The sequence below is a fragment of the Helianthus annuus genome, chromosome 6 (assembly GCF_002127325.2).
Source record: "Helianthus annuus cultivar XRQ/B chromosome 6, HanXRQr2.0-SUNRISE, whole genome shotgun sequence".
Lineage (NCBI taxonomy): Eukaryota > Viridiplantae > Streptophyta > Magnoliopsida > Asterales > Asteraceae > Helianthus > Helianthus annuus.
This window is the reverse complement of record NC_035438.2, coordinates 69,980,738-70,052,826: the sequence shown is the minus strand read 5'-3', so window position 1 is coordinate 70,052,826 and position 72,089 is coordinate 69,980,738. Positions and strand designations below refer to the sequence as shown.

At 38.4% G+C, this 72,089-nt stretch overlaps 4 protein-coding genes and 2 long non-coding RNA genes across 8 annotated transcripts; 3 read left to right on the top strand and 3 right to left on the bottom strand.

Annotated features, from left to right (window-relative positions):
• Nucleotides 1-3,011: 3,011 nt before the first annotated feature.
• Nucleotides 3,012-5,726, bottom strand: LOC110944850. The gene is made up of 2 exons (XM_022186495.1): nucleotides 4,880-5,726; nucleotides 3,012-4,747 (listed from the first exon to the last, which is right to left on the bottom strand). The coding sequence occupies exons 1-2, from the start codon at nucleotides 5,724-5,726 to the stop codon at nucleotides 3,012-3,014; spliced, it is 2,583 nt and encodes an 860-aa protein (XP_022042187.1).
• Nucleotides 5,727-9,419: 3,693 nt separating this feature from the next.
• LOC110865617 (probable sugar phosphate/phosphate translocator At5g25400) lies at nucleotides 9,420-11,176 on the top strand. The gene has a single exon (XM_022114935.2). It carries the CDS (start codon nucleotides 9,664-9,666, stop codon nucleotides 10,711-10,713), a length of 1,050 nt encoding a protein of 349 aa, XP_021970627.1. The 5' UTR covers nucleotides 9,420-9,663; the 3' UTR covers nucleotides 10,714-11,176.
• A 1,633-nt stretch (nucleotides 11,177-12,809) lies between these two features.
• Nucleotides 12,810-18,000, bottom strand: LOC110865616 (uncharacterized protein At2g34160). Its single transcript, XM_022114934.2, has 5 exons — nucleotides 17,743-18,000; nucleotides 17,609-17,657; nucleotides 13,930-13,992; nucleotides 13,782-13,846; nucleotides 12,810-13,106 (listed from the first exon to the last, which is right to left on the bottom strand). The coding sequence occupies exons 1-5, from the start codon at nucleotides 17,860-17,862 to the stop codon at nucleotides 13,008-13,010; spliced, it is 396 nt and encodes a 131-aa protein (XP_021970626.1). The 5' UTR covers nucleotides 17,863-18,000; the 3' UTR covers nucleotides 12,810-13,007.
• Nucleotides 18,001-34,968: 16,968 nt separating this feature from the next.
• LOC110865615 (F-box/kelch-repeat protein At1g55270) lies at nucleotides 34,969-37,444 on the bottom strand. Of its 3 annotated transcripts, none has more exons than XM_035974826.1 (4): nucleotides 37,156-37,444; nucleotides 36,762-36,848; nucleotides 36,578-36,680; nucleotides 34,969-36,336 (listed from the first exon to the last, which is right to left on the bottom strand). In XM_035974826.1, the coding sequence occupies exons 3-4, from the start codon at nucleotides 36,602-36,604 to the stop codon at nucleotides 35,095-35,097; spliced, it is 1,269 nt and encodes a 422-aa protein (XP_035830719.1). In that variant the 5' UTR covers nucleotides 36,605-36,680; nucleotides 36,762-36,848; nucleotides 37,156-37,444; the 3' UTR covers nucleotides 34,969-35,094. The 3 variants fall into 3 exon arrangements, with proteins under 3 accessions (XP_035830719.1, XP_021970625.1, XP_021970624.1); XM_022114933.2 differs by having other exon boundaries at nucleotides 36,791-36,848; XM_022114932.2 differs by lacking the exon at nucleotides 36,762-36,848 and having other exon boundaries at nucleotides 37,156-37,443.
• Nucleotides 37,445-43,677: 6,233 nt separating this feature from the next.
• LOC118479919 lies at nucleotides 43,678-46,759 on the top strand. The gene is made up of 2 exons (XR_004861532.1): nucleotides 43,678-43,906; nucleotides 46,561-46,759. It is a non-coding gene; the product is annotated as an uncharacterized LOC118479919 (long non-coding RNA).
• A 7,988-nt stretch (nucleotides 46,760-54,747) lies between these two features.
• Nucleotides 54,748-57,813, top strand: LOC110864052. The gene is made up of 2 exons (XR_002549577.1): nucleotides 54,748-54,988; nucleotides 57,656-57,813. It is a non-coding gene; the product is annotated as an uncharacterized LOC110864052 (long non-coding RNA).
• The last annotated feature ends 14,276 nt before the right edge of the window (nucleotides 57,814-72,089 follow it).

Below are 72,089 nucleotides of genomic sequence, written 5' to 3'. Positions count from 1 at the left end.
CAGAGTAAAACCACCATATTTAATATTTAACACATGGGCAAAACCCAAGTTTCTTATTACAATATACTTATAAGGACAAAACCTTATTTTATTGAATTTAAAACATCTTGTTTTAGATAACTTTTATAGCCACTTATTTTCCAAGCCGTCAGTGCTCTCGAGCTGGCTTTTTCCCAGTTGGCTTTCACATTGTGTTACCTGAAACATGTTTTAAAAATATTTTATCAGCGGGAAATACTGGTGAGTGAATCCCAATTTAATTAAAACGAGTTTTATCAATTACCACAGTATTGAGAGCGATTACAATGTTTATATCTACACAATTACCCATTCAGTACTTGCCACTCGACGTATCTATGGCTATGGTCATATCACACATTGGCTACTCGTCGTCCAATTGTGAAGGTTATCAAGTAATGTATACAAAACCCCATAATACCGGCGATAATTGAAGAATTACACGACTCACATACTGGTAATATGATATAAACAATTTGAGGTTTTATAAAACAGTTGACACAAAAAGGAGATTACTCACATTGCTGTTTTAGGTTTTTCGTAAGGGTTTCCTGAAGATAATCTATAAATTACACAAATGCACGTGTGTTAGTATAATAACCCATTTTAACATTAGTAATACCCTCCCCGAGACGGCATTCCAACGACTACGTCGGGCAGAACCACGACAGCCGTTACGGAACCCTAGATCAATCGGGCAGCGTATCTAATACGTCTCCAGGGGTTATAATACTTACAACGAGGCAGAGCTTCGCTAATTTAGGGGGTATAATGCCCGGGTATTACTTCTACTATTTAGAAATTAAGAGAGAAAGAAAGAAAATTGAACGATCAGACTGAATGCCCGATGCCTCCTCTTTATAGTGCTGAAATTGGACTTCCACGCGGCCCGCGTGGAGTTTGGGCCGGGTTCACGCGGCCCGCGTCAACAGGCGGTCAAAGCGTAGCTTAGCTGAGTCGTTTACTAGGTTGTCCGGGTGTTGGGCCAGGTGGCGGCCCAAGGCTGCGCCACAATTCAGAAGGCTCGCGGCCCGCATGGACTTAATCATACTTGTACGCGGCCCGCCTTGACTTATGGTTTTGGCAAAGTCTGGTTACTACTCGCGCGGCCCGCTTAAGCTTGAGGTGAGGCCCTACGCGGCCCGCCTCAGCTTAATAATTTTTGTTTTTAATTTATTTTATATGTTATATTCTAATTTGGGCTCGGTTTTCACATACGGGATGCATATAAAGGCATATTGATATATTTAAAGATATATTAGGGTGTCGGTTTTACCGAGGGTTGTTATACAGCGTGATGCTATTGTGCGGCTGTCTGGTGAGAAGACGGCCCTTGCTGAAGAGGCTCATGAGGCGCGTCTTGCTGCGGAGAAGAAAGAGAAGGAGTATGTTGCGCGGATCGATAAGCTGGAGCTTCTTGTGCAGGAGAAGGCTTCAGAATGTGAGGCTGCTCAGCGTCTTCTTGATGAGAAGACGGCTGAGTGCCGTGCGTCTGAGCTACTTGCTGAGGAAGCTTCATCTGATAGTAGGTGGTTGCTATCCCGCGGCGTTCCATTGGTAATGTTCTTTGCTTGCTCTGTTGCTGTCTTCCTTTTTATTTTTGCTTTTGTGTATTCATTTCTGCTATCTTGCTCGACTTTGTTTTTCATGCAGCTTCCTGATCGTATCTTGCATTCTCCTGAGCTTGCCCGCTATATGTTTGAGTTGGGTGGGGCAGGCTATAATAGTGGGCGCAAGTATGGGTATGCTGAAGGTAGGTGTGCTGCTGTAAACAATGAGAAGGATTACCACTTTGAGTTGTTTAAAGAGGATTGTGAGGGTGCTTATGCTGCTAAGCGCCAAGAATTTTCGATGCTTGATTTTGCCGTTGTTCGAGCCGCTGGGAAGTTGGCTCATAAAGCGGATGGAGTAGCTTTACTGAAGAAAGCTTTGGGAGATGATGGCGATGGTGGTGCAGGAGGTGCTGGTTCTAGCCATTCTTGATTAGAAGTTTCCGGCCTGTGTGCCGTGTATAGCCCTGAATGGGCTTGTAATGGTTGTTTTTGAGACAATTTGAAATTTCTTACCTGTGGTGTTATGTATTTGACAGATGTGTTGTTACTTTGATTATGGTTATGCAGATTTTGAAATCGTCATAATATGTGCATGTTTAATTACTTTGATTAGGTGTCACGAATGAATGATGGCGCTGACAGGTGATGTTGTGTTATTACAAGGTTTTTATTCTGTCGTTTACGTCTGCGCGCTTGTATGTGACATACGAAGTGATCGAGTTGCAGGTTATTGTGTGAGCTCAGCTGGGATCACAGCCTTGGGAGCATTACAATGTTTAGTTACCTTGCTATCGATATTTTCGTGTTTATATGGGCACGAAGTTATGTTTTTTGGCGTTTTGTAGGCTTTGGTTGTGTGTCTGACCCGGCTGTTCACTTGGTTGTGACGAGCCTTGGAGGTCTACAACGTTTCCTATGGTCGAGCCATTGATGTTTTCGTGTACGCCCGAAGTAATAAATGCAGTTGTGACAAAAAATTTGCATGAAATGAAGGTAGCCAAACACTTCTCGTATTAAGTAAATGTGTCGGCGATTCGCCCTATACGATTACATGTTTGTATTATATGTAGCATTTTCGTAACTGTTGGGCATTCCAGGTTCGTGGAACCCCTTTGTCGTTCATGGTGCGTAGCTTGTATGCCCCCTTGCCGAGGACCTCATCAATGATGTACGGGCCTTCCCATTTGGGAGCCAGTTTCCCTGGTTTTTCTGCGTTGGACGCTTCGTTGTCCCTTAAGACATAATCGCCTGGGTTGAAGGTGCAGATCCGGACTCGGGAGTTGTAATACTTTTCAAGCTTTGATTTGTATTTGGCTTCATTGATTGCTGCCATCTCCCTCCGTTCTTCTAGGAGGTCCAGGTCGATCCTCCTTTCTTCTTCGTTGTTGATCAGATTCATGGAGAGCATTCTCGGAGATGGAAGCCCGATTTCTGCTGGGATCACAGCCTCGGACCCATAGACCAAGCTGAAAGGTGTTTCTCCATTGCTTGTTTTGGGCATTGTTCTATGGCCCATAATATGCTTGGTAGCTCATCGACCCACCCTCGTCTTTTTTCACCGAGCCTTGCTTTGATGCCATCGACGATGCTCTTGTTGACCGCTTCAACTTGACCATTCCCTTGCGGATGTGCGACCGACGAGAAGGTATGTTCAATGTTTAGTTCCTTGAACCATCGTTCGAGATCATCTGCTGCAAAGTTTGTACCATTGTCTGTGATGATTCGGAGTGGTAGGCCGAACCGGCATATGATTTGTTCCCAGATGAATCGTTTAACGACTGCCGATGTGGTTGACGCAAGTGCTTTTGCTTCCACCCACTTGGTGAAGTAATCGACCGCGACGATGATGAACTTGACTGCCCCCAGAGCTTCTGGGAAAGGGCCCACCATGTCTATGCCCCATTGCTGAAAGGGCCATGCGATTGTTACTGGTACCAATTCATTTTTTGGACGCATGGTTTTTGGTGCATGCCGTTGGCAGCCGCTGCACTTCCTTAATTCCTTCACGGCATCGAGGTGCATTCCGGGCCAGTAGTAACCGGCGTTCATTACTTTTGCCACTACCATGCGCGGCCCGGCGTGGATACCGCAGATGCCTTCATGTAGTTCCCGGATCAGATAATTTGCATCGTCGGCGTCAACACATCTTAGCAGCGGGCCGAGATATAACTTTCGGTACAATATCCCGTCTGCCATCTGATAATGTTCTGATTTATACTGGATTTTCCGCGCCTCAACTTTATTTTCTGGAAGTATCCCGGACTGTAAGTACATGATTATGGGTGTCATCCAGGACGTGGTTCCTGTTTGGATGACGCTGACTTCCCTGAGTGGAACAGATGGGTTGCTTAAAACTTCTATGCGCACGTCTTTGGCCAAGTGCTGGAAACTTGTTGACGCAAGCTTGCTTAAAGCGTCTGCCGGCTTGTTTTCACTGCGGTTTATGTGGTGCACCTTGTAGGAATAGAAGGTTTGCAGCAACGTCTTTGCTTGGTTGAGATAGAGTGCCATTATATCGCCCTTGGCTTCGTATTGACCATTGATTTGGCCTGCTACTAACATGGAGTCCACATGTGCTTCGATGTGTCGGACTCCCATTTTGATTGCCAAACGCAAGCCGGCCAGAAAGGCTTCGTACTCTGCTTCGTTATTTGTGCTCTTGAAGTCTAGGCGTATGGCATAAGTGAACTCGTGTTTGTCAGGGCTTACTAGCCGTAGCCCCGCGCCTGCCCCATCTTCATTGGATGCACCGTCTGTATACAGCAGCCATGGCTCTTCGGTTTGTTTTTTCTCCGCTTTCTCCATCGCCTTACACTCTCTGTCTTTGTCATCCGGAACTTCCGTCATGAAGTCTGCTAAAACTTGGCCTTTGATCGACGGTCGTGGTCTGAAAACTACGTTGTGTCCCCCTAGCTCTATCGCCCATTTGGCCAACCTTCCTGATATTTCTGGCCTTGCTAGGATATTCCCAATATTGTAATTTGTTAGCACGTGGATGACGTGATTGGCGAAATATCGGCGCAGCCTTCTTGACGCGTGGATCAGTGCAAGGACAAGCTTTTCCATGATTGCGTATCTGGTTTCTGGGTCGGTTAAATTTCTGGACACATAATACACAGGTGTTTGGACACCTTGTCGATCGACTAGCAATACGGCTCCAACGGCCTTGTCGGAAGCTGAGAGGTACAGGACCAAAGGCTCTCCTTTGTTTGGTGCGGTTAGAGTTGGCAGCTTGATGAGACAGTCTTTCATCTCGCGGAACGCATTTTCTGCTTCCGGAGTCCATTGGAATTGGTTTTTCTTCATGCAGTTGCGCAAGGTCTTGATGAATGGGAAGGATTTTGCTGCGTGGTTAGCTAAGAATCGATTGAGTGCTGCCAATCGTCCTGCGAGCTTTTGCATGTCTTTGACGTTTGCTGGTGAAGGCATCCTCTCTATGGCCTGAACCTTTTCTGGGTTCACCTTAAAACCATCTTTAGTGACTATGAAGCCCAAAAACTTTCCTTCCTCCATTCCGAATGAGCACTTTGCTGGATTCAGTTTGATGCTCACGCTGCGCAGAGTGTTGAAGGTCTTCTGAATATTTGCCAACATCGCGCTCTCTTCCTTGCTCATGATTACCAGATCGTCCATGTATACTTCGATGTATTTACCGATGGCGTCACTGAATGTTTCGTTCATCAACCGTTGGTACGTAGCACCTGCATTCTTTAAGCCGAACGGCATCTTGGTGTAGCAGTATAACCCCGTTGGCGTGCGGAATGCGGTTTTATCTTCGTCTTGAACAGCCATCTGGACCTGGTGATATCCTTTGTAGCAATCCAGAAAACATTTCCACCGGAATGTTGCCAAAGAATCTATTTTCTCGTCTATGTCTGGTAGAGCATAGCAGTCACGGGGACATGCTTTGTTCAGATCCTTGTAGTCAACACACATTCTCCAACTACCATTCGGTTTCTTTACCATTACTGGGCTTGCTACCCACGTTTGGTACCGGACTTCCCTGATGATTCCTGCGTTTAGCAGTTCCAACACTTGTTCTTTCATTGCATCATGTTTTATATCGCCTAGGTGGCGTTTGGCGTGCACCACTGGCTTGGATTCTTCGGAGACGTTGAGACGGTGTTCTGCTATATGCCGTGGAACACCAACCATATCAGCCGGTGTCCAGGCGAACACGTCCATGTTGTCATGTAGTAATTTCTTTAGCGCCGCGCGCGTTAGATCAGACATTGCGGGCCCCAGAGTGACTGTTTGTTCTGGGTACGCGCTGTTCAATACCCATTTTTCTGCCTCTATGCGCGGTGCAGGCTTGCTTGCTTTTGCCGGCCTGATTTCATCTGTTGCTAGCACTTCTTTGCTTGCGTATATCAACGCAATGCCTGTTTCGGTTGGAAAGCCTATGGCAGAATGTGGTGCGGAACAGATCATGCTGAAATCTCCTTGGGATTCTCGTCTTAAGAGGATGTCGTGTCTTGAATGTGCCGGTAGCACCATGAATGTGACTTCTTCGGTTCTCGAATTTCTCCCATCAGAAAGCAATACTGGGAATGATATTTGTCCTAGGGGAAAGACGGCCTCGTTGCAGAAACCAGTTAGTGGGTAATCGACTGGTTCTAGGCGCGCCTTATCCTCTTGGTCGAATTGATTGAAGCACTGTTCATATATGATGTCTGCGGTGCTCCCGGGATCAATAAAGATGTAATCTGTTTGGTAGTGGCCGATCACCCCTGGGATGACTATTGGCCGCTTTTCTCTTGGACCTCCCCTGACAACTGGGAACACCACTTGCTTCTCGCGCCATGAATCATCCTGCGCGCGCTTGTTGTAGTTTTTTCTTGGTCGCCGTGGACCTCCTTGCACCATATGAGTTTCTAGCTTTCTGAGCTTCTTGTTGTCTGGACCTTCATCCCTTCGTTGTATCTGGCGGTAATCGCGCTTTCCTCCTTTGACTAAGTGACCGAGCTTTCCGTCTCTTAGAGCTCTTTCGATTTCTTGCTTTAAGCTAAAGCAATCATCGGTCAAGTGGCCCGTATCTTTGTGGAATTCACAGAAGAGATTTGGGTCTTGACCCCTTTTGTTGCGCATCTGCAAGGGTGGTTTGAACTGATGGTTTTCTGTGGCTAAAACTTCAGAAGGTGTTTTGGTTAGTGGGGTCCACTGCTTTTCTCTATTTTCGCGCTTTACTTCTTTTCGATGGGCTATCTGATTGATCGTATGGCGTGCGTCGTCCCGTGGGGGGCTTCTTTCTCTGTTCCCAGAAGCCCTCCAGGGTTGATTTCTGCCCCTTCTGTTTTTTCGGTCGTTATGGTTATGTGCGCGCTGACGGTGATCGTCACCGGTCAGTTGCCTGTCTGTCTGCGCAATGGTCTTGGCCGCTTCAATGAAGGTTTCCCAGTCTTTGGGTCCTCCATCTCGCCCTTTGATTCTTTTAACCAGATCGTCGCATTTGACCGCTCGCATAAAGTGTGCGCGCATCATTTTCTCTGGTATGTCTCCGATCACTAGACATTCTTTGTTATACCTTGTAATGAAATCTTCTACGCTTTCATAGTCTTTTCTCCATATGTTCAGACAATCACCCGGATCTCTGGCTTGTCTTCGCTGCTGAGAGAAGTGTGCCAGGAATTTCTCTCGGAAATCGACCCATGATTTGATTTTGCCAGCTGGTAAGTTGTCGAACCAAATGCGCGCCGCGCCAACGAATGTCTGAGCAAACAGGTGGCACCATGTTGGTAAGTTCCATCCGCCTGTTGCTCCCGCACCTTTAAATACCTGGAGGTGATCGTCTGGGTCTGTCAACCCGTTGTATTTACCTACGTTGTGTGGTAATTTCGTTTTGTCGATGGCCGCGCACGCGATTTCTCGAATGAATTTTGAATTTTCAGCCATGTCCTCAGGACGATAGCTCAAGGTGTAATCATGCTCTGCTTTGGGGTTGTACCCCGCGCGCTTGGTTGGTTTGTATGCTTCGTGTTCCGGAGGAAATCTGCTGAACACTGTGGATTCCGCCTTGTAAGTTGGGTCGTCTTCCTCTTCTTCCCATTCTGTATTCATGTTGCGTGCGCCCAAACGGGTTTGGATCGGCCTTCGTTGTAGATTGGAGGTTTGGACGAAGTTGCTCTCTGTTTCCGCATAAGTATCACGCGTGTCTTGTATGCTGGGTCTTCTGACCTGTTGCACTGGTTCTCTTTCTGGTCGTAAGTTCCACGCGTTTGTCTGCTGAGCCGTGTGTGTACTCAGAGACCTTGGTTGTGGAGTTACGAATGCTGATTGGTTAGCCTGTGCTTGGAGCAAGGCTTGTTGTGCGCTGAGCTGCGTATAAACGAGGTTTATAGACGCCATTTGTTCGGCATACCAGGAAGCCAAAGTTTTTCCTTCGGGTAGCTCTAAAAGTGCAGAGTAGTTGAGTTGTGCTTGTTCCGATGGCACAGAAGGGCCTGGTCCATGGCTTACAGTCTGCATCGGCGGCGGTGTTTGGTGTAATATCCCCGTTGGAGGTTGGAGAGCAGCCCCGTTTGTGGTTTGAGTGATGATTCTTGCTGGTGTTTGGAAGATGGGTCCAGTTGTGGTTTGGCTAGCGGCCCTGGACGCACTTCCAAAAATGGATGGAAACTCGTTGTTCAGCTGACCTTCTTGGATGGTCTCGTTCCTTTGACCTCGTTGGACGTGTGCTGTGTCCGAAACGAGTTCAAAGGAAGAGATTTCTCCGTCAGCTGGGTGTGAATGATTCTGGTCTGCCATTTTCACGAGTGTTTTCTAGAAGAGAAAAAGAGGTGAGAGTGGTCTTGCAAAAAAGCGGATGGCGCCAATGTTGAAACAATGGTTAATCACAAGGATAACCAAGAGGGTCGTTTCACTTACGGGGTTCAACCTCTTCTCTTGCTCGTATCGGTGGCCTGAGATCTGCAAAACAGTAAACACCGTTAGTCTCGTTAAGAGGGGAGAAGGGAGTTTTCCCTCTTAACCAGGCTCCGGCGTGAGAATAAGTACTGCTCTGAGATGAATAAAACAGTGTGTGTATAGGGTGAGTAAAGAGAGCCAAGATGATCAACCTGAATGATGAAGGGTCCTATTTATAGCCGGGCGGTGAAGAAGGAGGAAGCAGCTGTGCCAGCTGTGGGTGTGCGCCAGCTGTCCGACCAAAGGGAATATCCTCTTGGTCTGCTCTGTCGCGAAGGGTGTAGTGGTACACGTGGCGTCCTTGTATTCGCTTGTGCTGGGTACCTCGTACTGGTCGCGTCAGCCCTGCTCCCTGGATTGTCGCAGGCCTACGTGGCCTTCTGTCAATGGTGACACGTGTTGTCCTTTATGTTGGGCAAAGCATCTTTGATGCCAGCTGTGAACCGCCTAGATGTCTTCTGGGAGCTTCTAGAAGGTTCTGGTGACATGGGTGCCTTGTGTGCACAAAAGTGGTGTGGTCCCTGCCATGTAGGCAGGGAATTGGGACCATACCTCTTCAGTGATGGTGGCACTTCTCTTTGTGATGGTGATTTTATAGTCTTGAAGTACACCGTGGAGGTGGGAGAGAGAGAGAGCATGAGGGGTGGACGCATCTTTTTTTGATTTTTTTAAATTGTCCAGACGCAATCTAGTCATTTCGCATACACTTAACTTGGAAACTTAATATAGGTTAGTGACAAGGACCACAAGAGTGCAAAAATTACAACTACTGAGATCAACTCTGTAATTATTAAAGCCTTGGGACCAAATCTACAATATTTGCAAACTACAGGGTTCAACTAGACATTTAACTCTAAAATTATTTATTTCTTTTATTTTTTAACAATCAATAATTAATAACTTTCTTAAATTGAACAAGAAGTTAGCACTTTGTTGTTCCCTTCACAATCACATGCCACCCGTCCAAGACTTGTACAAATCCTCCTGGTCCTAAACAAACACCCATCACTTACCGACCCTAGACTTGAAAAACACACACACTTTCACATCAAAACACACACTCCAGATCTTCAACTCTTTCTTTGACCCAAATCTCACTCAGATCTCTCTCTATATATCACAAAACCCACCTCCCATTCTCCCCAGATCCCCAATCCCCCATCTGGGTATCCATCAAATTTCCCCCACAATGGGCAAAGGTGGAACCCTGACCGAAGGTGTACTCAAAAAGATCATCCTTTCCTACACCTACGTTGCCATATGGATCTTTCTCAGCTTCACTGTCATCGTCTACAACAAGTACATTCTAGATCGCAAGATGTACGACTGGCCCTACCCTATTTCACTCACCATGATCCACATGGGCTTCTGTTCTTCACTTGCCTATGTTCTTGTTAGTGTTGTCAAACTTGTTGAACCGGTTCAGATGACCCGTGAAGTTTATCTTAAATCTGTTGTTCCAATTGGTTTGCTTTATGCTCTTAGCTTATGGCTTTCCAATTCCGCTTATATTTATTTATCTGTGTCGTTTATTCAAATGCTTAAAGCTTTAATGCCTGTTGCTGTTTATTCGATTGGGGTTTTGTTTAAGAAAGAGGGGTTTAAAGGGGATACTATGACTAATATGTTGTCGATTTCGTTCGGGGTTGCGATTGCGGCTTATGGTGAAGCTAAGTTTAATAGTTGGGGAGTTATGTTGCAGCTTGGTGCGGTTTGTTTCGAGGCGACTCGATTGGTGTTGATTCAGATCTTGTTGACGTCGAAAGGGATTACGTTTAATCCGATTACGTCGTTGTATTATGTCGCCCCTTGTTGTTTCGCGTTCTTGTCGATTCCTTGGATGATTGTGGAGTATCCGAAACTGAGGGATACTTCAAGCTTCCATTTTGATTATTGGATCTTTGGGACGAACTCGATTTGTGCGTTTGCGTTGAATCTTGCGGTGTTTTTGCTTGTTGGGAAGACTTCGGCTTTGACTATGAATGTCGCGGGGGTGGTTAAAGATTGGTTGTTAATCGCGTTTTCGTGGTCTGTGATTAAGGATACGGTGACGCCGATTAATTTGTTTGGGTATGGGATTGCTTTCTTGGGTGTTGCTTATTATAATCATGCGAAGTTGCAGGCGCTTAAGGCTAAAGAAGCGGAGAAGAAGGCTGCTCAGGTGGATGATGAATCGGGGAAGTTGTTAGAGGAGAGGAGTGCGGAAAAGTCAGCGAAAAAGACCGAGGCCGATGATTGATGTATGCGGTTTCTTGTGGTCTTGGTCTGGTTACATAAATGGTGATGAGAGATGAAGAAGAGGATCAAGATCATACGAGGTTAGGAAGGGCTGCAATCTTTTTTGATGTATGTTTTAGTTAGTTATTTATATGTCATCTATGTTTATTTATTTAAAGGACCGTCGTGGAGCCACCGATAAAGTTAGTTCCTTTGTGACCAAATGATCATGGTTTCGAGTCTTGAAAACGCTTTCTTTGCAGAAATGCGAAGAAAAGTTTTCGGGCGAAGACTTATCTTTTTTGTAGTCACAAAGTGAAGGAGCTTTGGTGCAGTGGTCTCTTGTATTCTATGTTTTAATTATTTTACATTTTGATCTTTTGTTCCTTGATGTTATTGAGGGTTTGAGGTTGTTGGACTCTTGGTTCCAGTCTATGGAGATATATTCATCTTTTATATTTGATTTATATTTTATAAATCATTCACTTGGGTGCTTTTGTGTATTTATCTTGGATTGATTATTTGTTGGTACCATGGTAATCTCACATTAAAATGAGATTCGTCATCATCATCATACTCAGTAAATCTCACCAATAGCAAACCTATGGTAGGGTCTGAGGAGGGTAAGATGTAAATAACCTTTATTGAAATGTGAAATGAAAAGATTTGGCAAATGAACTTTGAAGTAGCCAAATTGCACATTGGTGAGATAGGGTTATGTATGTGTACCATTTAGCCATAAGCCTATTGCATGATAATCAAGTCAATGGAGGCGACCCTATTGATATGAGATCTACCCTTAGATTTTCACCTATACATTACTTGAGCTTTGTTATAAGTCAGAAAGAAGGTACACTTATGCACTCCAAATGAAACAAGCACAATCTAGTTTTTTTTTTTTTTTTTTGAAAGGTGTGAATTATTCGCGAATGTCGGGAGGTCTAGCATACGTTGTCTTAACCGGGTCCGTGCTAGAGAGCCCCTCGCACAATAGATCTCCAATTTAAACCCCTCAATGAGAAACCCCTATCACCCAGACTCGAACTTGAGACCTAGAGAGGAAAACTCACCCGGACCCACCATAAACCCCTCAATGAGAAACCCCTATCACCCAGACTCGAACTTGAGACCCGAAGGGAAAATCTCACCTGAACCCACCAAAGGTGGAACTTAAATACCTGTGAGTGGTGGTTAAGCACAATCTAGTTGATTTCATGAATAAATTATGTGGATTTAGTCCCTAAAGGTTGTTTTTCTTTGCTAATTTAGTTCCAAGGTCCTACTTTATAGAAATTCAAATTTTGACCCAAACCACATGGAGTCAGGACCATCTCGTGTAATTTGCTTAAAAACAATCGCCCAAGAATTGACTGCCATTTATAACAATTAGTGACCACAAGGGCTCTACTGAACTTTAAATTAAAATTTCACTGTGTGTATATTATAACACAAGACATATATAAAATGATCTGGATTAAGCTTACCACATCACCAATGGTGACAAAGAACTCAACTAGGATTGACCTTTAGACCAGCAATATGTTAGTAGTTCGACAAGTGATGCCTTATCGGACTCATCAAGAGTTTTGGTGCAACTGTTTCCTAGCCGAACTTGAGAATAAAAAATTTCAAGTTTAAACCTTGTCTTGATATCGTTAATGATTTGTTTTTCTTGGTATATGCAAATACTATCTTTAAGAGTTTAAGTTGACCCTTGATTATATGGTTTGATGCTTCTTTGTTCGCTTGATGAGTGTGATTGCGCTCTTGAACACGTGCAGTGTATTTGAAAAGGCTCATTACTCCATGGCGAGAATATATACGCCACTCAAAATAGTTTGGAAACACAAGACGCCTTGAGGTAGTTCTACCTTGATTCGAAAACACTCCTCAGTACCTTTACCTAATACCAATGGCAACTCTGATTTATCTATGAAGTATTGCCATTAAGCAACAAGTTAATGATGAGTTATTGGCAATGGGTTGGGTAAACAATCACTAGCATTTCCATTTCCACAAATTGCATCTACCAAATGGGTGTAGGTAGAACTTCACAACTGATTACACCGACTTGCGGGTTTAAACAAATGGTTAATATTTAAAGGCAGGCGTAGGACACGTCCATAAGATGATAAAACTCCGATAAATTTAAAACCGATTATGCCGTCGTCTAAAAGACTCATCCAACAAACAACAGACCAAGTTGCAGGTTTCGGAAAACAACACAAAATTGAAATAGCAAACCGAATTACCGATTATGCCATCGTCTACTTTTTCTATCAAATTCCACACCAAACGGTAACGGTTTCAGACTCCTTAACTATGCTCTTCACCGTCTGCAAGCTCTCCCCTTTCTTCAGCAGCAGCAGCCATCAGTTCGTCAAATTTATCTGTTTTCCCCAGCAATATCTCGATCTAACCAACAATAACCGCATCAGCATCATCGTCATAGTTTAAATGTGCGGATCACAAATGAAACACTTTCTTTTAAGAAGATAAAGATTATTCCTTTCAACTTAAGTAGTCACATTGGCTTGGTATATACCATCAAGAAAGTTTGAATCGTAGTAATAAACGGAAGTTCTTGATCATTATGAGGTTAAAATATAGTGTTTTAAAGTTATTGCAGCAAAATATGAGTTTATATAAGAAAGAGTTAACTGCCATTTTTTGTCCCTGTGGTTTGTTCACTTTTGCTATTTCAGGCCAATTTTCAAAAAATGCACCAGTTTCCTCCCTGACATACTCGAAACGTGCCACTTCAGTCCAAAAAATAAAACCCAGTTAAGTCAGACAGGTTAAATGAAGGGTATTATTATCAATTCATAAAATAAGGTGGAAATGAAAGATATATGAATGACAATAATACCCTTCATTTAACCTGTCTGACTTAACTTGGTTTTAACTTTTGGACTGAAGTGGCATGTTTCAAGCATGTCAGGGAGGAAACTGGTGCATTTTTGAAAATTGTCCTCAAATGGCAAAAGTGAACAAACCACAGACGAAAATGGCAGTTAACTCTATAAGAAATAACAATCAAATCATGAGCAATTTATAAAACAGATACCACAATTGGATTTTTATTTTTACCTTGGCTTTTTGGATGGGGCGTCCTCTAGATTCATCTTTCATGTCAACAGTGGATGTCATAATCTCTACATGGTTTCAACCATCGTTAACACAGATAATACATGAACAGAGAAACTCGCAAATGAAAAAAAAAAAAAAAAACTCTTACTCTTCTCCACAGCAAATCCATTATTCTTGAGAATTTCTGCTATTGTGACAACTGTTGCAATGGCTGCAGGAACAATCACAGTAACTTGTTAATAGAACCTAGGTAATTAACATTCACATATCTATGAAATGCATTACTTGTGAGCCATTAAACTATAGTGTCAATGTTTAGTCAATTAACAAATTCTGAAATATTTTATGAATCTCAGTGGTCAATTAATATTTCCACATGTAAGCCCAACCCAATTTTAATTTGACCAGCTAACACACACACCCTCTAGTCCTACTCCTAAATCGACACCTTTGTCCAGTATAGACTTGAACCCTCAACCTCATGGAGAGGGACGCAGGTAATCCAAAAAGTAACAGAACTTGCGATTGATAGACTATAACAAGTTTTTTATCTCAGAAAAGTTGATTAGGCTACAAATAACATCCAACAGAACATTGATATGAAGATCTCAAGGCTCTATAACATATTACTGCAGGCTCTATATCATTTGGTGACTTAATTGGCTAATATACTTACTATCAACTTTAATATTTGGTTAGAGATGCAGTCACTAAAGCTGCAACAAAGATACTTGTAGTCCAAAGAAAATATACAAGATAGGAGATTGGTCATTGGTGGGTACTAGGCAGTTATAGCGGTCCAAAATCGAATAGCGGTCAAGGTCCGCTATATGATATATAGGTTATAGCGGTGGTATAGCGGTGATATAGCGGTGATTTTTATACTATGCATAATTTATGTATTTATATATATATATATATATATAGGGCCAGGATCATTTCAGAACCTTTAATTTTTTCAGAACTTACAGAACTCATGTTAACCATTGGATCATTTAATCAATGGCTCAAAAGGATAGTGTCATTTTTGTAATTAAATCTAAAAGTAGGTAGATTAAATAACAAAAGTGAGGGTATTATGGGGATTTTAACCTTAATTCTTAATCAACTTCTCCTATAATCACTCATTTTCTTTATCTTAAATCACGTTTTTGAGATTAATCCGAATCTCTTCATACCAATTCAAAATCTACCTAGAAATCCAGTTTATGCAAGTTATTATTTGTGAAATTAATGTTGAAGATTTGATGAATTAAAGATTTCCATGCTCGTAGCTTGTGTGAGTAGATTTTAAGTTTCAGCATATTAAAATGGTTTCATTGCAAGAAAAATGTAAATGGGTAAAAGAGATCAATACTTTGTTTGTTGTTATATTATATTTTTTATTTGTATTGTTCTTTCCGTTTTTCGGTTTATGGTTTCTTCATGACTTCCTTTATTTGCTTTTCTTAATTGTAGCAAAACTATTTACGATGTGAAAATATGCATATATGTATCGAGATATATGCACATATGTTAAAATACATGATCAATTTGAATTTCAAGCTAATGTTAAGCATCGAGATCTATACATAGATATAAATAGACAATCAACATAGAAAAATTAATGTTGAACATTTGATGATCATTTTGAAAGTTGAGTTTGAAGAAAATTATGAACAGATTGAATATTTACATATATGTAAATACTATATTTACACGTATGTTGAATGTGTACATATATGCAAATGTACATTCAGTTTGAAGAAATTGATAATTAATTTGAATAGTTACACCTATGTAAATATTATAGTAAAACATAGATAGAACATTTTTATATATGTAATATTGTAAATAGATATATAAGTAAATAAACAAAAATGGATGGTCATTATCAAAATTTACATATAAATAAATAAACGATCAATATAAAGGTTCGAATATTTACACATATGTAAAAAAAGTGACAATACATATTAAGTTTGATCCTTAATGGAGATCAGTGTCTTCAAGATATGTGTAGATCTGTAAAAGTTGACGGAATGAAAGATGATATAATTAAATAAATTGAGAAAAGGGGATGAAGAAAGAATTTATTAATTAATAATAGGAGAGAGACAATTTAGTTGATTATGATTATACCTTTTTAATTTATTTAAAACTTTTTAATATTAAAAATAATGATTGGTACAGATTAGTTCTGTTAGTTCTGAATAAAAATAGGTTCTACAAAGAACCCAACCCTATATATATATATATAAATATAAATATATCTTTGAAAAATATTAAAAACCTGTTGCAAATCTAACATAATGCAAGACACTAACACAATCAAACACCTACCTGCGTTACTGTGTTGACTGTTGAAGAGAACAAAATTCGAAACCAAGATGAACTGTGAGTAACAGACGAGGCACTAGCTTCCAGCGATTGAAAGATTTAGCTTCTATTTAGGTTTTATTTTGCATTTGGGCCTTTACCGCTATAATCCATGCTTTAACCGCTATATAGGTTGCCAAATAGCGGTATTTAGCGCCGCTGATAGCGGAACCGCTATTTGGACCGCTACACACCCTGAGGTCCGCTAACCGCTATTGACTGCATAGTGGGTAGTATTTGAATTTCTCATTCCCATTGTTTAGGCGAGTAAAGTTTCAATGAATATCCATAGTAAAGCATAGCTACTATTCTTAGGCTCTTCTTTCTATTGCATCTACTTAAACGATAAACATACATCAACATTCCATGAGAGATATGTGTAAGGGAAACTCAAGCACCCGCAAATGAAAAAAAAAAAAAAAAAAAAAAAAAAAACTGAATTTACTAACATTAAAACAAGTTTTTAACTCTCAAGCACAAACAATCATTCAATATCATATATTGTAAACGATGTACTAAAACGAGAGGGTTATTAAATCAAGTTACATCCATGAATTGTGTGTTTGTAGCATAAAGTTTCTGTTTGTTCATTTAACTTCAAATCTAGTAACTTTCTTACAAAGACATGAAGCACAAAGGTATATAGTTTAGATTGGTAAATCAGGATCGCAAAAATCCCTAAGCTCCTCTAATTCAACATCTCTTAAACAAGCGAAGGAGAACACTTTACCAGGTACGAAATGCAGAAGTTTACAAATTACAAGAGTTAGAATAATGCATGTCAATATTGCAGAACTTATTCCAAACCAATGTTGTCAAACGCCCCCTAGGTGCACGCCTAGGCACTCAGGCATAGCCCAGCGCACCAAATATGTTGCGCCCTGGAAGGTGAGCTTTCAGGCACTGCTTTAGGACATTTTTTGGCTAAAATCCGGCCAAAAATAGAACACCCCCCCCCCCCCACCCCCACAAATCAACCTAAATAAGCATGGAATCAACCTAGCCTAAACTAGCCTTAAACAAGCCTAAAACATGTCTAAAACCCCTAAAATGGTATCTATTAGCCTAGCTTTGCTTTTTTAACGCCTAGGCTCCGGGCTCCAAGTCGGCCTACGCGCCTTGGGCTTTTGACAACATAGATCTAAACAACTGATTAAAAAAGCTTCTAATGCAGAATATACGACCTTTCGCCAAACAACAATAAGGTTACACGCGTCTTCTTTACCCAAAAACGTACACCACAAAACAACACCATTCATCATGTGTTAAACAACAAACAAAACATACAATAACATTACAAATTCACAATTCACATTGACCAACCACAATACCATATATACATCCCTAACACAAAGAAGCAAATTTAACCAAACCCCAATACAAAAACCATCATATAAACAGCAAAATCAAATTATCCAACAAAAGTACATAAAATCTAACAACAAAAACAGAGTAATGAGAAAAAATACCCATCCCAAGGGCAGAAAGCTCCACTTCATCATGCTGTTGCATATACCTCTACAAATCAAACAAAACCCATCTCAAACAACATACAATTAACGTCCAAAATCATAAAACAGCATAACAAAAACCCCAGATTTACCTTGGCGAGATTAACGTAAAAGAAGAGGGGCTTTTTGGTGTTGGAGACCTGAATTCGATTCTTCTTGTGATTGTCACCGGTGATGTTAATGTTCTGAACTGCCTCCGTGATCTCTTCCATCTTGTTGGTTGATTTGATTGAACAGAGAGTGAATGAAGAACAAACCCTAGAAAAACAGAGAGAGACAGAGAGCTGTAAACTCGTACAATGGAGTCCTTGGATGAAGGGAAGTTTATGGTTTGTGTAATCTATTTTTAGTTTCCAATTTTGCCCTTGAAAATAATTTATTTATTTTTTGAGTAAATTGCAATTTGTGTCCCTAAAAAAAGGGTCCGATGTCAAGTTACTTCCTCACTTTGAAAATTTGTCAATTCCATCTTCAGATCTATTCCAACAATAATTTGTTCGAATTCAATTCGTATTCGATTAAAACCTACCCAATTGGATTCGAATTCGTATTCGAATAAAAAACCCGATTCTTATTCGATTAAAAACTCAAATTCGTATCGAATTCGAATAAATTCGGTTTGATTCAGTTTCTTTTAAAACATGTAAATAACTACTAGGCTATAGGGTGTGAGGGGTATGGTTGGGTCATCAATCGTCACGTATGACCATTAATGGTTTGCTACACCAACCCCTTATCTCATCCACCATGATTCTCATAGATTAAACCATGACAACCATGAGCCCCCTTCCCTTATTCAATATTTCCTTTCCTTTTCACAAAAATAATTTAAAATAAGATAATAGTGGTTTGAGTCATGAGCACACCCTTAGGGTAGTGGTTTTGGATGATGGATTAGAAGTAGATGACATTGCGCTGATGTGGAGGATCATGGTGATCATGACCACACCCTATAGCCTTGAAATGAAACATAAGTTTTAAAGCAGCTATAAAACATTCCAAATAAAGTACCATAAGTCTAACATTCAAAACGAGAATTCAGGAATAACCACTACAAGTTAATATTTTTAGGGTTAGAATCTACTGATAGATTTGCTACTTAGGTTTTAGTTATGCGCCATGTAGTGAGTTTGGTAATGGGTAATTTTAATACTTGGAATAAATTTTGAAAATAATTTATACTATAGCCCAATAAAAGTTATATATGTATTATATAAAAAATAATAAATAAAATGTATAATTTTATTCGAATTTCGAATCGAATCGAATTTGAAATTATAAATTCGTATTCGATTTATTTGACTCAAATTGAATCGAATTCGAATTCTTATAATCGAAACAAATTCCTGGTAATCGAATTTCGAATTTTTCGAATTCGAAACGAATTCTAAACACCCTTACCCTTCACTAGTTCAGGTTTTTGAAGAGTTTGAAACTTTTGCTTGATGGGTTCCGGAGTTAGGGCGGCAGAGGCGTTAGGATGGTAACGACAGTGTTAGGGTTGTGGTGGTATATGACGGCTGTGATGGTAGGTTTTGAAGATCTTGATTTCAGGATGATATAGAATTTGTATGTTGGGTTATGTAGATGATATAGAAATTAGGTTTAGGTATTGTTTTTTTTTTTATTTGTTCTTGTTCTTGTTCATGAACATCTTGAATGTAGATATTTAGGGTTTAGGTTCTTGAAATTTGCAAATTTGAAGATGAATTGTGATAATGATGTTTGAAGATGTTCTTGATTTTTTGGGTTTAGATGTTCTTGATGAATGATGATGAACCTGCTTTAAGTAGGTTTATTCTTTATTTTTTTTTTAATTTTAGTATAGTGAGATTATCAAAATGCCCTTTGACCTAACTATCAAACTAGCAGAATATTAAAGGAGGGACTCAGATTGTAGCGAGTTTCAAACAACCGGGACTTATCAAGCAAAATTTTCAAAATGGAGACGTGACTTGACACTGGGCCCTTTCTTCAGGGACGCAAATTGCAGTTTATTCTATTTTTAACAACTTAAATTGCATCAAATTCGCATTCGATTGGGCTCGAACCTAGTGAATTCGCCAATTAGACCCAACCCCACCCAAAAATATTAACGTGTGATGTGGATAAATGTTTCGGAATTATGAGAGGTAAAGATGCACAAATCGGGTATTTTTCGTAATCGGTTCCGATTATGGAACCGATTTCAGATTCTCATTTTAAGGGTTGGACTTAGTTCTGGATAGGGTTTGACCAAAAAACCATACCTAATGTGTCTGATTTCGGATAGGGTACGGTTCTTAAGAAACCAGGTATTAAAATACCCTATTTTCGAGTTTTTCTATACCCCATTTTAGAGTTTTTCTAATACCCTATTTTCAAGTTTTTTTAATACTATACTGTGTTTTATTACCCTATTTTCTAGTTTTTTTGTTTATTATTTTTAAATATGCATTGTATAATGTAAAAAAATATTGCACTAACATAAATACAAAAGATAGATATTAGACTCATGTATCGGGTATAACAGGGTATAATCGATTTCGGTTCCGTTTATTGTCCGGTTTCAGGTATTAATTGAGCATGATCGGTTCCGGTTTCGGTTCCAGGTATTGAGATCAAAATGCATACTCTATCTATACCCTACAAGTATGGTCGGTTTCGGTTTCGGGTACAGGATACACGGGTATTAAGAAAATTGGTTTCGAGTACTATTTTTTGTGCACCTCTAATGAGAAGTACTTAAACATTTGTACGTGATGCTAGGAAGTTGTTGGGATTGAACCCTATCAGAGGAACATATAATTAAAGCCAAAACTGGATCAGAGCAGTGGATCCAAAATAAGCAGAAGTTATGTTTTCATTCTCTCCCCTTGAAAGTGGTTTCAACATCTGATGACCTCCATCCACTGATCCTTTACAACATCTACTGATTACAACTACTAACCAAGTTAAAGGCTGTTAAAGACTAAAGCCCTGCTGATCAATCTACTGCTATGGGTCAAGCACTGCTGAAGTTATCAAGTACTGCTGGAGTCACAACAGTGGAAGGATAAAGCAGTAGTTTAGCTTTTATTATGTAATGTATTATAAAACAGTTGTTAGCATAGCAGTGTTTGTATTAGATCAGTTGTTAGAGTTTGTTAGGAGGTTAGATGTCACTTTCATGGTGAGGTCAGCCAAGATGCTTCAGTGGTTTGGGCGTGCCTATAAATAGAACAGTACCCTGTACTGTTCTGTTAGCTCTTCACCACTTTTCTTCCTGTACGAACAATCACAATGAGCTCATGCTGAGGGGGAGTTTGTTACATGCATGTATTGTAATAGTTATTGAAATAAATTCAATCATTCGGTTCTTTGTTGAAAATGTGTGTTGAAAGCAATTCTCCTGTTTGATTGTGTGCAAAGTTTGTTTCCATTTATATTCCGCTGCATTACTTGTTCATCTTTCATCTTAAATCAAACATAAAACACAATCAATCCAAACTCAGATCCTAACAATTGGTATCAGAGCTCGGACAGTCAAATTTGATTTAACAATCATTTTGACATAAATAGTTCAGCTCACAATCGTTGATACTGATAGTGTCGTTTCGTTGAAAAACAGAGCAAGGTTTAATCACCATCAAAAGTTGATTAATCAGTGCATGTAAAACAACCAGGATGACGTCACAATCACAAGATGATAAGAATAACATCGGTTCACTTTTCAAACCATCCATGCTTAAACGTAATGAATACAACATCTGGGAGAGAAGGATGGGTCACATCCTTGCTCAACAGAATACTGGATGTTGGAGATCTGTTGTTTTTGGACCACATGTTCCCATGGTGCCAAGTGCTGAGGATACAAAGAAGTTCGAACCTAAAAAACCTGAAAACTATACTGAAATTGATTTTCAAAAGTTCGAACTTGATGCCAAAGCATTTAGCATCATTGCATCTGCATTACCCAATGAAATTTATGCTGGGCTGTTACACTGTAACAGTGCCAAGGAATTATGGGATGCACTTAAGGAACAATTTGGGGGAACTGAAGAAGTAATTGAAAATAACAGGGAAATTCTGAATCAACAGTATGAAACCTTTTGTCATATTAAGGGTGAATCATTGACTCAACAGTTTGAGCAATTCAGTTGTGTTATTAGTGAGCTAAGGCTTGTCAAGGTTGTATTTGCTAATTCTACACAAAATAGCAGGTTCCTTAGATCACTACCTGAAAAATGGGATATAATTGCTTTTGTAACTAGAAACTCTGTTGAGTTCAAAGATCTGACCCTGACCCAACTTCATGGTAGACTCCTGACCTATGAAAGGGAGTTAAACCAGAAAAAGAAGTTGCAAGAGTTTGGTAAAGTTGCCGATGATTATTCATTTGGCAGCACAGCTCTTTTTGTCAGGAAGAATCTGGTAGCAGTAGTAAGGATCAGAATTATGATCATTTTATTGATATAACTGCTGGTGGAAACTTTAATAACTCTGATTCTCACTCTGCAAATTGTGCTTTTACTGCTAATTGTGAAAACCAGATGTCAGATAACTTGAGCTTTGAACTAAATGACTTACAGCACTTTGATCCAACTGATCTTGAAGAAATGGACATTTTGCATCAGTTGGCTTTGCTTAGTGTAAGAACAAGCAAATTTTATAAAAGGGCAGGGAGAAAATTCTCAGGGTTACATGGGAATTTAAAAGTGGGGTTGGATAAATCTAAGATCAAGGCTAGGGAATGTAGGAGTCAAACCACTGGTCCAATTGTTACTCATCCCAGCTCAAACCCTAGGCCACAAAATCAAAGCACCGTGCACTATTCACATTATACCCCTGCTGCCCATGTAAACACTGCTCATTATGCAAACCCTGTTCCTGTGCATTATGTTCAAACCACTGTCCCTCGAATTCAGTATGTCCAGGCTCCTGTACCTCAGGTACAAGTGCAATCAGTTGCACCACAACAAGTTGCACCACCGGCAGTGGTTCAACCAGATCAGCAAAGCTTTTTCACTCAAGGTTTTGTTGACTGGAGCAGCTTACCTGATGAGCTAGGTGATGAAAATTTTGCACTCTATGCTACTAATGATGCTTCTAATGATGAATTTTGTCTTATGGCATTAGAGTCAGTACCAAAAGAGCTGGATGCTGAAAAAGAGCAAACAAGTGCTGAAACAGTGGATGAAGTTGCTGAAGCAGTGGTTACTGCTGTTGCTGGTGAACTACTGCTGGAAGAAAGTTTAGAACCCCTGATTGAACCACTTAATGACCCCTGGTCCAAAGAAGAAGAAGAGAAGAAGCATGGTGTGAAGGAAGAGAAGGTGATTGATGAGGAAGAGCATACTTGTGATTGTGCCATGATGGCTGCAGCTAAGGTATCATCTCAGGTTCTTGAAAATATGTGTTCAGACAAATGCATAATAGCATTTGCTAACATTAAAGAGGTGAATGAAAACCTTAGGGATAGAGTATTGAATGATGAAGTCAAATTTGAAAAGTCTTTAAAAGAACTTAAAAACAAATTGGCTGAAAAGGATAAAGAAATCTGCAGTCTCAAAGAAGAGCAGAGCATAACCAAGAATCAACTTCAAACTATGATAGAAAAATATCAAGTTTGCAAAAAGGATTTGGAATCCACCCAAGTCACTTGTGAGAAATGGGTGGAGTCTTGCAAAGGTTATGAGGTCATGCTTGAAAAACAGATCAAAAGCAATGTGAAATTTGGTGTTGGTTTTAGAAAACATGATGAAATTGAAAACAATGCTTTAAAAGAATCTATTCAATCCACTGTTGAAGTTATTCCCTCAAACAAGGATGGCCAATAGGTTAAAATAACTGACAAACTTGGTAACAAAATAACTCTGGAAAGATCTGTGGGGTCCTCAACTTTTGAGGAAATTGAGAAATACCAATTTAAACCCACATGGTCTGATGAGTGTGGCATCCTTGACAACTTCAAACCAATGGATTTCATAACCACTGATGGTGTAAAAGCTCCCAAGGCAAAAGTCATTCCTCTCAAAGATATCCCAATAGTGGTTCAAAACTCTGTTGCTAAGGAATCTGAAAAGAGGAAGAAAAGGGAAAAGATCAAAAACCTGTTTTGTGATTTCTATGCAAAGAAGAATCATCTAACAAAAGATTGTTTTCATCTAAAAGCATATGATCGTGTAATTGAATCTGCTGAGAGCTGCACCATCTATGGTAAAACAAACCACAAAACTCAAGAATGTATCTCAAAAACTTTGATGTAAAAAAGAATGAGTACACTGCAAAACACATCCTTGAGCTCATCAACATCATCTGTCAAATTCACCAAAAATCAACCATTGTTTGTGCCAGTTCAAACAGCTGTCACAAAACAGCTGAACCAAACATCTGTCAAAAGAAATTTTCAGGTGACTGATGCACCCCCTGCAAATCAATACAGAAGAGGTAAGGGACAACCATCATACCAAAGGATCCCACATGTTTATGAGGTTTACAAAAGGCCTTCTAAACCAAGAGTGAACATGTATCCTTTTGGTTATCAGCAGGTGATTGGTCAAGACCCCCAACAGTGGTTAGAGACAAACATTCCCAAAAATGTTCAAACCCCTGAGCTAACCACTGTCCATCCACCTGAACTCATCCCAGACACTGTTGAGACTCCATCCAAAGCCTTATTGGCTTTGGAGGCCCTAATGAACTAATCCTTTTACTTCATATGCAAGGAGCTTCTGCATGCTTAGATAGCCTTTAGTATGTAGATAGTGGAGGCTCCAGGCACATGACAGGATGTAAAGCCCTACTCAAAGATTTCAAAATCCATGGAGGGGGTGATATGTCCTTTGGTAATAATAGTAAAGGAAAGTTCTGGGGTCTGGTAATGTAAAATTTGAAAATGTCAATCTGATAGACAATCTAAAATTCAACCTCCTGAGTGTCTCACAAATGAGTGATAAGGGCTATAGCTCATTCTTCACAAAGGATTGTTGTAGGATTGTTGGACCAGAAATGGTTGAAAAGATTGAAGCAATAATAAAAACTGGAAAAACCAAACTTGTTGCTTAAAGAAGTGGTAATGTTTACGTAGTTGATATGTCAAAAGAGAGCCCCCGAACTGATGCATGTCTGTTCTCAGCTGCCTCAAACAAAGAGACAGGATTATGGCACAGCAGACTGGGGCACACAAATCTCAAGACAATCACTGTCATCTCAAAACAGGGGTTAGTAAGAGGTTTACCTCAAAAACTGTTCACCTGTCCTGAGCATTGTGTTTCCTGCCTAAAAGGAAAACAACATAAAAGCTCATACAAATCAATTGATGAGTCCAAGACAACCAAATGTTTGCAAATGCTTCATATGGATTTGTTTGGCCCAGTTAAAGTCATGAATCTCAAGAAAAAGAGATATTGTTTAGTTATTGTTGATGACTTTTCTAGGTTTACATGGACTTACTTTTTACACTCAAAAGATGAGACTGCATGTATTCTGCAAGACTTTGTGAAACAGGTTGAAAAGCAGTTTGACCTTCCAGTGAAAATCTTTAGGAGTGACAATGGCACAGAGTTCAGAAATAAGGAGCTAGATGATTTCTGTGTGTCAAAAGGAATTGTAAGGCAGTACAGCATTCCTAGAACACCAGAACAAAATGGGGTTGTGGAAAGGAAGAACAGAACATTGATAGAGGCTGCCAGAACCATGTTTGCAGATTCAGGTTTGCCATTAACTTGTTGGGCAGAAGTAGTAAACACTGCTTGCTATGTCCAAACTAGAGTTTTAATCAACCCTAGGCATCAAAAGACTGCCTATGAACTGCTGTATAAAATAAAGCCATTAATTTCATATTTCAAAGTTTTTGGCTGCCCATGCTTCATTTTAAACTTAAAAGATTCTATCTCATAGTTTGCAGCCAAAATTGATTGTGGTTATCATCTGGGATACTCAACCACTGCTAAGGCCTACAAAGTGTTTAACACAAGGACTAAGACAGTGGAAGAGACTTTGAATGTTAAGTTCAATGAACTTTCATCAATGAAAATCCCAGCAAATCCTGCAGATTTATTTGATCTTGATAAATTCACATTTGAAAGTGTTGTTGTCAAGTCTAACAATGCAGGTCCATCAGAAAATTCATCTTCAGACTATGGATATGAAATCATCATTCCACAACAAAAGTCTGCATCAAGTGGAAGAGCAGCAGATGTTCAAAACAACTGTCAAAGTTCAACCACTGCTACCTCAACAGTTGTTGTCCAAAGTAGCCCATCAATTCCTGCTTCCACATCATCAAACACTGTTGACAAAAGTCCTCAAACAGTGGATAAAAGTCAGTATGTGTCCACACCATTACCTCCTATTCCACCACCTTTTGAAGCCACTGTTGGATCATCAAAGTCACCAGCAGTGGTTAGCTCAGATGATTCACATCTGTAGCCTTCCCCACTTAATGCCATTGTTCCATACCAAGGAGATCTTATCTTCTTGAAATCTCATCCACCTGCCAAATCATTGGCAACATCAATGAAGGGGTGCTCACAAGAAGTCAATCCCAAAACATTTATCTTTTTGCTGGTTTCTTATCTCTCCATCAGCCAGTCAAGTACCAAGAGGCATTAAAAGACAACAACTGGGTAGAAGCCATGCAAGAGGAGCTCCAACAGTTTAGAAGACAACAAGTTTGGGAGCTTGTACCATTGCCAGAGGGTGTAAGTACTATTGGCACAAAATGGGTCTTCAAAAATAAAACTGATGAAAGGAGTATTGTTGTCAAGAATAAAGCCAGACTTGTGGTTCAAGGGTTCAGACAGGAAGAGGGCATTGACTATGATGAAACATTTACCCCTGTAGCAAGACTTGAAGCTATCAGATTATTCCTGGCCTTTGCTGTCAACCACAACATCAAGGTGTATCAAATAGATATCAAATGTGCATTCCTCTATGGTAAGATTCAAGAAGAGGTATATGTATGTCAACCTCTAGGCTTTGAGGATCCATTTAATCCAAATCATGTCTACAAGCTAAATAAAGCTTTGTATGGCTTGAAACAAGCACCAAGGGTCTGGTATTAAACTCTTTCCACCTTTTTACTTTCCATTGGTTTCACAAGAGGTAAAATAAATAAAACACTGTTTCTAAAATGGAGAGGAAAAGATTTGATGATTGTCCAAATTTATGTGGATGACATCATTTTTGGAAGCACATGTAACAAAATGTGTGAAGAGTTTAGAAAACTCATGACAGCTGAGTTTGAAATGAGTGCAATGGGTGAACTCCAGTGCTTTCTTAGTCTCCAGGTAAGGCAACTGCAAAATGGCACTTTTATCCATCAAGGCAAATATGCCAAAGAACTTTTGAAGAAATTTGAGATGGATGATTGTAAGCCATGCAGAACACCCATTGCAACAAATAAAATAGTCATGTCTGATGAAAAGGATGATTTGGTAGATTAAACTTTATATAGACGCATGATTGGGTCTTTATTGTACCTAACTGCATCTAGGCCAGACATCATGTTTGCAACATGTGTTGTGCTAGATCCCAATCAGCCCCTAGAAAGTCAAACCTTATTGCTGTAAAAAGGATATTCAGATACCTAAAAGGTGCTCCCACACTTGGTATCTGGTATCCAGCTGGTGGTAAAATTGAGCTTTCAGGTTTCTCAGATAGTGACTTTGCTGGATGTGACAAGACAAGGAAGTCCACTTCAGGAGGGTGCCAATTCCTAGGCAGTTGCTTAGTGTCTTGGCAAAGCAAAAAGCAAGCAGCTGTTTCCACATCCACTGCTGGGGCAGAGTATATAGCTGCTACAAGCTGTACAGCCCAACTGCTTTGGCTTCAAAATCAGTTGCTGGGTTTTGGTATCACTGCCCTAAAGACTCCTCTCATGTTGGACAGTCAGGCAGCAGAAAATATTATCAAAAATCCAGTTTCCCATTCAACCACCAAACACATTGATATCAGACATCACTTTGTGAAGGACTGCTATGAAAAAGGTTTGATTTCTCTGTACCATGTTCCAACTAAAGATCAGCTGGCAGATGTGCTAACCAAAGCATTAGACACATCCACCTTTGAAAGCTTGATCTCTAGGATTGGCATGCTAAACATGGAATAACAGGTAAAATCCTGTTTTTCTATGAATAAAAGGATTAAAATGTTTTCAGAAAATCAAAAATCCATCCTTAAAAATAGCTACAAATGAATTTTTCATTAAATCCTTAAAAGTCTGCCATAACCATTGTTTTGTTCAAACATCTATCCTGCTTAAAAAATCTGTCCACTGCTGAAAATCAACCCCTGTTCTCTCATTTCCTTGATAAGCACTGTTGTCTAAAATCAGTGTTTGTTTTTATCCACTGATATGCTATCTACTGATAGTAAAAATCACCCACTGCTTTCATTGTTACCGTTACAACCACTGATCTTGTTCCATCAGTGGTTTTCATAAAAACACTTGTCCTTCATTTCATCAGGGGTTGGCACGTGGACAGTACATAGCGGTCAGATCTTTTGTAACTGCTGCCACGTCAGCATTCACTTTTTCCTTTATAAAACCCTTCTCAACATCCCCAAACAGGGTTTTACTGTCAAATCGAATTCACAAAAATTTCCTTTCTCAAAGCAGTTATCATCCATCTCTCCTAAATCATTCATCGTTCTTCTTCTTCGTCTTCACCATGACAAAATCAAAGTCTTCTTCATCTGCAAAATCCACTTCAAAATCAACTTCCAAAAAGGCCAATCAAATGGCTACCACACCCATTGAAATCCCATACAAAGCTCCCCACAACTATCTGGGTCTCCTCACAAAACCCGATACCATCGATATCTACGATTCCATCATTGACACTATGTCATCTTCAAAGTACAAAACTTTGTTGACAACAGATGCTCCGATTTATCTGAAAACCCAGAGAGAATTTTGGAAAAATGCTACTCTTGAAACTCAAGGAGAAGGCATCATAGCCATCAATTCCTCCCTAATGGGTAAAATAGTCAAAATCACACCACAATCCATTTCAGAGGTATTCAAACTTAATGATTAGCAAGGTAAAAATCTTTTCCCTAAAAACGAATATCTAACTGATTTTCTTGAAAGGGGGTATGCAGAACAAATGAAGAGGGATACCTTACAAAAAGGTAACTTTCCTCCTGCAACAAGATTTTTATTCCATACCCTCTTGATGTGTGTTTCAAATAAAACAACTGTTTTTAATGAAATACCATTAAAGATTCAATACCTGGGATATGCTATTTTACAAAATGAAAATTTTAACTATTCCCAGGAAATCTTTGATGACTTGGTTAAAAATGTTTCTGCAAAATCCTTCTTATTATTTCCAAGATTTCTAAGTTATTATTTTCAAAAGAAATTTGGTAAGGATGATGCTCATGTGATCCAACAAGGTGACAATTGTCAAATAAACAGCTTAACAACTGAAACTTTTACAAGACTTTCAACACATTGCAAAACAAAAGCAGAGGTGCCGGAGCAGAATTTAGCAGCTACCATTGCTCCTCATGTATCTGCTGCTGAGCCCACTGCTCTAGATGATCACAGCAGCAAAACAACTGCTGTGAAAACCACACCTAAAATCACCAAAAAGCCAAGACAAAAGAAAACACAAAAGCCCCCCAAACCTACAAAAACGACAACTCTGGAAGATGAGATCCCAGAGCAACTGCCAGTGACAACACAAAAGTCACAAGAAACCACTACTGCTACTTCCTCACAGCAGTTGGTAGAAAGATCTCAACCCATGTCTGAAACTCATCCTGCTTCTTCTCAAAAAGAACAGGTTGTAACAATAGGGACACCATAATATGATGCTCTGGAATCACTTGCTTCCATCATCCACAACCCACAGCCCGGGGCCAATTCACTTTCTACACCTAACCTCACCTCCACAATTCCTCCACAAACAAAAATATTGTTGGATGCTCTTGATTTGAACCGGGCACAAACCAGTCCTTCTCACTCACCCGTCAATGAGAACATACCTCAACAAGTGACTGGGTCTGATGTTTCAGTCATTGCTAACCCACCAACAACGCCTGAGGAGGTTACACCCCTTGAGTTACAAGTAACTCTTGGTGGTAGTTCAAGTGAAGCAGCCACTACAAGTGCTGAACCCACTGGTTTGCATTTGGACAGTGGTTACATCAATAAGACTTCCTTGAAGGCAATTTCTTCTATGGGAACACTTGTGTATCCAGTCTTCACTGGTTCACTAAAAAGTGTCTCTCAATTTGAAGGAAGAAGTCCCCAGTCCCAAGACAAAGGGGCATCAGTGGATGATTTCTAGAGTACACTCCCTGAGTCAACCACTGTTACAACCATTGTAAGTGGGAAATCAGATGATCCCATTAAGTTGGGTGATGGTTTAATGTACTGAGAATTGACGGATATAATTGACAAACTGGATACATCTATTGCAGAAATCAAAGACTTGCTGCAACAGGTGTTGAAAGTTCAAAAGGTACCATCCACTACTGCACCAACTCCAACAGCTGCTCCATCATCTACTCCTTCAGCAAATGAGCTGTGGAGTTTGTTTCAACCACTGCTCCAACAACAAAGAGAATTAGCTGATCAGCAGCATGAGATTCAAATCCAAAAGTTCAGAAATCTCATGGAGTCAAGGTTTAAAGATACCCAAGCTGATTTCAAGGCTATAAAGGCCCACATACTTAACACCACTGACACTGCTCCTCCCACTGTTATCTTTGTGGATAAACCACCACCAGATAATGCCAAAAAGGGGGAGAAAATCAAGCAGTGGAAGAAGAAGGGATATGAAGATGGCCTGTACATTGAGCCACAAAAAGACAGTATGCTCAAAGACATCCCTTTGCCAGATGGGTCCAAAAAGATTGATGTTACCACTAATGCCATTGTTGATGCAATAGCAGAGTTGAAAAGGGATAGAAAGGCTAAGGATAAAGCCAAGTGGGAACAGGAGAAAATAGCATTTATGGAGCTGAATGAGCAGGGTATTTCTGAGCCAAAGGATGTTAAAAATCCTGAGCCAAAAAGAAAGAATTCCACTAGAAAAGTGAGAGAACCCAAATACACACCATCCAGACCCACAAAGCAAACTCCTAAACCTACCAAAAATCTCACACATCAATCTTCCACCCAAACAGCTGCTGTAACACCTACTGTATCAACAACTGTTGGTACTTTAGTGGTTTCAGCAGTTGTTAAACCAAAAACCACCAATTCAACCACAACAACTGCTCCCATTTCAACCACTGCCCCACCAAAACTACCATCACCACCATCACCTCCTGCCAAAAAGCAGAAGACAGCTGAGGACACATCATCAGTTGTAATGGCAATAGTGGTTGAAACACCAGTTATTTCAACAACTGTTAGTCAGCAACCTCCCACTTCAATCACTTCCACTACAATAACTACTACTCAAATCACCACCACTGAACCACCCAAAACATCATCAGCCTCTCCTCAACCTAAAAGGAGAAGGTTAATTCTGAAAGATGATGATCCTTCACCACCACCAACATCTTCACAATCTTTGTCACTTGTTACTATACTTGACCCTGTTCCTCTCTCTTCAGCCCAAGTTCAAAAGCCAATCACTGACATTACTCCTGCAGGTGTCCAATATCCTCTAGAGCTTATGGCTGTCAGAGAAGAAATCAAATCCTTCTACTTTGAGGATGACCCTGCTAAAAGGATTTGCAATCTGTTGAAGGATATCCCAGGCCTAACAACATTGAAAAATACTTGAAAGTTAAGGCACAATAGGCAGAGGATATCTCCAAGAAAAATTCCCAAGGAAAGTCTTACAAAGAAATTCAAAGGCATTATCAATTTCTGCTCACACAAGTCAGATCTTTGGAGCAGTTTGCAAAGAATGTATGTCAGCAAATATCAGAAAGAGCAGATGAATCCCTAAGAAAGGACTACATTGATAATATCATGACTTGCAAGACATATAAGGGAGAAAAATACATGTACAAAGAATGGACCATTCCTGAGCTGGAAAGTGAAACAGCCAGGATACAAGAAATGATCAAGAAAAAGGTAAAGCAAACTCCACCTGATTGGGCAAAATACAAAAAGAATGTACCTGATAAGGCACTTGAGCTGAAGAGAATGAAAGAGGAATTAGTCACTGCTGATTTTGGGTCTAAAAATCAAGTGTCAAGGTGGAAAGAAGACAAAGTCAGGGCCACTTACAAAAAGTTGGAGGAACTAAGGAAGAAAGATCCAAGGATTCCACAAAAACCTGACTATCTTGAAGCAGAGGTTTCAACAAGACCACAAAAGCTGCAAATCAGAAGAGCCATTGCTCCAGCTGGTGCCTTTCTTCATCAAAGAAGAAGGCAAAAACAGATGGATGCAGAAACAGCAGAAGAAATAGCTGCTGGTAATGAAGTGATAAAGATGGTTTACAAACAGATGATGGCTGATATTCCTGAACTTGCTCAAGCTCAAAGCACTGCTCAGTCAATCATCACCAGGCCAGCATCTCCAAACTCCTCATCTAATAAAAATCTCACAAGAAACCCACCAGACTCAAAGGTGCTAAAGTGGAAAACTGACAAACAGACCCATTTACTGACTGTGATCAAGTTTAGTGGAGAAGTGAAGAAATTTTCAAGGGAACAAGCACTTGGCCTGAGTGTTGAAGATCTGCAGGATCTCCTTGATCTTTCACTTTGCAGGGATGAAGATGATACAGATGCCTTAGATTTTGAGTTACAACTCAAAGGGCAAATAAGGGAACTGTTGATGAGGCAATAAAGTTCCACAATAATGAAGGGTTTTGGCATTATCTATTCCAGGGGAGATTGTTGGGATTGAATCCTATCAGAGGAACAGATAATTAAAGCCAAAACTGGATCAGAGCAGTGGATCCAAAATAAGCAGAAGTTATGTTTTCATTCTCTCCCCTTGAAAGTGGTTTCAACATCTGATGACCTCCATCCACTGATCCTTTACAACATCTGCTGATTACAACTACTAACCAAGTTAAAGGTTGTTAAAGACTAAAGCCCTGCTGATCAATCTACTGCTATGGGTCAAGCACTACTGAAGTTATCAAGTACTGCTGGAGTCACAACAGTGGAAGGATAAAGCAGTAGTTTAGCTTTTATTATGTCATGTACTATAAAACAGTTGTTAGCATAGCAGTGTTTGTATTAGATCAGTTGTTAGAATTTGTTAGGAGGTTAGATGTCACTTTCATGGTGACATCAGCTAAGATGCTTCAGTGGTTTGGGCGTGCCTATAAATAGAACAGTATCCTGTACTGTTCTATTAGCTCTTCACCACTTTTCTTCCTGTATGAACAATCACTGTGAGCTCAGGCCGAGGGGGAGTTTGTTACATGCATACATTGTAATCGTTATTGAAATAAATTCAATCATTCGGTTCTTTGTTGAAAATGTGTGTTGAAAGCAATTCTCCTGTTTGATTGGGTGCAAAGTTTGTTTCCATTTATATTCCGCTGCATTACTTGTTCATCTTTCATCTTAAATCAAACATAAAACACATCAATCCAAGCTCAGATCCTAACAGAAGTTTTAAAGTTATTTAATTGTGTTGTATAGTTAGTTAAAACAACGGATATGGTTAAAAAAAGTTTTTATTTAGATGTAGGGTTGTGTATCATGTCAAATCCGGTTTAAATGTGAAAAAAAAGTTTCTTATGAGCGAGCGTCGAGCTAGCAGCTAGTGATTTGAACAACTCTACTATTTACTGTGTCATCTGGTTTAAATTTGTATAGAAAGACAGCGAGTCAGTGACAATGTTGGATCTAAAGTTTTTATATCCTAAAAAACAGCCGCATTTCATATAATAATACTCTTGATGAATGACAATGTTGTAGCCAATAGTGAGGCTAAGATTGTGGCCGATGATGCGATGAGCAGACTGTAGAGAACGATGACAGTGAAAGCGGGAGACAATTGACTTAGGGTGAGACCGGTAGACAATAAAGTGATGGGCAAACTTTCCGAGTGAAAGATTTAACGGCTTAGAGCGAGCGTCGAGCTGTTTGGACAACCCTAATTGTTTTCTATATAAATAACAATTTCTAGTTGTAGTCATTTAGGTGTGAAATTCACCAAATCTGACTTAAATATAACCACTAAATAATATATAATGTCAATTTTCATAACTTGATAACTAATGATTTTTAACATAAGCTATAATAGTTGTATAAAGTGTAAGGTCTACCCACACATTATTATTTATGAAAAAACCATATTTGTTAAATAAAAGGCATTATGGGTCATCCTACCCTACCCTACCTTTTCTAATTTGTACCTAAAGTTATATGTTTGACCCACTACCCAACCAGTTAATTTTGTCACCTGTCTATATAACTTGAGATCCCTTTGTATTGAAATATTGCAAACTGAAAGAAACATGGCTTAATTAAACAAAGCTAAATAAATCTAAATAGAGAAGAAACGTGACAAAAGGGTCGAAAGTCATTAAAAGCACATTCTACTTTATCACTTTATTAAACAAAGTTAGAATATTGTAAAAATATTTTGTCATTTTGCTTAAGTAACACATCGATTATAGGTTTCAAGTATTTTCATGGTCCTCTTGAAGTCTTATCGGACATTCAAAAATAGTCAAGAACGGGCATCTATCCTATGTTGTGAAAACACTACCCAAAATAGACCCAAAAGTAGTCGTTTTATAGGTTGTGAACCATCACTACGTTTTAGTAAACGACATTACTTCATGCAAGAGCGTGTAAATTTGACAATAAAATTCATCATTATCATCATACTCGGTAAATCCCACTAATAACACATTTAAAGTAGAGAGACTGCTTCTAATGAGACACCCCGGCTCGAAATTTGACAATATAGTTGCAAGTCCTAAACATTAAAAAGTGATTATTCCAATTTGAAATTGTAAGAGTCAATCATTAGTTTCAAAACAAAAATCCAAGCAATATAGTTACAAGTCCCAAACAGTTGAAGACTTGCTCCTTTGTTCTTTTCCTAATGGCTTTTTTATATGATTGTTGCAACAACTAAAACTTTACACCATAGATTTTAGAAACAGATCATAGAGTTAAAAGAGGACTTCACATAGGGAACAATGTGCTCTGACCCAGGGATCCCCTCTTGTCAGATCTGACAATTTCGACCACGAGTCAGTTTGAAATAATGTTTTACCTTTAACGGGTCAAACAGAAAACTCGTCACACCAACTGTAACGCACTCAACCACATAAATCTTTCCCCCGAAGATTTAGATTATCATTATTATAAAAATAACAAAAAAAGTGTTTACGGGTTGACCCAAACCGAAAAGCAGGTACTTTGTTGCATCAAAGTACAAATCACTACAAACACTAGGTGTCTATGAGAAAAAACCCTCCTGCCCAATATAATCATTCAAAAACAAAAATAAATAAATAAATAAAATACATTCAAACTGTGTGTCTATGAGTTCAAACATCTAAACAACCTACACCATTGTTGATCTATCATGCTTGAAGCACTTGACAATGAACAATATGGCTCTTAAGATGGTTCCGTCCCGCCAAGCTCGACCACAAACTCGACACCAAAGTCTTCAACTGCCCTTTTCCGGCTAGCGTCTCCCACAAATGCTCGGCTGCACCGTCTTTTCCAACATTCACCAAAGATATACTCATATTGTTTCTTATAATACAAAGTTTCCCGTTTAACGGTACCAATGCCGCAGCCTCAAAACCCTTCGAGTTCCCCATATGCATCTTGCTGTCAATATGCTTACTCCAAGAATCGGTTTCCTCATCGTAAACCCTAACTTTACACCCGTCTTTACACTCCAAAGCGTAAAGTTTCCCGTCTACGCAAGTGCTCGGGCTTCTCCAACCCGAAACCATCCCGTCATGAACCGGGGTCCATACATTCGTTTCCGGTTCGTACATTTCACTAACCACTTGTCTATGTGGCCCGAGCCCCTTCAAGAACCACTTTCCTTCATAAACCACCCCTATAAACGGCACCATAGCGGTACTCATATCCGAAACAAAACACCAGCGGTTCTTATTCGGGTCGTAAACCTCCACCGACCTTAGGGACCGTTGCGCGCCTTCATTCTCACCACCCGCTACATACAAACAATTGTTTATAACACACGACCCGAAGAAATGTCGTCTCCTAAGCATATCAGGAGCGCGGTGCCATTTATTAGTCCGCGCACTATAATACACCACTCGTCTCATCGGACCTTTTACGGGATCTTTACCACCAAATATATACAAGTGACACCCGCTCAGAACCGCACACCCGAACCCTAAGGCTTCTGAGTATTCTTTGGGCACGGGTGGCAGCGGTTGCCAGAGGTGGTTCAACGGGTCGAACCCATGCCACGTCATCTTTCGGTTTTTGTCTCTTTTCATAACGTACACCCATTCTTCAGCCATTTGTATGTTTTTTCGAAGAGAATAGAAGTAGTTTCCGGCCAAGAGACGGTACCATCTTTTGCAAACTAAACGGAGCTTGCGGTGCTCGATTCGTGGGACCCGTGTCAAACATGCAATGGCGAGGTCGTCGGGCAGCCCTGGCAGGAGAGGGGATTGGTTACGGGTTCTGTCACGGGGCGGTTTTTGTCTGGTGGGGTGAATTGATGGTTTGATGTCGGGTTGTAAACAGAGTTTTGAACCGGGAACGAATCTTTTTGCTCCGGCAACGGTTTTTAGACCGGCATCTACTCTACACAAGCAAGCTGTTGTATCGACCTACAATCAAATCAAAACAACACTTTCCTATCATATCAAATCCCTCAATCCTTCACTTATTTAGAACTAAAGTATAGAGGTTCCTATCATATCAAATCCCTCAATCCTTCATTATAATCAACAAGATTTAAAGGGAAACAGATGATCAACAAGATTATCTTGGGAGGTAAAAGTTTATATACATAATAAATAATCAAGAACTTAATTTTCCCAAAATTAAAAATAAAAATCAACAACTTACCAAAGGAGGTTGAATCCCTCTATCCATTCTTGAAATTCACTAGCTATGAACAGATTTTATGCTTAATCATCTTCAATGGCAGCATCAAAACAAATTCTTGATTCTACCAGAAAGATACAGTTGATCAGAAATGCATTTTCAAATGAACCCAGATTCAAGATTAAAGATTTAGAATTTAACTTACGAACTGAAAGATTATAAAAAAATACATGCCTCAAGTAGAGATTCAAATGCTGAAGATGTCAAGATTATAAGTCTGTATGGTAAGCATCTACAATTTGAATTTGAAAGCCAACTTATGAAAAACAAAGTGAAAAGCACTCAAAAGGCAAAAACTTTAAATAGTCAATAAAGATGATGAAAACGCATAAACTCAAATTCAGATCTCCAAATGGTCAATACAAACCCTAGAATTTAAAATCCCATGAAGCAAAATCAAAGAAATCAAAAACCCAACAAGCAAAATCCAAAAAATAAAAAACCCACAAATTAAATTTAAAAAAAAAAACTAAATTAACTACCCAAATGCAAGACAGCAAGAAATGAGGAAAAAAAGAAAGGAAAAGAAAAGCCATTACCTTTACTGATTTCTCACCAATAAAGTCCTGAGTGGAGAAGAGGGCCCCCAAAGAAACAAGCAGAAGAATGTGTTTCAGGATGAACACAACACTAAATCATGAAGTGAAATCAGGAGTGCAAATGGAGGATGATGATGGTGTGGCCTACCAAATTTAAATTTGGAGAATCAGTCAGCAGTTGTGAGAAAGTTGCAGACTTGTTTGGTGTGAGAATCAGTCTTTAGCGTAAAGAGAGATTTGTAGGGCTGTGTTTGAAGTGGAAGATACCAATCAGACATAGACATATATGGTTGTTCAAGACCCGGGTCAACCTTTGTTCGTGTTTGACTCGTTTATAAACACAGTCGAGAGCCGATTGACTCGTTTATCAAACAAAGCTGAAAATCAAAAGAGTATTTTTTGAGTAGTAAATTTCATGGTGTTTGGATAACTCTATTATCTAGTGTGTCATCTGGTTTAAATTTGTAGAGAGATAATGACAATGTTAAATTTTTATACCTTAAGAAGCAACCATATTTCATATAATATTATTTTTTACAAATGACAATGTCATGGTCAATGATGAGGTTGAGGCTGTGGTCAATGAGCAAACTATAGGAGACAATCGTTTGAAGATGAGAGCGGGAGACAATGAAGCAATGGACAAGGTGAAAGACTATCGCTTGACGGCTTAGGGTTTTACTTTTATATTTAATATTAATTTTTTTATTGAACTGGTTTTGGTAAAATATGTATAAATGTAATTGCGTATTTGTATATAATGGGTCAAAATCCGATATAGTTGTATATATAAAACTATAAATATAATATATATTTGTGTGCGTATATAATAATTTATAAAAATAATTTGAGCCGAGCCAAGCCAAGCTCACCTTTGCTCGTGCTTGGTTCGTTTTACAAACCAAACCAAGCCGAAAATTGAACGGGCATTTTCTGTAAAAATTAGGTTCATTTTTTTTTATAAAATATAATTACAAAATATATAATAATGAGACTCTCGTTCTCCGTAGGAAATATCATAGTACAATACCGGTTGCAATAACTAAACTAAAAGAATATAAAATATAATTTTATATACCAATCTTGATTCAAGCCGCATCTCTGGTGGGTCTTTCACGCGCATTTGATAGCATCCTAGAGTCGAGTATTCATCATCTTAAGTCTTGAAAATACTCATTGACTGCAACAAAGAGCACACTAAAACGTTGACGATTTTGGTTGAGGCACGTGTTCAACACGCTTCCCTTAAAACAGATTTCGCGCCTCTACTAAAGACGACGCGTCTGTTTCCTAGGGTACAACAGCCAAAGCAGTATGTACTGCCGAAGATGGCTCACGCGCCCGAGGTTACATCGGGTAATTGTAGTGTTTGAACTTATGGAACAAATAAGGATGTGATGGTGGTGGAAAACAAGTATAGAGTACTCCTCTCTCTAGTTGGTCTTCAAGTGTTCATCCTTTTTCTAGTATTATTCATGTATCAAGCAATACCATATTCTTATATAACAAAAAGAAGCCCATGGCTTACTGATTGTACAAGAGTTAAGGATTAGTGAAAGGTTTCACTTAATTAGTCACTTAATTAGAGACTTAAAAACTCTAATAAAACTAATCAAATGTCATCAAGAAGCTCTACTTAAGAGTTTCTCTTTTATTCACCAATGAAGATTCTAATTAATATTTATAATTTCATTAAAGTATAAATATATTAAATATCAATTCACCAAATTTCCAACAATCCCCCACATGAATGGAAATCGTTCAAAACACATAAAATTTCCAATGGAACCTTGACAGTTGAGTTTTGCATACGATAGGTAGGTGCTACCCTTTGAACCTTCGCTCATGAAATGCACTTAGCCCACTAGCTCTGAGTAGACATCGATGTCTTTGAACTCGTCTGCCGTTTTTGTAGACGACAATACAATTCACACAAGACTCTCCTTAGTCGGGTCATCTCCTCATAGTTGTGTCCAATAATGGTCGTGGAACACTTTCCTAGTTCTGCGAGAGATCTAGGAATTGTGCCCTCAATTCCATGCGAAGCGACCTCACTTCTCTCGAACATAGGTGATTCTCCTTAGATCATTAAAAGCATTGTGGTTATCGTGATTTATCCAAATCATTTACCACATATTATGCTTAGCCTCACTCTTTCTCACTGAATATCATAGGAATAGACTAGGACGTATTTAAAAACCCCTTTATAATTTGGGGGTATGTATAACCATATATACTAGCTTATGCAAATCATTTATGCCCCCACAGTGACCACCCTTAGGCATATGAGTTAGTTGTCCTATTGAACTTAGATCTTGGGATCTCTAGTCAACTAAGTTAGGTTTCCTTCACATACCCTTTTTCATGGGCTTTAGTTTCATTCCACAATTTGATCTCTAATAAACCCTCAGGTTGTTGGATCCATAACATTATTTTTGACTTTGTCTAGTCACTACAAATAACTTTACTTATTTGAGATCAGTTGTCATGATGTGTTCTTAACTCGCAAGTTAATTTTGCCTATTGTCAACTTCTAATACTATAACCTCAGTGGCCATCTGAATCTGGTTATAATATATGTCTTTCTAAGATACACGTATCGTTTAAGGCAAACACATCTTTATTATACACTACGACCTTTGTGTCCACCACTTAGTCATCTGTTTGTAATGTTAGATTGAATTACAAAATCCTTATTGCCAAACTTTTATGATACAAATGCAAGACATCCCCATTTTAAGTGTTATAGGATATCATCCAGATGGGGTAATGAAAACCATTTCTACATACCCTTATAGGGTTGTTTCTAAATGGATCCTCCCCCACATTTCTTGCCATTTGACCAACATTTCTGTAACTTCACTTATAACGACATTTATACACATATGATTGAACAAGATCAACCTCATTGTATCAGTGAATTCAACTCATATTTCATTAGCTTACATAAGCTTCCGAGTTGACCAAAGCAACACATGCCATTGTCATAAGTTTGTCACCAACTTAGAATGATTCTAATTTAACATCTAGAATAAGCCTAGACAATGAGTTCAACTCATTAGCTTTTCGAACAAACTCTTCAAAAGTTACATGTCTTTTCCTTATAATAAATGAAAATTCTCCCTCAACTTTGTATGTACACAAATTCTTTTCGTTTTCATACATATTTGAATGTTTAGAGTTAATTAGTCTCCATCAAGACCCATAATTAACCAAATACTAGTCTAGCTTGCTTTAGACTACAATACTTTAGCATGTGAACAGAAGATGCTTCATTCTGATTCTTCACAGCCTAACGATATCATAATATCATTTTGCATGTTGAACCTTGGAAAGGGTGGAGAGCGTTGAGATGTGAGATTAGGAATTGAGAGTGTATGTAATATAGGTCTACGAAGATTCTTTGTAAGAATCAAAGTTTCCCGCAGAAACTATTAAGACTATATTCATTGAACCTGTTTTTGCTGTTTCCACCCAGTGTGAAAACAAAACCTGTAGAGTAAAAATTTCGAGGACGAAATTTCCTAAACAGGGGGAGACTGTGACACCCGGCTTTTCAGGCTGTACCGTACAATTGTAACACGTGTTGTGAATAGATAAAAGGCCATATTTGAATGATTATGATGTTTATATGTGAAATTTAATGAGTTGGTAAATTTAAACTTTGGTAAAAATTATGTTGGACACGATAAGATAAACGCTTATCGCGTAACGGTTAAAATGCGAAACGAACGTAGGTGACCACCCGATCAGTGTTAAAATCCTATAAATAGTCTGTTATGATTAGAATTAGGGGTGTGCATGGGTCGGTTTGGGTCGGTTTTGGGTCATAACCATAACCATAACCGAGATGTCGGTTATGGAAAAGTCATAACCATAACCGCTCGGTTATGGCGGTTTCGGTTATGGCGGTTTTGATGGTTATGGTAGTCGATTATGGGTCGGTTAACCATGAACTTGGGTCTAGCTAAATTTAGCTCAAAACAATATTTCCCTATTATAAATAAGCAACATTTTCTTGCTTTATGTTCTTGTAACATATGTATGGGGAGTGTTTCAAAAAAAATTGATTTTTCATTTATCATCCAAAGGTTTTTATCTTTCCATTTTAACCTCTTTGAACTTTTTATTTTTAACCCAAAGACTTTCATGTTTTTCAATTTAACCCCAACACTTTTTTTTATTTTTCAACTTTGGTCCTCTATATATTTTTCATCTTTCGCAAGTTTTTCGTTTTACGTTTCGTTCAAAATTCTGCGAGTTACCACGCCGGAACGTGTGTGTGGTTCAATGTTTTTTTGTATGTGTTTTCCGTTTGACAGGCCTGTCGTAACGCGTCTATTATTCTCCGTTTAACAAATTTGTTCTAATGTGCGGGTCCTAAATCGACTTACCTTTTTCTTTCTACGTTTTACGTTTCGGTCTAATTTCTTCACATTAACATGCCGCAACGGGTGTGCGTGATTCAACGATTTTACGTCTGTCTTTCGTTCAGTGTTATGTTTTCTTTTTTTAATATTTTATTCTACGAGCTCTTCCATTGTTGGTGGTGTGGCATTGGGACTACCTGACATGAATTTACAAACGTGTTTACCCCTATACCTCCTTTATTTAAAAAAATATATTTTTTACGTGCATATCTTTATGTACGTGTCGGTATGAATTCGATTTGCTCTATTCGACGTAAACTTTTTTCTGGAAACGAGTCAGATCAAATATAATACGTTTTTGTTTAAAATATACATTTTTTACGTGTATACTTTTATGTACGCTTAGGTATAAATTTGAGTTAGTGTATGTTTCAACGTAAACTTTTTTGGGAAGTGAGTGAGGTCAAATATAATATGTTTCCGTGCTTATTTTATGAATGTTTCGTTAATTTTGTTTCGAACCGAGTAGAGTTAAATTGTGGTTTTTTTCCCTTTTTTTCAAAACTTCTAATTAATCTCTTTTGATTGTACGTGTTAGTTTTTTCATTATACCCGTTACGTTTTCTATGATATGTCGAAATGCATGTTTTCATATGGGTAACTCATTACATAACGTTTGGACTAATCCATTCGATGTTTGCGATGCACCCGCGCCGCAACGCGCGCGGATGTTATTGCTAGTTATCTATAAATATTAATAAAATGATATATAACAGACTTCATATTTTGTAAAATTCATATTTCTAACAGACTTCATATTCCGTTTTGCTACTGGATATTCTTTCTAATAGACTTCATATTTCTAACAGACTTCATATTTTGTAAACTGGATTACAGAAGTGTTTAACAGAATAAATCTTGAACTAGTTACTTAACTCATAAGAGTTAAGATATTAAAGTTTGTATACTATAAACATATAATACAATAATACACATGTAAAAACAAAGTACAAGCTCCCCATCAAAGAACATATACTAAATTATTAAAATAGCAAGATGTAGGCATCGTGGCACTTATATCCATAGGTTAACCATCACATAAAATTTAGTAGAGCAATAACCTAATAAAAATACAGTTTGAGATTGAAGTTGAACTCTCACTTCTGTACTGGAGACGATGGAGAAATCAAAAAACTGAATGTACGATTAGAAGTTTAGAACTTTGAACTCTAATAGTAATATTATCAAGTAACCGCCCCTACGTTGGATTTTGGAATAAGAATTTTATTTTATTGGGTTTAATAATTCAAAATGGTCCTTTGGTATTCCTGCGCGCCCCTACGTTGGATTTGGATCGGTTATGCATATAGGTCGGTTAACCATGACTTTATTAACTAGCGGGTCGGTTCGGTTATGGCGGTTATTGAAACGTACAAAACCATAACCGACCCATGATTGTCGGTTTTCAAAAAATTAAAAACCGACCCATCGGTTTTCCATTTGGTTCGGTTTTTTCGGTTATTTCGGTTATGGGTCGGTTAATTCGGTTTTTTGCACACCCCTAATTAGAATAATAATTTTAATCATATTCGTGAGGAAGAATAAATTAAAACGCTAAGAAACTCTATTTTTCCAGTTTAAGCGCGTACCGCGCAATACAACGCGTGTACCGACAAAATACTGTCAACACAGCCTGTCAAGGCAACTGACAATCATTTTAGTAATAATTTGATGAGTTTATTACTTTAGAATGATAAAAATAAATAAAAACGCATAAATCCCTATTTTTGCAATTCTAAACGCGTACCGCGCAGCACAACGCGCATATTGCCAAATACCAGCAACGTAGCCAGTCCCGGCAAACAAAATATTCTTCAATAATATTTTGGTGAGTTTATTTTTATAGAGCGTTAAAAATAATTTAAACGCGTTAAAACGGGCTTAAAACGCTAGATAAAATACCCGGTATCCAATAAAATACCAGTTTTTATCTATATATATGTATATGTATGTGTGTGTTCGTATATATATGTGAGGTGGAGAAGAGTTGGTAGCCATGCAACCTTCTCTCTCCTCTCTCATGTTTTTATTGGTTAAAAATGGAGGTGTGTCATAACATGTTGCCTTAAAACTACCAATATTCTTCAAAGTTCAAGAAATTCATTTCAAAAACCCATTAACACACTCTCTCTCTAAAACTCAGCCGAACACACCCCTCTAGCATATTATTTTGAAAATTCTTGACCTTTTCATGGAGATTCAAGCTCATTCTAAGGTGATTACAAGGCCATTTGAAGGTTTGAAGGTGATTCCAAGGAGTTTCAAGCAAAAACCAAGCTTTATATCATCTTTTTAATCAAAAACCCACTTGAATCTTGAGGGTATAAAACTATTCTTTTTAAAAGTGTTCTTGATTCTTAGTGTTGAAAATAATAGTGAAAGGTTTCTGTTGAATCTTAGAATATTTCACAAACTTGAAAGTAATAATAAATGGGTTTTCAAAGAGAATAAAAATGAGTGTGTATATACATGTATGTATGGCCGAAAATTATATGAGTATGTGTATTTAGATGTGTTTTGATTTTTGGTTAAATGATTCTTGAATGATATAATACATGCATGTAATTTTAGTCATAAACTCATAAATGCAAGAACACTTGTATTATGTAAGAATGATGATGTGATGATGGATGATATAGGTTAAAATTTGTAAAAACATGGATTAATATATTCTTGAGTATGATTAGATCATAAGTAATGATGTTGATGTTGTATGAGTGCATTAGATTCACATACATGAACATGCATGATGGTATGAAAGCATGAAATGATGATTTGAACATGATTTGATAAAAATGATATTTGATCAGATTATAAACATTAAAATATGATTATTTTGAAGTGTTTAATGATATAAAACTTTGTCATAAGGTTTACTAGCTTTGCATGTTATAAATGAGGCGTAGAAACTTGTAAAATAGGTGAAATAATGTGTTTTGAGTATGATTTAGTGAGAATCAATTTTAATCAGATTATAAACACTAAAATAAAGTTATTTTAAATTGTTTAGTGACATATAACTTTGTCTTAATGTTTGCTAGCTTTGCATGTTGTACTTGGTGCATTAAAAGTTGTAAAATACGTGAAATCGCATGATTTATGCGATTTACACAAAAACTGCACTAATCTGATTATAACCATTATTTTAATCAGTAAATGACATGTATTGTGTTAAAATATCAAGTCGTTTCGAGTTGGGATGATTATAGTAATGTTTAACGCAAAACTATGCGTTAAAACGGTCAAAAATCGGCTTTTCGAGTGATTTTTTAAAACTGATTTAGATCAGTAAGTAAACTGATATTTTTAGTTTAAAAATAAGTATTTTAACTAATTTTAAGTTTACTTGGTGTTTGGTTGGTCATACGTGACTTCCGACGCTCGAAAACGTTACCGAATCACTAAAATACACATTTTTCTATGTATACTAGTATGGGTAAAATTTTGGATAAACCTTATGTGTTAAAATGTGTTATGTGATTTAAAACATGAGAATGTGAAATATGTTAAGTTTTAACATGATTTTAAATATTGGATTATGCATGTATATATTAGTGCGTTTTGTGCGGTAGAAATGGTAAAAATCACGTTAAATGTGTAACTTGTTTGTCGAGCATGAAATTTGATGCATAGGATATATTTTATGTATATTTGCTCTAAAAATGACAAAATAGATAAGTTAACAAGATTTCGCGTGTTTCGATGATAAATTATGTGAACGGTTATGTATATATATTATGACGCGCAAATCGTAGATATATTGCGTATACACAGGAGAGTTGACGGATTTACACAATAACGGTCACCAATAAAATCGTTCAAGTCGCAAAATCATAAAAATATATATATGGACTCATATATATATATTAACGTGCCAACATAATAAAAACTAATAACTTTTCGAGAAAATCTCAAGTTATGTGATAATTCTAAGAAAACGGAGAAACTTAGGATTTTTGTGTTATGAATATTGATTTAAAATCGTTCCTATATATATATATATATACACACATACATTAGGACGTATAGAAATCAATCACTGGGATTGCGCTATTTAAAATACGCACCCAAAGGTGAGTGTCACTAAACCCCTCTTTTTACTGCTATATATATATATATTGGGGGCAGAACACACCAATAAAAGGGTTTAATAATGTTTTTGAAATAAAACATACCTTTTGATATAAATTATATATTTTCATTGAAAATATATGGATTTTTGGGAAATTATATATATATATATATATATATATATATATATATATATATATATATATATATTTCGGGATGAAATGGTTTTGAAGAATAAATATGTTTTGGGAGGAAACGAGATTATGCACGGTGTTTGGGGGAAAACGACCGTGTAGTTGGTACGAATATTGCTTGGTCTCAAAAGAGTAAGTATCAACATAGGCTTACATTTCGGTGGGGATTTCAGGGGATTCGTACAACATCGTGTATTAAATTGTCATATTAGTAGGATATATATATTGTACGTGAGGCAGACATCATATTACTCTACAAGAGGACCCTGCACCCATGATATCGTTTAATCATTTAAGTAATGTACGCGATGAATTGTCGGTAGATCTATCGGGTTGACAACCCCGTCGTGACCGGTCGCCCCGTGTCAAGTCAAACGACGAATTTAAATTCTGTTTATTGTCTAGCTTTGATTATCCCTGCATGGTTAATATATAGTTCGTATCGTCTAGCTAACATACGAGTCTGAAAGTTGACGCAATAATTTAATATACAAAACCTGGGCAATATATATTACAGTTGTCGGATCGATGAACCGGCGGAAGGCCCATGGATTTTTAATAAGGAAGTAAAATGGACTTTCTAAAATTTATATGGATGTTTCAAATAAACACCTAATCAGAAAGTTTTCCTTGAAATAAAATTGGTAGTAAGTGAATACATGAACTCACCTTCCTTTGTGTTGACACTTGATTTTTAACGTGTTCTACAGGTACTTGAGTTCGGCTTCGGGAATTATGGCGTATCTTGTGGTTGTTGATGCATGTTTTGTCACTTAAATATGTTGGACTAATTTTAAAACTTTCTGGGATAAATGTAATAAGATCCACAAGGATCAAAGACAATTTAAACTATGTGGTGGTTGTGTCATGTTATGGGACGTCATACTTAAAAACTTATGTTTTAATTAAGTTAATATGTCCAACACAATAATGCATCAAACATCAAGATAGAAATGAGCACCGACTTCCGTCACCACTACGTTTTATATTCCGCTTCGACGTTTTTGGGGTGTGACAGAAGTTGGTATCAGAGCCATTGGTTGTTAGTGAACTAGATGTTTTCGGAGGAAAACACTAGACTTCAACCGGAGATTGAAATATAAAATCCAAAATTCTCGAAGCCAAGAATTTTAAATAAACATAGAAAAAATTTATCATGTATGAAAACCCTTATGTGTTTATGTGCATACGTGATTTTCTGTTTATTTAGGCCTTATGTGTTACTATTCATATTGATCACACACTTACTTTGTACGGTTACGATATGTCACGTCTCGGCCTATAGAGCCATCAGTAGTCCTGCTCACTGATGCTGTCGAGCCTACGCTTGTGATTCTTTCGTCCGTCATTACAGAATTGTTTGTTCTGCTATTCGAGTCACGTGTTTTGCTACACCTCTTTTAGTATACACTCGCCGTAGGAAGAGGACTTGACCCGTTGGAGAGATCGCATCGACTTCAAGAGCTGAGACAGCGTCCGCTTTGAAGAAGCAGAAGGAGATTTGGATCAATCGCTCTTACTATGATCGTCAGTTCGCCACGTTACGCGGAGGCATGGAGACGATGAAGGACTCAGAGGGACATATGGACTGTCATGATGAGCTAGAAAAGCTGGCTAGGAAGATGTTGGACTTCCAGGAATTGAAGCGTTAGTTGTTGGTTGTTTCTGTTGTTTGTTTTGTATGTCTCATTTGATGAACCCTATTTATGGCTTGCATGCCAAATTTTTAGATATTTAGGAGGAAATTTCATATAGACTTGTTACGGGTGTTGATGTAGACACGCCGAATTTTGATTAGTCTTAGTGCTAGAAACAAGCCTTGTAAATTTCTGGTATAAATATCAAATGGGTTTCTTTTGGTTTAAGAATTGTTCTCATTAATATGTGGATATTATACATGCGTAATGTTTGGTCTACTACCATTTAATGATCGAATTATTTTGGTTATCGTCTTATGTGATTATTATTGTTATAAATAATAGCAACGACGAAATGCCGCCAAAAGCGAGATAGGGTTCTGGACTACCTATAACCCCAGAGGAGTTGGCACAACTCATAGCCCAACATGTTAATACTACCATGGAACAGTGCGATGCTAACCAAAATGATGGCCAGGAACGTGGATGTGGTGCTCACGGGCATGGTTTTGGTGGGACACAGAATCGGAAACCCTTCAGGTGATATAATGATCGGAAAGTTTTAATAGTTCATGTGTTATGATATAATCGGAGCGTAATTCTGAATTTCCATTAACTTTGTGAACAGTACATAGATGTACACATAAAACAATCCAGGGTTGTAACCCAAGATCATTTACTGATGCCGTATGTAATGACATGGCAACGGTATGCGTGATGTCGGGCCGTCACAACGGGTCGACCATTCGAATAATTCCGCATTCCGAGCCTAGATCTGGGGATTCGCGAAAGTGAAAGTCTGAGTGTTTGAGGAAAGATACCGATGAGAAGCGTGGTGAGGAACGCAGATTGGAGAAAACGTGCGTAGCTAAACCTAGAGAGTTGGAAAAGGATAATGCAAGGGATGGCAGGAGTAGTTTTGAGAAGAAGACTCACGAGGATGAGCGGTGAAAGTGCGCCAGAGGTGGTCGGACTAGACATCTGACTCACGAGTGCTATGCTAAGAATACATCAGAGGGAGGTACACTCGAGGGATGCTCCGAGTGTGGTGAGCAAGGACATTTCGAGAGAGATTGTCTGAAAATGAAGAGTCTGGATGCCAAGGGCAGAGCGTTCGAGCTAAACGCTGGGAAGGCACGAGACGATCTTGTTGTTATTACCAGTATGATTCGAACAAAAAACCAATCTATGTTCATACTTTTACTACCAAAGCTGGCTTGAGTTTTGTTCGAAAAACTTTGAACCATTCTTGTGTTCACCTACAAGTAAGCTTAGTATAAAGTGCCCGATAGAACTAGTAATTGGTAAGTTGATGGAAACTAATGAGGTCGCTTGCGGTTGTAGTATTTAGTTAGGTGATCGTAGTTCTAGTATTGATATATTTCCAGTGGAGCTGGGGAGCCTTGACGCGGATGTGAGAATGAATTGATTATCTAAGAGCGAAGTAGGGACTATCGCTTGAAGAAGCTAGCTAGGATACCCCGTCCTGATGATAGTGGAGAGGCGAAAGATGTCCACAACGACCGATCGAGTGTCGAATATCGAGTGTCGAGTGTCGAGTGTTGATGGTTGAGAGTCGTCAGTGTTTTGAGGATGCTCAAGTTGTTGTGAAAAGGCTATCCTGCGTTCTTTGTTAACGTGGTGGATATGAAGGCCAAATGTAGGAATATCGGAGAGATTCCTATTGTTCGCAATTATCCAGAAGTTTTCCTAAAAAGACTTACCTGGATTGCCCCCCCCCTGCGAGACAGATCGAATTCCGAATCGATCTGGTACCCGGTGCTGCACCCATTTGCACTATCTCCTTGTAGATTAAGCACCGTTGGGATGAAGGAACTGTCGAATCAGCCTTAAGAGCTATTAGACAAGGGTTTCATTCGATCAAGCTTTTCGTTTGAGGTGCATCTGTTTTGTTAAAGAGGAAGAAGGATGGATCCTTCAGGATGTGAGAGGATTTCCGAGAGCTGAACAAGTTGACTACCAAGAATTGGTACCCTTTACCGAGGATTGACGATTTGTTCGACCAAGCTACTGGGATCCAGCTGCTACACGAAGATCGATCTACGATTGGGATATCATCAGTTGAAGGTTGCTGATGAAGATATGCTGAGGACTGTTTTTCGAACATGATATGGCCATTACAAGATTATTAGTCTTGCCTTTTGACTAAATTAATGCGCCATTTATATTCATGGATCTAGTGAACAGGGTATGGAAACCCTAATCGGATGAATTCGTGATAATATTCATCGACGACATACTTGCTTACACGCGAGCCAAGGAGAATCAGGAGTAACATTTGAAGTTGACTATGGAGTTGTTGAGGAATAAGGAAGGCATGCATGTAGATCAGTCTAAGATTAGAATGATCGAATGATGAGAAGCGCCAAAGACCCTGTCGGGAGTATGACGATTCATGAGACTAGCTAGGTGCTACCGGAGAATTATTAAGAATTTCCCTAAATTAGTGCAGCCTTCGACACTAATAACCCTAAAAGGAAAAGGGGAATTGATTGGACATCGAGATAGTAGGAAGCTTTTCGGACCCTTGAAAGAAAAGTTGGGAGCGTGTATGATGGACTCCGAAGGAAGTTAAGATACTCACATGCCCTTGGCAGAGTTATCTTACAATAATAGTTAACACGCTAATATTCAGGTTGCTCCGTTTGAAGCCCTGCGTGGATGGAAGTGTTGATCACCATTTTGTTGAGCTAACATGACAAAGGACAATTGACCAGACCCGAGTTATCTAGGAAACCAGCGACAGGATCTGCCTGGATTGAGGGAAGGTTAAAAGTCGCCAATTGATCAACAGAAGGATTACGTGGACAATTGAAGGAACTATTGCGATTCCAGATTGAAGATTTGGTTCTGATGAAGGAGTTATCTTGCAGAAGTGCTATTAGGTTTAGCAGAGAAAAGAAGAGCTGAGTCACAATGATTAGGTCCTTTCAAGAGCCCATCTTGAGTTGGATCAGTCGCTTATAGGCTCAAGCTACCATAAGGATGGAGTAGTGTACATGATGTATTGTTTGGGTTCAGTTGAGAAAGTGTATAATGGATAATACACTATTTTTGTTCTTTATAGAGATTTATTGGGAAGATAAACGGAAGTTTATCGAAACACCGTAGAAGCAGTACGTATAGCTAGAAGAGAGTTATGCTAATAACCGGACAGGAGACTACAACATTCTAGTCGTGTATGCGATTTACTGATTTGGCGATTTGTGAATATCTGAAATGAATGCAAGAAGGCAGGAAGATGAGTTTATGAGATTTGATTCTTTCGAGAGCCCATCTCGAGTTGGATCAATCGGGTGTAAACTCAGACAATCTTAGGTATGAGGCAATGTATATGTAGATATACGTATGTAGAACCCGAATTGGTGGAGTTTTGACTTAATCTTCTTGATTAAGTGCTTGTAAATGTTGAACCTTGGAAAGGGTGGAAAGCGTTGAGATGTGAGATTAGGAATTGAGTGTAACACCCCAACCCGGATAGGGCTGACGTGTCACTATTACAGATATCAAAAACCAAACATAACCCATTTAATGAAGAAAAGTTGAGTTCGAAAGATAAACAAAAGTCTTAAAATAGACCAAGAAATCCTACGTCTTAATTAATTTGAATATTGAAATAAACAAATTCTTTATTCTTGAACCATATTTTACTCTCATCATCACTGGTTCCCCAAGTTCCCCTGATTACCTGACAACAAAAAAGACAACACAACAAAGAAAACTACGACTGAGCCAAAGGTTGCTCAGTAACGGAGAAATCAACAGTACAAGTAAAGAACATACATAAAGAAAAAAAATATGAAATTCAAACAGACTTTATTTCAGATCAGAAACCAAACTTCTACGGAAACAAAACTGAACAGAGTCCGAGGTATAACCCAATATTTGACTGGAACATAAACGAACACATATCGAAACATATCATGGCAAAATCAGAAACATATCAAACATATATAGATGTCACACTACGTGCCTACACTTAAAAATAAATTAAGTCACGTCAGACGGAAGCCCCCACGAGCCTAAACAACCAAAAAGGTACACAGCTAGCTAGTCCATGCACCTATGAGACAGTGAATGCGGTGTGCACCCATTATTCCATCTCCACAAACCAAACCAAAATGAACCGAACCAAACCAAACCGAACCAAATCAAACCAAACATGCTCGGGTGACAGAGTACAAAAACTAAAGCCATTTACAGGCAACTACTGAACATAATGCTAACGAGAACATGCAACAATGATTACAATTACTATGGTATATTGCATGCTATAATGAAACTTATCAAATGTACAATACGGATATGAGACGATTGATGGAAATAAACAAAATTCGTACTTCAAAGTAACGCACATGATAGAAACATAAAAAAAATACTCTGATGAGAAGACCAAAGAATTCGTACCAAGAGTAACGAAAATAAAATTATACTATGATGTAAACGAAACAGAATCCGTACCTTGTTAGCAAGCAAAATCAAATCGTCTTAAATCTAGTCGTCCACAATAGCCAAAGACCTATAGTCCCGTTATAACCCAAATCAGTTTTATGAACATTATTTGATTAGGTTGTTAAGGAATTTCCGGCGACCAAAGGTTTTAGGGATCTTTATTTATTATGTACTCTTGAGCTTAAAAATTTTATTATCTTATAATACAAAACTTATGTCAATTGTCATTTAGTTGCAAACAATTATTATGATTATATTTTCCCCTTTATTATTATAAAACAAAGTAAACAAATATGTACAGTAGCTAGGTGGTTATCATGCTAGAGATACTAAAAGAAGAACTAATAGAAATTCATTTCCAAATGCTACTGTACATGTACATTTACGTGGTTTGGTATAGTGGGTTTTCAAAATTTTGACCTCATGTATTTGATGTTGTGAAGACCAGGCCTAGCGATCTCCATTCTTAAACTGAAGTTACAGATTATGTTTTCTTCTATTTATAAAAATACGACATTTAAGCGTTTGATAAAATAGCAGATTGGTATTAGTACTACATCAAAACAAGGCGAAGAAGATGATGTTACTTGATACCTGATCGAGATCGGAGAATTACAACGACGGGACCGGTGGCGTTAAACGGAGGTAACCGGAGACACACAATAAGCGCTTCGGACGGTCGCGCGGAATGGAACTAAGGTGAGCGGCAGTATGGGGAAATCCGAATCAGAACTGTTACGGTAGTCGGAATCAATTAATAATATACGAACTAGATTCCTAAAAATATAACGGTTGGTTTACCGGAACAAGATTACCAACTCTAAAATAAAATTGGCACTGAAACCGAATTGAAAAGAAAGATGCAATCGCATTCGGTACCTGAATCGTTAGTCAAAAGGGCGGCGGTTGTCACAACGGAGTGCAATGATGAGCTTCCGGTGGCTGTATGGCTGATCGAAGGAGGATGTTCGATAGAATATTAACGTCGAACAAGTATTCAAAACGAGAATTAAACGAGGAAAAAAAAAGATCAGAAAGTTATACCGAATACGTAGAAAGAACACGAGTTCCGATTGTTCACGGTGACGTCTTCGAGTTACGACGTAAACTCCGGTGTGTTCTGTGGCTCTGGTGAGATCCCGACTACGGCGAAGGTGCTTATGGTTTGGAAAGAGGTTGTGGCTGAGTGGTTATGTCGAAATGGCCTGGTATATCTATTATATCATTGTTTCAATCTTGTTTTGGAAATCCGAAAACTTCCGAAATACATAAAGGTGTCGGTTGGTGCATTTTATTTGAAATGGAGACTAGGTTCTTGATTCATTCGAAAATGGAAACGCGGAACAATCTCTCAATCATAGCAAAAATTAGGAAGGGTTGAAAGAAAAAAAAAGAAATATACTGTCACTCGTTTTTGGGCGGCAAATTTGGTTCTTCAACATCAAGTGTCTCATTTACATGAAAGGTTTCAAAATATTATAGTTTGACCCCCTTAACTAATATAACTTGACTAACTTGGTTATTAACTTAATTTAACCTAAAAACTCATTCTAACAAACTAACTAGATTATATATATAAATTTTAAATTAATTAAATTGATTGATTAACTAAATAAATAAACAACTATATTGAAAATTAAAAGAAAAAAAAATCTTTCAACAATTATTTATTTCGCAAATTCATTTAATTCATCCACCATTTTATTTAACTGTTAAATTTAAAATACAACCATTTTTTCTTATTTTTTTATTTCTGTATAATATGTATTTTTTCGGATATTACAATTGAGAGTGTATGTAATATAGGTCTACGAAGATTCTTTGTAAGAATCAAAGTTTCTCGCAGAAACTATAAGACTATATTCATTGAACTTGTTTTTGCTGTTTCCACCCAGTGTGAAAACAAAACCTGTAGAGTAAAAATTTCGGGGACGAAATTTCCTAAACAGGGGGAGACTGTGACACCCGGCTTTTCAGGCCGTACCGTACAATTGTAACACGTGTTGTGAATAGATAAAAGGCCATATTTGACTGATTATGATGTTTATATGTGAAATTTAATGAGTTGGTAAATTTAAACTCTGGTAAAAATTATGTTGGCCACGGTAAGATAAACGCTTATCGCGTAACGGTTAAAATGCGAAACGAACGTCGGTGACCACCCGATCAGTGTTAAAATCCTAAAAATAGTCTTTTATGATTAGAATAATAATTTTAATCATATTCATGAGGAAGAATAAATTAAAATGCTAAGAAACTCTATTTTTCGAGTTTAAGCGCGTACCGTGCAATACAGCGCATGTACCGACAAAATACTGTCAACACAGCCTGTCAAGGCAACTGACAATCATTTTAGTAATAATTTGATGAGTTTATTACATTCGAATGATAAAAATAAATAAAAACGCATAAATCTCTATTTTTGCGATTTTAAACGCGTACCGCGTAGCACAGCACGCATACTGCCAAATACCGGCAACGTAGCCAGTCCCGACAAACAAAATATTGTTCAATAATACTTTGGTGAGTTTATTTTTATAGAGCGTTAAAAATAATTTAAAACGCGTTAAAACGGGCTTAAAACGCTAGATAAAATACCCGGTATCCAGTAAAATACCAGTTTTTGTTTGTATATATGTATATGTATATGTATGTGTGTGTTCGTATATATATGTAAGGTGGAGAAGAGTTGGCAGCCATGCAACCTTCTCTCTCTCCTCTCTCATGTTTTTATTGGTTAAAAATGAAGGTGTGTCATAACATGTTGCCTTAAAACTACCAATATTCTTCAAAGTTCAAGAAATTCATTTCAAAAACCCATTAACACACTCTCTCTCTCTAAAAATCAGCCGAACACACCCCCTCTAGCATATTATTTCAAAAATTCTTGATCTTTTCATGGAGATTCAAGCTCATTCTAAGGTGATTACAAGGCCATTTGAATGTTTGAAGGTGATTCCAAGGAGTTTCAAGCAAAAACCAAGCTTTATATCATCTTTTTAATCAAAAACCCACTTGAATCTTGAGGGTATAAAACTATTCTTTTTAAAAGTGTTCTTGATTCTTAGTGTTGAAAATAATAGTGAAAGGTTTCTGTTGAATCTTAGAATATTTCACAAACTTGAAAGTAATAATAAATGGGTTTTCAAAGAGAATAAAAATGAGTGTGTATATACATGTATGTATGGCCGAAAATTATATGAGTATGTGTATTTAGATGTGTTTTGATTTTTGGTTAAATGATTCTTGAATGATAGAATACATGCATGTAATTTTAGTCATAAACTCATAAATGCAAGAACACTTGTATTGTGTAAGAATGATGATGTGATGATGAATGATATAGGTTAAAATTTGTAAAAACATGGATTTAATATATTCTTGAGTATGATCAGATCATAAGTAATGATGTTGATGTTGTATGAGTGCATTAGATGCACATACATGAACATGCATGATGGTATGAAAGCATGAAATGATGATTTGAACATGATTTGATAAAAATGATATTTGATCAGATTATAAACATTAAAATATGATTATTTTGAAGTGTTTAATGATATAAAACTTTGTCATAAGGTTTACTAGCTTTGCATGTTATACATGAGGCTTAGAAACTTGTAGAATAGGTGAAATAATGTGTTTTGAGTATGATTTAGTGAAAATCAGTTTTAATCAGATTATAAACACTAAAATAAAGTTATTTTAAAGTGTTTAGTGGCATATAACTTTGTCTTAATGTTTGCTAGCTTTGCATGTTGTACTTGGTACATTAAAAGTTGTAAAATACGTGAAATCGCATGATTTATGTGAGTTACACAAAAACTGCACTAATCTGATTATAACCACTATTTTAATCAGTAAATGACATGTATTGTGTTAAAAATATCAAGTCGTTTCGAGTTGGGATGATTATAGTAATGTTTAACGCAAAATTATGCGTTAAAACGGTCAAAAATCGGATTTTCGAGTGATTTTTATAAAACTGATTTAGATCAGTAAGTAAACTGATATTTTTAGTTTAAAAATAATTATTTTAACTAATTTTAAGTTTACTTGGTGTTTGGTTGGTCATACTTGACTTTCGACGCTCGAAAACGTTACCGAATCGCTAAAATACACATTTTTCTATGTATACTAGTATGGGTAAAATTTTGGGTAAACCTTATGTGTTAAAATGTGTTATGTGATTTAAAACATGAGAATGTGAAATATGTTAAGTTTTAACATGATTTTAAAGATTGGATTATATATATTAGTGCGTTTTGTGCGGTAGAAACGGTAAAAATCGCGTTAAATGTGTAACTTGTTTGTCGAGCATGAAATTTGATACATAGGATATATTTTATGTATATTTGCTTTAAAATGACAAAATAGATAAGTTAACAAGATTTCGCGTGTTTTGATGATGAATTATGTGAACGGCTATGTATATATATTACGATGCGCAAATCGTAGATATATTGCGTATAAACAGGAGAGTTGACGGATTTACACAATAATGGTCACCAATAAAATCATTCAAGTAGCAAAATCATAAAAATATATATATGGACTCATATATGTATATATATATATATTAACGTGCCAACATAATCAAAAATAATAACTTTTCGAGAAAATCTCAAGTTATGTGATAATTCTAAGAAAACGGAGAAACTTAATATTCTTGTGTTATGAATATTGATTTAAAATCGTTCATATATATATATATATATATATATATATTAGGACGTGTAGAAATCAATCACTGGGATTGCGCTATTTAAAATACGTACCCAAAGGTGAGTGTCACTAAACCCCTCTTTTTACTGCTTTATATATATATTATGGGTAGAACACGCCAATAAAAGGGTTTAATAATGTTTTTGAAATAAAACATACCTTTTGATATAAATTATATATTTTCATTGAAAATATATGGATTTTTAGGAAATTTTATATATATATATATATATATATATATATATATATATATATATATATATATATATATATATTGCGGGATGAAATGGTTTTGAAGAATAAATATGTTTCGGGAGGAAACGGGATTATGCACGGTGTTTGGGGGAAAACGACCGTGTAGTTGGTACGAATATTGCTTGGTCTCAAAAGAGTAAGTATCAGCATAGGCTTACATTTCGGTGGGGATTTCAGGGGATTCGTACAACATCGTGTATTAAATTGTCATGTTAATAGGATATATATATATTGTATGTGAGGCAGACATCATATTACTCTACAAGAGGACCCTGCGCCCATGATGTCGTTTAATCATTTAAATAATGTACACGATGAATTGTTGGTAGATCTGTCGGGTTGACAACCCGGTCGTGACCGGTCGCCCCGTGTCAAGTCAAACGACGAATTTAAATTCTGTTTATTGTCTAGCTTTGATTATCCCTGCATGGTTAATATATAGTTCGTATCGTCTAGCTAACATACGAGTCTAAAAGTTGACGCAATAATTTAATATACAAAACCTGGGCAATATATATTACAGTTGTCGGATCGATGAACCGGCGGAAGGCCCATGGATTTTTAATAAGGAAGTAAAATGGACTTTCTAAAATTTATATGGATGTTTCAAATAAACACCTAATCAGAAAGTTTCCTTGAAATAAAATTGGTAGTAAGTGAATACGTGAACTCACCTTCTTTTATGTTGACACTTGATTTTTAACGTGTTCTACAGGTACTTGAGTTCGGCTTCGGGAATTATGGCGTATCTTGTGGTTGTTGATGCATGTTTTGTCACTTAAATATGTTGGACTAATTTTAAAACTTTCTGGGACAAATGTAATAAGATCCACAAGGATCAAAGAGAATTTAAACTATGTTGTGGTTGTGTCATGTTATGGGACGTCATACTTAAAAACTTATGTTTTAATTAAGTTAATATGTCCAACACAATAATGCATCAAACATCAAGATAGAAATGGGCACCAGCTTCCGTCACCACTACGTTTTATATTCCGCTGCGACGTTTTTGGGGTGTGACACGAGTAGATCGACACTCAAGAACTCATAATTATAATTAAAGAAAACTTACATTTATTAACATAAAGCGTTACAAACGTTACATATCATTCAGTGTATACAGCGGAAGCATAAATCATTTGTTAAGTGTTTAGTAAACCAAGAGTACATAAACCATTGAGCTTGTATTGAGATTCCATGTATCTCGTCGACCCATGACCACTCCAGCTTCCCAGACAGCAAGTTCCAAATAATATAAGCATATAGACCTGCAAGGCATGTAACAACGAATCAACAACAAAGTTGAGCGAGTTCACAGTTGGTTGTTTAGTTTTACCAGTTTGTTTTGAAAACCATAAGTTGTTTCGTAAACCACGAGTTAACCAGTATCTTTGTTTCCCAAACCATGTCCATAATCTGTGGGGGCTTCCCCATGTGAACCACTAGACCCGTTTACCTTATCGACCACTGACTAAAGTAAGTTGGTGCCCTAACGTCAATGTCTATCATCATTGACTAGTGCCCACATCCATTAGTTCACGCCCGTCCTCTGCGGCACGGTGTGAGGCTTGTCAAACCTAAATAGCGCTATCTAACTAATGACCCGCTCACCATTGGCCCGGCGATTAAGTCGATATAAAAGGAGGGACTTCATGATAGAGAGTTTTGGTCTAGTATCCATGTTGTCACCCTTCAGTGAAGAGGGTGTGTACGTAATCCCCAAACCAGGAGATTACGCAGGCTCCGATTATATTCTTATCACGTGTGCTCACCCTTCATTAAAGAGGGTGTGTACGTGTCCAAAGCCAGAAGATCACGCAGTTTCAGTTTAAATCCTTTACCCATTCCCAACCCTTGGGAATCCCATGCCTTGTGGAAAGTGTGAACTCACCTTTGATTTGCTCGGTAAGATTAAAGTATGTGTTCACAGTTTGATCAATCCAATCCTAGTATGGTTTCAATGTCAGTTAGCTACTTACACACATAAATCACATGTATTTATTATGCAAGTATGAATAAGCTTAGCACATATTATCACACATGTACCAGATAACATCATGTTTAATTCCGTTTTGATCACACACCTGACAATGCAACCCATACCCTAACAATTTGCGTTGGACCAGACTAGTGTGGACCAACAGTGCAACGGGCCCCAAGACCACACAAGGCCTGCCCAACCGTTGTGCAGCCCAGTATGCTTCGTGGCCCATTTCCGATAACACAAGATTTGTGTGTGACCTATAGTTGGTGTGTGGCCCAACCGTTATCCTCCCCAGCCCACTACAAGACACAAATATCTCGACACTTATTATCTCATACATCACCTATTCTGTTTTGATAATTGTAGTGCAGCCCGAGTACCAATAACAAACCCAATACTCTAACAATTCACTTAACATATATCAGCCCAACTAATATATATGCAACTTGTTCAAGCAATCGGCCCAACTGACATCGTTAGGAGGTAAGCGGCCCACTAGGTTCCGGCCTTACTTAACAATTCGTTGAAGCCCCTGATTAATTCTCTACAAAGCCCGGCTAAGGCGCCAAAAACTATCCCGTTTTGTTTATGCAGCCCAATCACTTGCACAGGCCCAATCAATTGTGTGACACTATTTTACCCAAAAACCCAAAGCAAATTGTATGTTATTAGCCCAACTCATCTTTTATCCTGCTCAAACTACTCGATATTCAACTCAACTTGAATGCGTACTTACCACTAAGAATGATCATGAATAACTCTAGTTACCCATCATTAACTAATAACATATATACTGTCCTTTCATTTCATCATTGCCGAATCATTACTACACTTTATTAACCCCTTCTATTGCATTAGATGCTCATTATTCTAATTATCATGTTTAAAATTACAAAATCCAATCATCATTAAATCAAACAACCTGAACCCAGCCCCCTTTACTAACCCGAATTCAAAGTTGTTCTACCCAACACCCCATAGTTTTTATAACAAGCACATGATCATCCAATTTCTACCAAGAATTACTACTTCACAAAAATTAACTAACACACATACCATCGTGCACAAACGTAACCGGTAATCATAACATGTGTCGATATTATACTATGCATGACAATGAAATCTGATTCGAACATAAGTAAATTAAACTAACCCAACATCAAGTGCACATGGATGGCATCATGGCATCACGTGGAGCAAGGCTGACTTCCTTTGGTAATTCATGTGAGGACAAGAACCAAAAAAAACATCATCATTGCTTTCTTTTATTTCTTCGAAGTGATATGTTATAATATATTTATACTAACCGAATAATGGATGTTGCTAAGAACTAGAGACTAGCTCAAGGGGGGTACAAACTTCAAAGAGTGCAGGCCGCCGTCGAAGAGAAAGGTAGAGTGTAGTAGGGTTTTTCTTTGTTAACTCATATACTTGAGAGAGATGCATGAGGGTCACGCATGAGGGTCACGCATAATTTACACGAGTGGGCCGATCCCATACCAAGTTTCGTTACAGTTTTGGGCTCCAAAGAACTGGGCCGAGACCCACTTAACTACATGTGTGGTCCTTTAAGCGGTGTGCGACTCGGTAAGATGTGCGACAAAATTTATGGGATCCTTAATTAACATATGATAACTTACATAGCATGAATAAATAACACCCTAAAAGATCAGTCTACGATCAGCGTCACAGACACTCGATTATAACGTGTGATGAGACATGAAGTGTAAATATGCGAGCTAGAGATCAAGGAAATCAAGTACCGTTAACCTTGAAGGTTCGGGTTGTCACATCATCCCCAACTTGAAAGAAATTTTGTCCCGAAATTTAGCAAGTAGCTACTGAGGAAGCTAGTTAGGTTGCATGGTTTCCTAGTTTTCCTGGGGTGTCACATCATCCCCCCATTGGTTTGGAATTTCGTCCCAAAATTCCGCAGTAGCTTCTGCCTCAGTAGTGGTTTCATTATTCTCGAACAACTGGGGATATTTGTGTTTCATTTGATCTTCTCATTCCCGGGTAAAGTCTGGGCCACGACGGGAGTTCCAACGAACTCGAACAATAGGTATCCTAGTGCGTTTGAGAATCTTGACCTCCCGGTCCAAGATTTCCACTGGTTCTTCGACAAATCGCAACTGATCGTCGATGGTGAGCTCCTTGAAAGGAACTATGAGGGTTTCATCTGACAGACACTTCTTCAGATTTAAAACATGGAATACATTGTGAACGCCAGTGAGTTCTTCGGTAGATTCAATTTGTAGGCCACCTTGCCAATTCTCTCCATGGTTTCGAAAGGTCCAGCATAACTCGAGTGGTTTCCTACGCTTAACAGCATAGCTTTTCTGACGGTCACGAGCCACCGCCATTTGTTGTCGTATCTGAGCAATCTTCTCTGTTGTGCCTACGATGAGCTCTGGGCCAGTGATTTGACTGTTTCCAACTTCTGACTAACAAAGAGGTGATCGACACTTCCGTCCGCACAATGCCTCGAACGGAGCAGCCTGGATGCTGGTGGGGTAACTATTGATATACGAAAACTCCACTAAAGGTAGATGCCGCTCCCAGCCATTACCAAAGTCGTTTACATACTCGAAGAATGTCTTCAAGAGTTTGGATGGTGCGTTCAGTTTACCCATCCGTCTGTGGATGATATGCTGTGCTCATGTCTAGATGTGAGCCAAAGGATTTGTGCATTGCTTGCCACAAATCAGATGCAAATCGTGGGTCGCGATCAGAGATAATGGAGGTTGGCACCCCGTGCCTAGCAACCGCTTCTTTCAGGTAGATGACTGCAAGTGTGGAAAACTTATCCGTTTCCTTGATGGCTAGAAAGTGTGCTGGTTACGTGAGACAATCAACGATCATCCATGTGATATTGTTTCCGTTTCGAGTTGTAAGTAGACTAGCAACCAAATCCATGGCAGTCTGTTTTCGCTTTCCATATAGGTGTTTCTGGTTGCTAACACTTCACCTTGACTTTCCTACAAGTCAAACATCATTCCCATACCTAGCTAGGTGGGCCTTCATGCCCGATTACCAGTATAAGGTTTATAAATCCTAAAGCCTCTCATCAAAACCCAGACGACTAGAATATCGAAGCCGGTGTGCTTTGCTCAACACGAGTTCCTTACAGTTGCCGCAAAATGAGACCCACATTCGTTCCATGAGGTAACGAGTACCGTCCGGCCGGTCAAAGGTTGCCTCTCCAAGCCCCGCATGGGTTCGACTTGAAAATCCTCTTCATTCAGTTCTCCAGTTTGGGCAGAGCGAGTCTGATCAGGTAAGTTAGAGTCGATAGCGAGCTGCAGAGCTCGTGTATGTATAGGTTTCACAGTCGTACTCGTTCAGAAGTTCCATCCAGCGATGTCATTGCATGCTTTAGCTTTTTCGAACATCGATACACGGGAGGCCCTTGTGATCGGTCTAAATAACGCATCTGGTACCGTCCAAGTGATGCCTCCATCCAAAATCCCAAAGCCACGATTTTCACCGCCAGTCGTGTGTGTCGCGCAGTTCCTCTTGGTAACTCCATCACGTATGTCATCACTCTCTCGTGTTGCGTCGATGTGCAGTTGGGACCCTGATTCAGACCATAAGGATATACCACTGAATCACCCACACCCTCGGGTAAAAACGATGCTCGGTGCATTGCAGAGTTGGAATTCGAAAGCTGAAATGACGCCCCCCTGTTCTGTCTTTCACGATCACAGCACCCGACTGTGCTAAAGAGATTTAAGTTGCGCGACCTCCGAAAATCCTGTGGGTAAGCTGCGATAGTATCTAGCGAAACCAAAGAATTGTTGCATCCCTCGAATCTAGATGTGACATTTAACGAGACTTCGCGCATAATAGCTCCTCCCACAGAAGTGCTGAAATAGGATACATATGCCACCCATGGTGTTCCTTTCTCCTGGTCATGATTCAGAACGTCGTCAACAAATACGGTCGATTTATGTGATTCCCTGAAGCTGCTGTTGTGTTGATCAACTCAATGATCATGGTGTACAAAGTTGAAATGGCTGCATTGCATTCGACGTGTTGTTCTAAGAGCATTCTCCTCTTGGACTTCTATCTAATGATAGTCCGTTCGCTAGCCAATCCTCGAATGGAAGCTTGTTCCTCCCAACTGGTCGACGGGATGTCAATACATGGTCGAGGCAAACGGTTCTTGACTGCCACCTTGTTGAGTTCTCGATAGTCAGTGCACATACGAAAAGGCTTCTCTTCATGGGTATAGCGAGGGTTCCTTAAAGCGAAAAATCCTGTCCAGTAGTTCCTGTAGTTGGTTAAACAACTCCTGCAACCTTCCTGGTGCAAAACGGTAAAGAGTACGAGTAGTTAGAACTGCTTCCGGCGCGAGGTCAAACTGAGTTCCTACCTAACAGTTGTAGAGATGATCCTGGAAGTTCCTCGGGCAGCACATGGAGGGTAATCACGAACAACTGGTGGATCCTCAATCCCTTTTTCCTAAGCCTTGATATCAGTAACGGGTGCTATCATGGCGGGGTAATCCTTCTGTGGACACTTCTGGCCTTCACTGCTGAATTGATGCTAACCTCTGCACCACTTGGATACTTTATGACAGACGGCAACTTTCCCCTCACGGGGTATAAATGCGCGATGTTTGGTTAACCAATCCTCACTGACTACTGCATCAACATCATTGTGGATAGTGGAAGGAAGATCGATGTCGAAAACTTGTCCCACACGGTTGAATTTGCATCGCTGTAGACATACGAGGCTTCAATTATCTTGCCATCAGCCGATTCCACAACTGGTCTGGTCTCAGGAAGTATCAGGGTTGAACAGAACAGGAACGAAACGATTAGCTTCCACAAACGTGCTGGCCACCATGTTGTTGTAATCCTGGCGTTGCCCACGCCAGCCCTAAATGCCCTTCGATGAGCATCATTTCCAATGTTGCTGTTTTCATTACAAGGGTTTCAAATACTGTCGTTGTTCCTTGGGTCGTTGTCTTCTTAACTTAACCATGGCCAATCCATGTTGTAGGCACCTTTATTTCCATACTGTAGGCTAGAGTTACGTTGTCGCTGTGATTGCTGCTCCCAATGTCGTTGCTCGAAACGAAGCCCTACGATTTTTCACCACCAAGGTCCATCTTTTCACATTCTGAGCCACATCCTAAAGTGCTACTCACTGTGCTGGCAGTTACACATTCCACATTATAGTCGATTGTCATTGCTTATGTCCTGATTGATTCGTAAGGGTTGACTCCCATGAGTCGCTGACAAGGGCTAAGGATTCGATTGAGACCAATTCGCTGGTGCTCGTTACCGGTGCTGAGGTCGGCAAAGTACTATGCTCATCCTCCTGTTCATCGATGTTGCAAGTTATTTGAGTAATACACGGTCTGTTACGAGGGTATAGCAGAAGTGATCACACTTCGGGGTCTAAGATGTCAATACATGAGTTCCAGCAAATGAAGAGGAGTAAGAAAGGTATCGATTAATCATTTGGCGCTGCGACATCCAACTCAGGGACGTTCGTATAAGCACCTAACATTCTACACGATTCGCTAGGTGTTCAGATGGGTGTTCAGGTAATACTCGATAGCATCGAGATTCGAAAGGACCTAGAGATGAATGAAAAGTTCACGCTCGAGTAGGGGGACAATCACTGCTATGACCCTTATAGGTTTGTTATGTTTCACATCGATCAAATAACGGAACGGAATCCCTTTTCCACTTGTTAAGGCTTACTAGGACTCGTATGCACCCCACATTATTATTATGTGTGCACTCACAATAATATTGTGATTTGCATGCTCATCTCAGCTCCTCTTAACTCATGTCAAATGGTTCCCCAAACTCGAGGAGCAAATAAAGTGTATCACGAAGCGTAAGTCATGAAGGTTTAGGGAAATACCACCCTATCAGTCACATAACACATGCGAGTATTCATGAATTCATACTGTTGTGCTAAACGTGCAATCACATGCAAAATCATATGTAGGCTGCCGTCGAAGAGAAAGGTAGAGTGTATTAGGGTTTTTCTTTGTTAACTCATATACTTGAGAGAGATGCATGAGGGTCACGCATAATTTACACGAGTGGGCCGATCCCATACCAAGTTTCGTTACAGTTTTGGGCTCCAAAGTACTTGGCCGAGACCCACTTAACTACATGTGTGGTCCTTTAAGCGGTGTGCGACTCGGTAAGATGTGCGACAAAATTTATGGGATCCTTAATTAACATATGATAACTTACATAGCATGAATAAATAACACCCTAAAAGATCAGTCTACGATCAGCGTCACAGACACTCGATTATAACGTGTGATGAGACATGAAGTGTAAATATGCGAGCTAGAGATCAAGGAAATCAAGTACCGTTAACCTTGAAGGTTCGGGTTGTCACATGTTGATGCATGTTTTGTCACTTAAATATGTTGGACTAATTTTAAAACTTTTTGGGACAAATGTAATAAGATCCATAAGGATCAAAGACAATTTAAACTATGTCGTGGTTGTGTTATGTTATGGGACGTCATACTTAAAAACTTATGTTTTAATTAAGTTAATATGTCCAACACAATAATGCATCAAACATCAAGATAGAAATGGGCACCAGCTTCCGTCACCACTACATTTTATATTCCGCTGCGACGTTTTTGGGGTGTGACACGAGTAGATCGACACTCAAGAACATGGCATTCATAATTTCGCCATAAGTAATTTGCACACATTTATTGTTATTCATTAGGAGATATGTATATATAGGATGCTCTCCCAAACGAAGGTAAAATCTCCATATAATTCTAACAATAATCAAGTGGTAAACACATCTACGTATAGATCACTCGGAACAAATCCCGCAAGATTTATTATTCACACTTGTGAATTTTCCAATGACTTCTTATGAAGTATGTCGACATGAATCTCGTTTGTGTATTTCATCTCAATACATTCAGTACGTTCTTTCATTATTCTCTCATGATGTGGTTACACATTTGATGTCTCGTCTTTGGCATTTAGTCAATGCAATAACTCTTAAGTTGTTTATGTCCAAGATTTTTCATGTACTATCCTTTAAAACCATATTCTATTAAACAATGTATAATTGGCGTTATAATTATTTCCACAAAAATAATTTATAAGTCACAAACATTAGTGATTTATTTCTTTGTAAAAAATTACATGTGTTATCCGAAGATATTGAACACAAAACAATAAAATACATTGGAAATTAAATCATAAGTGCCGAACACTTCTGAAATTTAAACAGAAGCATAAACGATATGTAGATATCAAATATCAAAGTGCTTTGATCTTCAACACTTTATAGTCAAAACCGGTTTCAAATATGTCTAAAAACGCACCCCTTTCGTCTTACATAAACCATTTTTATATAAGAATTTTCATCTTTCCTCTCACTCCATATCATCCTCTCCTTAAAAATGCTTTTATATTTTATATGCTATTTTTTATATGTGACAGTTATTTAGGGATGGTAATGGATCTCGTTCAGGTCGGGCATTTGTAATTCCATACCCATACACATACCCAGTTATAAAATCATGTCCCATACCCGACCCAATACTCATCAGATATCGGGTATACCCACGGGTATCAGGTATATCCATTAGTTTGTTAAAAGATATACGTTGGGATTTCCAAATTCATTTTTACGATTATTATATAATTTTATTCATACAACAACTATTATAAATAAAAAAAAATATACATTACATACACATAAGTTTTATCATGAATTAACAATAACTTTATAATACTTATATAACTAATATGTTTATACTTCACAACATACAAAATATAAATATTATTATCAAATATATATACTAAAAAAATATTTTTTTTCATATTATAAACATACAAAATAAATCACTAATAGACAAGGGTTAATGAAATATAAAAAATATAAATTAAAAAATTCAAGTATAAGATCGGGTATATAGTTGTTGGGATTAAACCCTACCAAAGGAACAGATAATAAAAGCCAAAACTGGATCACAGCAGTAGATTCAGAATAAGCAGATGTTTGGTTGCAAGTCTCTCCCCTTGAAAGTGGTTTCAACATCTGTTGACCTCCTATCTGCTGATCATGCAAACTGCTGACCTACAACTGCTGATCAAGACAAAGTCTGATAGAAGAACTAAAGCTCTGCTGCTCAATCTACTGCCTTGGTTCAAGCACTGCTGATCATAACAAGTACTGCTGGGTTCAAAGCAGTGGAAGGAAGCAGCAGCAGTTTGAGTCTGTTTTATGTATTGAAATGTAATATCAGTAGTTAGCATAGCAGTGTTTGTATAGATCAGAGGTTAGAGTTCTTAGGAGGTTAGATGTCACTTTCATGGTGACGTCAGCTTTGATGCTCAGTGGTTTGCAAGTGCCTATAAATAGAAGAGTACTCTGTAATGTTCTGTTTAGCTCATTCACCATCTTTTTTCTGCACGAACAAACACTGAGCTCAGGCTGAGGGGGAGTTTGCATATCATACACACATTGTAATCAGAGTTTAAAAATAAATTTAATCATTTGATTCAGTGTTTGAAAATGTATGATTGATAGCATTTCTTCTGTTTGATTGTGAAAAGTTTGGTTCCATTAAAATCCGCTGCACTACTCTTTCATTTGTTCATCTAAATTCAAACACAAATCACAATCAATCCAAACTCAAATCCTAACAATTGGTATCAGAGCTAGAACAGTCAAACTTGATCTAACAATCATTTTGACGTAAATAGTTCAGCTCGAAATTGTTGATACTGATCGTTTGTTCGTTGTGTTGAAAAACAGAGTAAGGTTTAATCACCGATATAGTTGATTAATCAGTGCCTGTAAAACAACCGGAAAGATGTCGCAATCACAAGATGATAAAAATAACATTGGCTCTTTGTTTAAACCACCTATAATGAAAAGAAATGAGTACAACATCTGGGAGCGAAGGATGAGTCACATCCTCGCTCAACAAAACACTGGATGTTGGAGGTCTGTCGTTTTCGGTCCTCATGTTCCTATGGTGCCAAGCGCAGAGGACGCCAAAAAATCCATTCCTAAACCAACTGAAAATTACACTGAATTGGATTTTCAGAAGTTTGAACTGGATGCCAAAGCGTTTAGCATCATAGCCTCTGCACTCCCCAATGAAATCTATGCTGGACTGTTACATTGTAACAGTGCAAAAGAATTGTGGGATGCATTGAAGGAACAGTTCGGAGGAACTGAGTGTCGCACCCTGACTTTTGCGGAAGCGTGGGTTTATTTGGTGTGACTTCTTAATACCATAGCAACAATCACAACATGCTATATGATAAAACTTATGATGTTCATCCATTAAAATAGTTAAAAATGCATAACATATTGTCTTAAAACATTAACCACGAAAGGGATTACAAAACAATACTTGTTTAAAACGAGTTCGTAAGACTCAACGGAAGACTAATCGACAAAACAAGGATAAGAGACATGCAACTTGTCCAGGAAGGAGTTGCACTTCCCAAACCCTACAGCTTTGGATGACATCCTTATTAAGTACGCAGCTTTGCCTAATCATGTAACACTTGCCAGATCCAAATTAATTCCCTGAAATACATGTAGTTTAAAAAGTCAACAAAAAGTTGAGCGAGTTCATGTGTAAGTCTGTGTGTATAAACCGTTTAATATGTCTGTAAGTAAAAAAAATAGTCCCTGGTATGTAGCAATAAGGAAAAATGATCACCATTGGGTTGCAAATCCAATAGTATATGTGAATGATGCAGGAAGACTCAAACCTAGCAAATTTGTCTCCGATATGAAGACATAGTCACCACTATGGGCCCCCGGCCTCATGGGTGTGGGCTCGCTACACCCAAATAGATCTATCACTCATGTCCCGTGGTCCTACTATGAGGATTAATGGCCTTAAGTGTCATGCCCACCACTCACTTGATCGCGTAATAAAAACCCTCCTTAAGCTAACAATACCAATTATAAAATGTCTGAAATAATTTGTAAACATGTATTCCACCCCCGAAGTATAAAACCGAAAACAGTAAAGGAATAGGGGGTCATGAACTCACCGTAGTGCGTCTTGACTCGAATCTTAACTCTTTCCGCTACACGACAACCTACAACGTACTAATGTCTATTAGACGAACGGGCCGTGCCTTGGCTTAGAGTTTAGTGTTTTGATTTGCATTACGTAGGTATTATTTTGTTAAAACAATAATAATTATTTTAACTTCACTATCGCTCTTAGAAAAAAAATAGTTAGACAACTATTTCGTATTTATTTTCTCGAATATTTTACTAAGTGTTTGGATTCTCGGAAAATTTCGGCAGAGTCTCCTCTGTAAATAGGGGTGTCCATGCTTAATTAGCATATCATTTTCTTTTACATATATCCAATAGTTCATTTTCAATAACCATACCGACATATAGACATACAAAACGTTACATACTTTATTTCAGCTTTATTACTCGAAACCGGACTGTTTTCGAGGATTTTTATAAAATAGTTAACCTTTTCCAAAAATTCTCAAATTTTTACAGAAGGTTCTATATGTTCCAAAACTTACTATGTGAAAATATCAAAGTGCAGTTCATTACCCATATTTTATAGAAAATCATTTTCTCGACGGCAATCAGATTTGTTACTTTCTGATTGCAGTTTACAGAAATATTCACTAAAAATTAACCGTAAGTCTGTTTGACGAAATTCCAGTTGGAGGGTCATCCTGACAACGGTGACCAACTACTATAAAAATTCCATGAGTCGGTTTCACTCAGGTTTCAGGTTATGACTTCGAAAACAACACACTTTTTCTGCAGTAAAAATGCAGCTTGAGCTGCTGTCCAAAAATAGTCTTTTAAAAATAGTAAACGGTCTCCAAAAATTACGATTCCAGTGCCATTTGTTTATTTATTCCAAAATACACATTGTAGGCTTCAGAAAATCAGTTTTTCGATTTAAAATGGTCCCGTTAAAGCCTGTTGAAGTTGGCTGGAAATCCAACTCAGCAAGCTGTTTACATTGTAGAAGTGACTAAAAACGCGTAAACAAGGACCCTAACCATGGTTTATTGATGAACAAATGTTAAAACTTCAATCATGCTTTAACCAACCCTAAACCATCCAGATTTCAACTTCATACAACCTTTTTATATATGGTTTTTATGCAGAATTTTAAGTTCAACATTTTAGTGTTTTAGCTGTTGTGTGTCATGAACATTCAAACAAAACATAACAAGAACAAGATGGAACAAGGGTGTGAAGGGAGTTACTACTAGCACAAGGCTAGGGTAGTAATCTTAGGGCAAAGATGATGAAGATGGTGGTGCTAGAGACTTGAACAAAGCTTCTTTGTGAATCCTTCAACTTGTAACTACTTTTAATGTTTTTCAAGCTTGGAGAGGGACTTGTATGAAGAAGATTAAGGTGTGTAAGTAATGGTGGTGGTGATTTTCGGTTGTGAAGAGAGGGGTGGGGGGGTGTGCCGAAAATAAGAGGGAGGAGGGAGGAGGTTGAGTGTGGGTTTAGAGGAAATGATGAGCATATCTTGGAAACATGCATTCTAGAATCTAGGGTCATAATTAGTTAGATTTTTGGCCAATGAGAGCTAGATCACCTTCACAACAATCTAAACAAAATATATATTGCAATCATGGGTAGATTTTCGGTTGGGGGGGGGGGGGTAAAATGAAAATTTTTGTTAACTAATAGGTATTAAGTTAAAAGGTTAAGGGTATTTTCAAGTATAGTGGGTGTATGTCATGTTTACATGGTGCATGGGGATTTTTGTGACCATAATTAATTAAAAATGATAAAATAATATTTTTGACAATATTTTCGTGTCTCGGGTAATGTCTGGTTGTTCGGTTTCGTATCGTTCCGTTAAAGCGTTTAATTGTCCCGTATAGCGTCTTTTGTGCATCTTTTTGTAACGAAATTAATTCCAACCCTTAGGAAAGTGTCCAGGACCATTTAGTCAATACTCTGTATAATATGAGTGTGTTAAAAGCTGAATTGTTATTAAAAATGCGGAATTCTGCAATTAAATTGCGTTTTAGGCACTTTCCGGCACTCAAACTATCACCTAGTGACATAGTCTTATGGTCCTCACTTCCCTACATTCCATACTGGTGTAGTGTTTTATCCCTGGCCCATACTGGCCTAAAAATAGTATCTGTCTAAGTGCTGGCATTGTCAGCATGTGTCTGAGTTATCCGCTTACTGTGCTAACTGTGCTTTGTGTATCAGGTTTGTCACTAAGAGTCTGTATGAAATAAATGGAGTGACTGTATGTAAAGGATGCACATGTATGTATGTAATATGAATCAGTAAGCAGTTTAAAACGTCAGATGAAATCAAGCACAGCCATTTAGCACATAATTAGGGTTAATTAATTTGTACAGTACCTGAAATTATGCGGGTTGTCACATTCTCCCCCTGTTAAGAAAATTTCGTCCCGAAATTTTAAGTTCTACTTCTAGTTGCAGGGGTCTTGGGGAATAAATGTGGGTACTTGGCCTTCATGCGATCCTCATGCTCCCACGTGAATTCCGGGCTGTGTCGTGCATTCCATCGAACTTTAACGAGTTTAACACTACTCCGGCGTGTCTTATTAATCTTCCAATCCGTAACCTCAACCGGTTCCTCAACAAAGTGGAGTGTGTCATCGATATGAACCTCGTCAGCAGGAATGATAACTGTCTCCTGAGTTGGACTCTTTTTCAGGTTCGATACGTGGAATGTATCGTGAACGCCATTAAGTTCAGCAGGTAGGTCCAATTTGTATGCTACAAGCCCAATCCTTTGCAGGATTCTGAAAGGACCAATGTAACGCGGATTCAGCTTCCCACGCTTTCCAAAGCGTGCCACACCCTTCCAGGGTGAAAACTTTAACAAAACCATATCCCCAACTTGAAACTCTAAAGGTTTCCTCCTTTGGTTTGCATAGCCTTTCTGTCTGTTGCGAGCTGCCTCGATGCGTTTTCGAATTTGAAAGATCTTGTCTGTTGTTTCTTGAATCATTTCGGGGCCAACCAGCTGTCTATCACCCGCATCAGCCCAGCATAGCAGTGATCGACACTTTCGTCCATAAAGAGCCTCGAATGGTGCTGCTCCAATGCTGGTGTGGTAGCTGTTGTTGTACGAAAATTCGACCAAGGGTAAGTGTTTGTCCCAGCTACCACCTAGGTCCATTACA

What these genes read in the sequence shown, in the direction of transcription:
- LOC110865616 (XM_022114934.2), bottom strand. Translation starts at nt 17,862, where the DNA reads ATGGAAGAGATCACGGAGGCAGTTCAGAACATTAACATCACCGGTGAC. An exon ending in GCTTTCTGCCCTTGGGATGG is followed by an intron (nt 13,993 to 17,608) that starts GTATTTTTTCTC and finishes TTGTTCCTGCAG; the next exon opens with CCATTGCAACAGTTGTCACA. An exon ending in TGGATTTGCTGTGGAGAAGA is followed by an intron (nt 13,847 to 13,929) that starts GTAAGAGTTTTT and finishes GAAACCATGTAG; the next exon opens with AGATTATGACATCCACTGTT.
- LOC110865615 (XM_035974826.1), bottom strand. Translation starts at nt 36,604, where the DNA reads ATGGATAGAGGGATTCAACCTCCTTTG. An exon ending in GAGGGATTCAACCTCCTTTG is followed by an intron (nt 36,337 to 36,577) that starts GTAAGTTGTTGA and finishes ATTTGATTGTAG; the next exon opens with GTCGATACAACAGCTTGCTT.
- LOC110944850 (XM_022186495.1), bottom strand. Translation starts at nt 5,726, where the DNA reads ATGGTTGGTGTTCCACGGCATATAGCAGAACACCGTCTCAACGTCTCC. An exon ending in CATCAAGACCTTGCGCAACT is followed by an intron (nt 4,748 to 4,879) that starts GCATGAAGAAAA and finishes TGTACCTCTCAG; the next exon opens with CTTCCGACAAGGCCGTTGGA.
- LOC110865617 (XM_022114935.2), top strand. Translation starts at nt 9,664, where the DNA reads ATGGGCAAAGGTGGAACCCTGACCGAAGGTGTACTCAAAAAGATCATC.